The sequence below is a fragment of the Lissotriton vulgaris genome, chromosome 7 (genome assembly GCF_964263255.1).
Source record: "Lissotriton vulgaris chromosome 7, aLisVul1.2, whole genome shotgun sequence".
NCBI lineage: Eukaryota > Metazoa > Chordata > Amphibia > Caudata > Salamandridae > Lissotriton > Lissotriton vulgaris.
Window position 1 is genome coordinate 166,912,119 of NC_141695.1, and position 72,089 is coordinate 166,984,207.

General features: G+C 45.3%; 1 protein-coding gene across 1 annotated transcript; it reads left to right on the top strand.

The window, feature by feature from the left end:
• Positions 1 to 17,851: 17,851 nt before the first annotated feature.
• On the top strand, positions 17,852 to 37,123 carry LOC147701076 (chemerin-like receptor 1). The gene is made up of 2 exons (XM_086929862.1): positions 17,852 to 17,901; positions 34,116 to 37,123. Exon 2 carries the CDS (start codon positions 34,138 to 34,140, stop codon positions 35,374 to 35,376), a length of 1,239 nt encoding a protein of 412 aa, XP_086785988.1. The 5' UTR covers positions 17,852 to 17,901; positions 34,116 to 34,137; the 3' UTR covers positions 35,377 to 37,123.
• Positions 37,124 to 72,089: the final 34,966 nt, after the last annotated feature.

A 72,089-nucleotide genomic window follows, 5' to 3' on the forward strand; every position in this document is an offset into this window, starting at 1 on the left:
ATGTTGCGGATTTCCTATGGAAAACAATTCTAACTATAACTACCTACTGGCGAACGCCAGTAGGATATATATATATATATATATATATATATATATATATATATATATATATACATATATATGTATATCTATCTATAGATATCCATAACTATATATAAAAACAATGTATTTGTCGGGGGAGACCCCCACAAATGCGTTGTAAAGTAATTTGTTGTAAATGCATATGCGTTCTAAAAACATGCGTTGTAAAAATAATGTGTGTTAAAGGTACAACGTGGTAAAAACCTCATTGTAAAGACTGTTTCCCTTTTCGTTGCTGTCATGTTCGTGCACAGGATATCCAGAGAACTCTTCCCTGTTCACCCTCATCCTCTAGAGCCTGCCTAAGGTTTCAAAGACTTTGTCTGCCCTGTACATCCGACATCAACCCACGCAGACACAGAACCATATCATCTACAGATAATATATAGAGGTGTACATTTGGTCTGGATACCCTTAAAACAGAGTACCAGTTGAAAAACTCAAACCAATGCCTCCACAGCCATGGTGAACAAAACCTGGGAAAGAGGGCACCCTGCTTTTGACTCCAGCCGGTAAAGCGGACCCCTGAGATCAAACCTCTTGTTGTCATCTGGAAAAATGGACTGGTGTACAACGGTTTAGTCCATTTTAGGAAACTGTAGCCCAAATCCTAAGGCACCATGACATGATATAAAAACTCCCACTGAAGGGAGTCAAAAGCTTTACCAATATCTATAGCGAGTCCTGCCCTTTGGGATAGTCATGCAGGGGGTTATCCATTACCTGCACTAATCTCCTAACAGTAGGCATTTTGCTGCGCTTAGGTTTTTTTTTTCTTTTTTAAATTTATCTTGGCCATGGTGGATCAGGCTGCCAATTTAGGGTGCATTCTGTTTGCCAATATTTTGCTTAATATCTCATTATCAACACTGAACATTGAAAGCAGTCTATAAGAGAAGGCACATGTCCCATCTTTGCCCTTCTTGGGGAGGAATGCAATGAGTGCTTACCTCTTCATTGGGGTAAGCATTCCAATGTTTTGGTTTCACTGAAAATCACAGTTAGCTTGGAAGCTAACAAGTCAACAATGCCTGTAATAAATTATATAGGCAAGCCGTCCAACCTGGGTGTTTTACCTCGGCCAGCTCTTTTATAGCGGCTTGAACCCCCTGACCAGAATGGCTGAGCCCAAGGGCATCACATCTTCTTGTGCGAGTATTACCGATATAGTGTTCTTATTATAGTCCTGCAGCTCCAGCACATCAGTGTCACCCCTCAAGTGATACAGCTTGTTGTAATAAGTTTTGAATTTCTCATTAATTTCTAATTAGAAGTGTACCAGTACACCTGTTTCATAATAAATATTTAAAATTGGGGAGCACTTTGTATCCGGGTTATTAGCCATGTCAATGAGCTTCCTGTTTTATCCCTCACATCATGCATTTTAGAGATGTAACACTTATGGTCAAACCCCATCAAGTGCTCCACCATTGTCAGCAATGTCTCATCCCGCAGCTGCCCTGTACTCTCTTGGGCTCCCAGAGATTCCCACTCCAGGTCATTTGCCAAGTTTTCTTGTTTATATATCTCTTTATTTAATTGTGCTCTTGCCCCCATAGTAGTAGCTAGACTATACCCTCTGACTATGGTCTTGAATGTTTCCCATTTGATGATGCCATGCTCTTGCATTCAGTAAAATAATACTGTATTGCTTCTCCCAGAGCTTTCTTGAACACTGGGTCCTCTAATATCTCTAGGATGAATTTCCAAGTCAGACTAGTTGTTTGGGGAGTACATGGTTGAGTGAAAGTATGAGGAGGTTGTAGTCTGAGTTAGTATTTGCAAGGTATTCTGCATGACCAACCCTGGAATACATCTTCCGGCAGCACCAGAATGTATCCAGTCTTACAAGGAGATCATACATGCCAGAATAATAAGAGCACTCTTTCTACAAAGGGTTGTGTATCCTCCAAGAGTCACCACTTACAGTTGTGCCCACCAAATATGGAAAGCTGTGAACCTTTGTGCATCACCAATGAATAGATGGGAGGGTATAATCCGGCTAACCAAACATCGCGCAATACATTTTATATCTCTCTTAAGGAACACAGGGATGGTGAGGTACAGTGGTTAAATTTTGGACAATCCTATAGAGTAAAATCTGTTGTTCTACATTGGGTGGGTAGATGATTCAAGCAATGTCTTTCCCTTCAAGTCTACTCTCGACTATAATGGACCTTCTCACTGTATAAACAATATCCGCCAAAGGGTATACTAGGATTGATCCGTACCAATATCCCTCGTGCAAAAGCAGAGGTAAGATGTGTTCTATACTAGCCCATGACACTGTTTGTGTAATGCTTTCCCTTCTGCCTTTGTAACATGTTCCTGGAGACACAATGTTATGTTCCATATAAGTACCCCAATATAGGCTCAGGTAGTGAATGCACCTTTCACCTACATTCACCCTGATATTACACTACATAACAGTTCTTAGTACTGACCTTTTACCTAGTTACAGTAATGCCTAGATGACACAGGGTTTTCTACGAAAAGCTTAAGCCTATGCATGAGGATTCTTGGAATCACAGCAGGACTAATATCTCCTGCATAATAACTATGTATAAGGGTCATTCCTTCCGCCGTCCTAGCCCAACATGACACAGCAAGGTATATCCCCTGAGGGTAGCATTTTGGGTATATGTACACCATATCTTTGCTGAGACAGGCAGAGGAGAAATGGACTTCCATGCTGACACACTGACGTGAGACGCTGGGGTTCCTGCAAGCAAACACTCCATCACCCAATGGTCTAACATCCCTCCCGGGGTGTCCATCTTGATACCAAGACAGGGTCCCACAGTCTCTCACTTCAGTTAATGGGGTTAACTTTATCCTGGACCTATTCTTGGCTCCACACCTACATACATGCTATGTACACTTAGGTACATCTAGCTGGGGTAGCATCGTAGGAGTACGCATTATTACTGTCATGTATTCTTATACTTGCCTGTGTTGATTGTTTTAGCACTATGGTAGGAATCTACCATCCTTTTACTCTGTTGGTGCTTATAATCATTTATATCTGTTTCAGTCTTATGGTTGTTTCAGCAAACCTATTTTACACTAGAATGACGCTGGTTCAATAAATGCTTACTGAAAAATGTCCTGATCGTTTATAATGCATCTCTCTCTGAGACAAATAGAGCACGAGTGACCAAACGAAAAGTATTGCACTGTTTCCATGTTCCCTGATGGGACAGGTTTGGCATGGTCGATAGTTGCCAAGAACTATTCGGTCCTTGGTAAGAGGGGTTTCTTGTGGCACTGTGAGCTAGCTGGTATACAAGCTGACATACTTGATGGGGGTATCTAGAATCAGTTTGGACACCAATCCAGCAGTATATGTAGTTTAAACGTGCAGATCCTATATAGAATTATAAGAACTACACGACAACAACACTTGTCCCCACTTTTTATACACACCTGTATTTATTTATTTCTAGAGCGCAACATTCATCTGTAAGGATATCACAGCGCTAAGGAGAGTGCGTCATAGGTGAGGGAGGGATTCTGAGAGAGGGTCTCTAGACTATGTATAAGGGTCATTCCTTCCGCCGTCCTAGCCCAACTACACACAGCAAGGTATATCCCCTGAGGGTAGCATTTTGGGTATATGTACACCATATCTTTGCTGAGACAGGCAGAGGAGAAATGGACTTCCATGCTGACACACTGACGTGAGACGCTGGGGTTCCTGCAAGCAAACACTCCATCACCCAGTGGTCTAACATCCCTCCCGGGGTGTCCATCTTGATACCAAGACAGGGTCCCACAGTCTCTCACTTCAGTTAATGGGGTTAACTTTATCCTGGACCTATTCTTGGCTCCACACCTACATACATGCTATGTACACTTAGGTACATCTAGCTGGGGTAGCATCGTAGGAGTACGCATTATTACTGTCATGTATTCTTATACTTGCCTGTGTTGATTGCTTTAGCACTATGGTAGGAATCTACCATCCTTTTACTCTGTTGGTGCTTATAATCATTTATATCTGTTTCAGTCTTATGGTTGTTTCAGCAAACCTATTTTACACTAGAATGACGCTGGTTCAATAAATGCTTACTGAAAAATGTCCTGATCGTTTATAATGCATCTCTCTCTGAGACAAATAGAGCACGAGTGACCAAGCGAAAAGTATTGCACTGTTTCCATGTTCCCTGATGGGACAGGTTTGGCATGGTCGATAGTTGCCAAGAACTATTCGGTCCTTGGTAAGAGGGGTTTCTTGTGGCACTGTGAGCTAGCTGGTATACAAGCTGACATACTTGATGGGGGTATCTAGAATCAGTTTGGACACCAATCCAGAAGTATATGTAGTTTAAACGTGCAGATCCTATATAGAATTATAAGAACTACACGACAACAACACTTGTCCCCACTTTTTATATACACCTGTATTTATTTATTTATAGAGCGCAACATTCATCTGTAAGGATATCACAGCGCTAAGGAGAGTGCGTCATAGGTGAGGGAGGGATTCTGAGAGAGGGTCTCTAGATAACAAGTCAGATCTTAGGAAATAAATGCATTTTTAGTTTTTTCCTAAACACCAGGTAGTTGTTGATGAGCCGAAGTTCTAGTGGAAGTTCATTCCGGTGTATTGCTGCAAGGTGTGAAACAGAGCAACCCCCTGCTCTGGACTTCTTGATGCGTTTAGTTTTTGCCCATGCCTGGTGGCGCGATCTCAGGTTCCGTGTGGGTGCATAGAATTCAACCTGTACATTGTATCCTTTACTGGGAGAGTTGAGTCCCCTCAAATTCTATGTTAACCCCTTCGATGCTCATGACGAGCTCAGCTCGTCATGAGGCACAGTGGAGCTGTGCTTATGAGGAGCTGAGCTCGTCATGAACTCAGGCATTTTCAATTTTTCAGCACACAGCGGGAAAATGCATAGCAGCGATGTGGTTAACAAGGTAAGATGACCTACATGATTAGTTTTCCCAGACATTAAGCAATGTGACAAGGCAGGCAGAACCCACCTCCCTTGTATTCTACACTTTGCATAATATTTCCCCAGTGTGAATTTTATTCCAGAAAGAAGAACTTGTAATAAAAGTAACCTGATAAATATTTCTAGAAACTCACAACAATCCACACACAGGACAATGTTGTCCAAACTGTGGCTGACCACTACTTTAATGCACCTCCAGTGCAGCCAAGAACGTAGCCCCCATCGGAAAATGCTATCAGGAGGAGGAAGGAAAAAGAGAAAAGCAAGTCAGCAATCCCCACCCCAATGTTGTCCTTTGAAAACAAGGATTGAAAAGGATACTACCCTGCCCTGGCAATGCACAGGATGTACACATGATATTGATTAGAAATCTAACAATTTTACATCATATTATTTTGTCGCTTGTACCAGGAATTATTTTTGGGGTATCATCACTATTGTCTGTTACTCCGGCACTGTCCTCTCCCAAGCCATAGTCTTCCCCTGAGGATCTTGGCACCTCTATTCCAGCATTGAATTGCTGAGATGTGGGGTGGGTCCTGTTTGCCTGCCTCATCCAATGTCATTTTGTATTTTTGAGGCTTGCTGAATCTCTTTATCATATGTGTCCTACCTTGAGTGTCATATTCGTCCAGCCATTCCCATGCCTCAAGAGGGTTGAGAAAGAATATAGATTTTTTGTACACTTGCACCCTCATTTTGGCCGGGTACAGTAGTGTATTGGTCATCATGCATTGTCTTCTTTATATCTGTTTATAATGCCTTTTGCTTCTGGACTGCTGTCGTAAAGCCTGGGAAAATTGACACTTTAAATTTTTGAGTAATAAAAGGGCATGTTATAGTAGGAAGTGTGGCTTCCTGTACTGTTGTAGTTGAGCTACCATGGGTCACTGTGGCTCTCCGGGCCTCGGTGTGCACGGACACTCTATGAGTCCTCTATGAGTCCTCTCAAGTGCAGCAAATTTAGAGAGACCTTCAGATGCAACCATCTCCTGTAGCTAGTCCTCGAGAAAGGAGTTCATGGACTGTTAGAACTGGGGGTCTCTAGAAGGCTGAGGTAGGTACCTTAGTCCAAATAGGGACCCGTGCTTCTAGTCTAGGAAAGGAGGGACACACTCTTAGATAACCCCTGCTCACCCTCCGGTAGCTTTGCATGAGCAGCCAGGCTTATCTCCAAAGCATTGTGTAAAGTATTTGCAACCACACTCCCAGTAACACTGTGATAACACAACAAATGAACACCACACTGATTTGATAAAAATAGCAGTATCTTTATCAAAAGAAATACGATGAGACCAAACGATAGAAATCCAACGTATGCGTATTCGTAATATTTCATTTTGCTGGTTAATTGGCCAACATTCACTTGTAGGTTCTGGCGGTATTAATGAGCAGTTCACGATGATCGAATGCAGTCCTAATGCAATGCTATGTAGTTCATAATAGTTCATAATGTAGAAATAAGACAGTCCTTAATGCAAGTACTAATGCAGTTTGTAACACAGGAATAATGTAGTTCGTAATTCAAGAATAATGCGGTTCGTGATGCAAGAATAATGCAGTTCTTAGTGCAAGAATAATGCAGTTCTTAGTGTAAGAATAAGGCAGTTCATAATGTAAAGAATAATGCTCTAAGTCAATTTGCGCAGTCAGCTTGGGCACCACTAGGCTCCAACAACAGAGACAATGGTTGTAAACCTAAAGAGGCGACCCCGGTACTGCTGGGCAGGTACGGGCCACTCTGGGATTCAGCGCGTCTAATGCGGTGCAGCGGGAGAGAGATTGGAGCACTCATGTACTCCTCCTGCACACCTCCCCAGGCCAAACATGTTTGCGGCTCCCGACCAGAGTCCAAGCCTTACCTGGGGGGTGCACTGCCTCGCTCTCTCTCTCGCTCCACTCGTCGGATGTCCTGCTGGCCGGTCCTGATGAAGTTGCAGCTCTGTTACAAGGTGACGCTGTAGCCGGACGGGTTACAGCACTGCCTTCTCCTTCATTGATGATCTTGGGCAGATTTCTCTTGGCGAACAACGATCACGATCCCTTTCACCTTACAGCTTCCTTAACTTCAAGAAATCCTTTAGCACGTTGCGACTCGGGCCGGTGGCGGCGATCCTTACTCACAGCCTTAGTTACAATGACAGTTCCGGCCACAAACAGCAATGCGAGTAAACACCACTGGGTATGGGCTCCCAAGCAGCAAGGCCAAACCCTGCCTTATGTATACTACAAAAAGATGCCAATAATGCTTTATTAGTACACCTATCTATTTGTCTTCCTCACACACGAATAGAACACTATGTGAGCAGTACCTGGTTTTTATGAATCAAACCTTTTGATTTTTATTTCATCTCAAATTGTCATTTTATCATTTACTTTTTTCAAATTTTACACATTTCAAAGAAACATTTCAAAAAACAAAACATGAATGAACATATTATTAATCACTATTGTACCACATCCCCTTCATATCATTCATACACACTGTCACTAAAGATCTTTGTCTGACATACTCCAAACACACTCACACTCCTAACACTCTAATATCAAAAATATTTTTATACAAAACGATCATGTACGGATTATATACCATTTTTTGAGAAACCATAGAATGTGACTTCAAGAAAGAATCAACATAATACAGGTATCATTTGATATTCTTATGGCTGTACATAACAAGGTCTACGCATTTCGAACTCTCTTTAATACGGAGTTCTCATCAGGACCATAAACTGTGAATGGAAAAAAGAGAGAATGATATGAAGGGGATGTGGTACAATAGTGATTAATAATATGTTCGTTCGTGTTTTGTTTTTTTAAATGTTTTTTTGAAATGTGTACTGCTCACATAGTGTTCTATTCGTGTGTGAGGAAGACAAATAGATAGGTGTACCAATAAAGCAGCATTGGCATCTTTTTGTAGTATACAAACAGCAATGCAGCAGCATGGACGATGTTTCATGCTGCAGGGGCAATGCGGTCACGAGTCACCTCGTAAACAGCACCACAGACCATACAGCAGTCTCAGGCATGCAAAAGCACACGCACCAAGCGTCACTGAGACACAGTTGGAAACTTTGATGTTCCTGAGTTTCCAAAACAGGGGATCAGCTCTCCCTGGGCCCTTGGAGACAAGTTACTTAAGGACACAGCATACAGCAAAGTCCTTTCAAGCAGGGGGACACAGCACACAGCAAAGTCCCTTCTCCTCTCCTTATTCAAATCAGCAAACTGCAGGCCAGCCCCAGAACACACAGCAAGGGCAGTCCTTCTCTTCAGTCTCTTCAGTTGTTCTTATTTGGCGAAGGGTCCTCTTGATCACAAAGTAGTTTCAATTCTTTTTTAAGTCTTGAATTCAAACTTGAGTTCAGAGGTTTCAGCTCTCACATTTATACCCGGAAATGCCTTTGAAGTCTTTGGGGGTCATTAGGATGGCGGTCGGAAAATCACCCTGACTGCCATGGTAGTGGGAAAAGAGCACCCGGAAGGACCGCAGCATAATGCTGGTCCAATTAGTATGCTCTGCAGTCGAAATCCGACTGCAGCGGTGTGATCACGGCCATTAACAATGCGGCAGTTGCTGCTGCCAGCAGCACTAAAGCAATGTCAAAAAAAGCATGTCCTGGATTACCCTGCACTGTTTGGCAGGCACTGAACAGTGCCTGCCACCTGGTACTTGGACATTTAGTCAGTGCACTCACACCCCCCAAATACATTGGGGGGCCCCCAATGGGCCCCCGGAACCTGTCTCTGCCAGCCTTTCCATGGATATCCCCATGCAGCAGAAAGGCTGGCTTCCGCCGGTATCATAATGGTGCCGGCGGAGCCTGTTCCTGCACCGGCCACATTTTAGCGGTCCAGCTTCTCACCACCATGGTCATCACTGCCATGCTAATATGACTGGTTGTTTTTTGTGTTTTGATCACGGACAGATGGCCGCTGCCGGCCTGGCAGTTTCCACCGCCAGCCTGGTGGCGACCATCCGTCTGTCATCCTGACATACAGATCAACCTCACTTCACATCACTCGAGGATACAATTCACCTGAATCAAATTCTGACTAAAGAACAGACTTGGCTGTCAACAAACCACTTGAAGCTAAATCCACTGAAGACTGACTCCTTGTTCATTCTAATCCCACCACAACCCCCCTCTACTCCACAACTGTCTGCACTACCTTAGCACTCTAGTCTGCACGCCAAAAATCATTGACTGCACTAAATCTCTTGAAGTCACTCGAGAGAAACACCGAATCATGATAGCCGACATCAACTCCACCACCAAAGACGCAGTGTAACAAATCAGTGTACCCTCCTTCCAGACTTCCATAATATGGTACAAAAACTGGTTATATCCAGATTAGACTTTGGTAATACTTTGCTAACTGGATCATCCAAATCTCAACTGGCTCTTCATAGGGGTACACTGAGTGTGACTGTGAGACTGATAACTGGGGTGAGCTGCAATGATCACATTACTTCCTCTCTGTACGCACTCTTCTTTTGTTTTTTTATTAAACAACTCCAATTAATACAAAATTCCTTAAGTAAAACAAGACAAGCAAATAAAGAAATATGTACATCAAAAACCGATATTTAGAAGATAAGGAAAAGTTTCATGATCTACACAAAGTAGCTAGAATATGTTATACATCTCATTTAAATTAAAAAATATTTATATCCAGCAATGAAATATTGCAGAAAAGAATGCATAGTAATATTATATATTGTATATTAAAGAGGTCTTATATCGATCTTAAAGCCGTGCTCCAGGCTGTTATAGGGGACCAGATCTTACTGCCCTTCTAGATTGACTTCCCCTGGTGGCATATATAGCTTTTTCCTGATTGAACATCCCCAGGAGGCGAGTTAGCCACATTTGAAAGCTAGGTGGGTCTAGGTCTTTCCAGCGAGCTGCGAGTATTATTCTATGCACTGCTGTACCAATAAAAAGAGATGATTCCTCCTCCAAACTTAATTCAAGAGTGCTATCAAAACCCAGCATATGTAAAGTGGGAATCTCCCACTCCCTGTACGCACTCAAGTGGCTTCCTATTGAAGCACACTACATTCCAAAGATAGCATATATCACACATAACACACTGCAACATGGTACTTCAAAATACCTGACACAGAAACCAGGACCTCATCCTCACAGCCAAGCCGGGCTCCCTGCTGGGCCCAAGCTCAGTATCTCTTTAAATTGGTGCCTGGACTAATGGCTGACAACCTTGTCATCTTGTTCAACACAACGTTAAAAACTGGGTGTTTTCCCAAGGGCTGTAAAAAATCATCAATACTCCCTTTACTTAACCCCTTAGCTGCGGCGGGAATTCCGCCGCAGCGCTAAGGGGGCGGGGGGGTCGAGCAGCGCTCGCATGCTCGTGACGGAGCCACTCCATCACGAGCCGCGGTTGAGCTGTGCTCGTGACGGAGCGGTTCCGTTACGAACGCGCCCGCTCAATAGAATGCGCCGCGCACGCGCGAAATTCGCGCCACGCAGGTGAGCCGAGCGGGCCATGACGGAACCGCTCCGTCATGAGCACAGCTCAACCGAGGCTCATGATGGAGCGGCTCCGTCATGAGCACACAAGGGGTTAAAAAACCCAATCTTAACCATAAAGGCCCTGACAATTTCTGGCCTATTTACCAACGTCCTTTGCCAACAAAAAAGTTCGAAAAAAACATAAATCTCCAACTCTCCTCTCTTATCTAGGAGAATGGTTTGTTAGACGACATGCAATAAGGCTTCAGAGGAGGCCACAGCACCGAATCAACTGTGATTACATGAGTTGAAGAAATCAGAGAGGTTTTAGATTCTGGACGTAAGGCAGCCCTAATCTTTTTGGATCTCTTTGTGGCATTCTATATGATCCACCATAACCTCCTGCTGGATACCTCAGCCTCTATTGGAGAACAGCACCCTGATGTGCTCTTTCCTCTCAGAGAGGACACAGTTTGGGGCACTGGACTCCTTTGTTTCTGAGCCTTTTTCCCTTCCTTGTGGGGTGCCACAGGGCTCCAGCATCAGACCAACCCTGTTTAATATTTATTTTACAGTGCTGGCACCCCTTCGGGTGCCAGCACTGTAAAATAAAGCATTGTCCTGGTTTGAGATGACACGCAAATTGTCATCTCAAACTAGGACAATACTGGCCGTAATTTTCATAACTATATACTGGCTCTCTGCTCATGGGTGAGAAACAAGTACATAAAATCATATTCAGACAAAATGGAATTTATTTGGCAACATTCCCTCCTTTTGGTCCCTGTCTTGGTGGCCAGCAGAATGCGGTCCACTGTCCTCATTTGTTAAGAAAGCTAAGAACCTGTGAGTTATCATGGACCATATGCTTAAATTAAAGCATAAATTCCAGAAAACTGTTTTGTCCTCCTTAATCCTATCAAGGCTGGATTATTGCAACAGTCTGTGTCATAAAATGCAAGAGCAACCTCTTAATAGGCTGTAGGTGCTTCAAAATGCCGCTGCGGGATTCCTCTTTGGTACTCCCAAAGTCTGCTCTGTCAAATCAGTAATTCGTGAACTTCACTGTCTACCGGTCAGGAAGAGGATTGAATGTAAATCCTTGTGCACACCCGTCAAGGGTCTTCACAATACTACACTGCTCATTTCAGACTGAGATTCACGTGGTACATACCCAATCGAACTGTCTGGTCTTCTGGCGCAAGAATCTTGACTGATCCTTGATTTCAAAATCAAGGCAGAGGAAGAAGTTTTGTCATTGGCATCGCCAAGGCATGGAATGAGCTGCCTCTCTTCATTCATTCTGCTCCTAGCCTGCTCGCATTCAGAAAGGATCTGAAAACATGGCAATTCGGCAACTAGGCCCCTCCTTTTTTCTGATTCTTTGGAGATAGGGACAGGACATCTCCAGGTAACAGTGTGCTTTATAATCAATCAATAAGTGGAATTGTAAGCGCGCTACTCACCTGTGAAGGTCTCAAGGCGCTGGGGGGGTGTAAGCAGCTCCATTCAGTCAAAGAGCCAGGTCTGGAGCGTCTTCCTGTAGATGTTCAGGGAGGGGGGCATTTGATATTGATATGGAGCTCGTTTCAGGTCTTGGCCGCGATGTAGGAGAAGGCTCTTCCACCTATTCTGGCTCTGCAGATGCGCAGGGTTTTGGCGAGGTCGGCGGATCGGAGGTTTCTCTTAGATAAGTGGAAGGATATTCTCTTGTTAATGTATCGGGGTCCGGTGTTGTGGAGTCATTTGTAGGCATGGTTATAAAAACATTTAACATTAACATTAACATAATGAAGTGGACGCTCTTAGTATATCAGTAATGGACTATAGCAATGCGTATTCCACTTTACCAGTTATAAACACACATTTGTAGCCTCCTGTTGGGTGCCGGGTGACCTACTTATCCTACTTGTAACTTTCTATTGTTTTCCTTACCTTATACTGTAAAGCGCTTTGATACCTTTGGGTCCCATTTGCGCTCCCTAAATAAATAAATGTCATGATCTGCCAATAATTCACAACATCCTTTCAGGGGGACAACACATTGTTAATGAAGTCTAAAGTCTGGGTTGATTACACCCCACAAAGAGGCACAGGTTTTGAGGCTTCCATCCAATATTTTTCGTGATAGACTAAGCCCTTGTCGAAGGTCCAGAGCCACAGGTCAAAAGCAGAAACAGAGGATCAAGAGTTGCCGCTTGTACTCCGATGGCCACCAAGTCAACTGGAAACCACTGCTGGAGAGCATCAATCGAGAAATGACCAGTGCAGCTTCACCAACTCAAGCCAGAGATGAAGGCTGGGCCAAGGGTCAAAGGTGATGGGCACTGCTTGTGCCTTCTTTAGACTGACCCCCCACACTTCATATTCATGAAGTATCACCCTCGCTCCCACCAGGCTCTTCGTTATTGTCTAGGGTGCTTGAAGCTTAGGATGGGACTCTTATCATGAGCCGATTGTAATGTCATGAGAACCTGCAGCATATCGTGGAAGCAAATTACTCAACGTGTCATCTCCTTCTGTAAAAGGTGGGATCACAAACTGTGTGACTCCCCATTCCTGTGTGATCCTTTGTAAACCGCGCACCCGCTGATTCGTGCACCCCGCACTATTACAGATGAGTTGGGGCTCAATCTGTGCTCACTCTTTCTGGCCCCGGTTTCCGGATCACTAATGTCCAGGTGAGTCTGTGAATTGTGAGATGATGCCTAGCCAGGGAGTTCACAATCATCAAGTGCGAGCACGAAATACTTTCTTGACCTAGTCTGTTATAGGTAGAAGTGCAGTTCTGGCTTATTACATAGAACTTGGCAGGTATGCTGGGCTGTTTAATAGGGGACAGTGGGAGTGCAGGACGGACCCTATTTGAGGTTTTTGATCTCTCTATATCTCCCCTTATGCCCCTCAAACGCAGCTCCCACCCTTAATCCTGTATTCGTGCATCAAAATTTGAGTTCAATTTGCATTCCCTGCTGCTTATCTAAAGCTTGGATATTTGAAGTACTATTTGAGGTGTCTTTCTTAGATCTCTTAAGTATTTTACGCATCTTTTTAAACTTTTTTTTAATTAATTTATGACTATTTTAACTTTTTATGTGTGATTACAGCTAGGTATAATATTTATATGTACTTTTATGGCCTATTGTTTCTAGACAGAATAAAGTTATATTGAATTGAATTGAAGTGCGCACTCTCTTATGCAATACCTGAGCGCATCTTTTTATGCGCCTATTTCCGGAGAGCGCAGCTCAGAAGAGGCCCCCCTCGCACTGTTTCCGACAGCCGTGCTGTCTGAAAATAACGCTCCAACTCAGGGAAATAGCGGGTACATGGATTGACTTTACGCACTGTAAGTGCCGGAGCCAGCGCAGCCCATCATGATACGACCACCAGCGTGCTGTTCGCAAACGATATACTACATATGTGTACTAAACACACGAAGAACCAAGGGGCAGCATTGGAAAGAATTTGTTGTGAGGTGCAGCTTGAGAAGTTTGGGAACGAGTTATTCATAGGACACCCCTGCGCTGCACGGCCACCAGCTGTCGCGTGTGCCCCCGCCTGCCGCTACTCTCAGCCTCGCTGAGCCTTCCCGCCTTCGGGCCACGCCCCCCGCCGCCGCTCGTTGTCCCCGCATCTCTGCCTTTGTGCTGCTTCGTTTTTACATTGTACTGTATTTTTGTTGCTGCTTCCTTTTTACATTGTACTGCTTCGTTTTTACATTGTACTGTATTTTTGTATTTTAATCTCTTTGTCTTCCTGTGCTAGTATTGCTATCCCCCCCTGTGCTGTTGTTCCCTGCGCCCACCCGCCCCGCTTCCCGCCTCCCGCTTCCCTCCGCCGGGAGTGTGGACACGCCCCCTTCCTCCCCGCTCCCGCCTCCCAGCTGCTCCGCCCTCCCTGCACTTCGCCATAAATGGCGACTGTGCGCACGCGCAGCGTTGACGTGCAGAGGGCGCGCCGACTGTGCACCGAAAGCGCGCCAAAGGTAAGCCCGTCTGCGCCCGTCCGCGCCTGGACCGGGCCCAGTGCCAGGACCCCTGGCCCCCGCAGTCACCAGCCCACCCGCCGGACCTACGACGCCACCGAACTCTACGCACTCAATGCCGGTAGAACCCCGGGCTGCTATCGAGCCACCCCGAGACGCACCCACGGACCCTTCTGCTGCCACTCATGCAAGTTCACCTGCATTCGGACCTGCACCACACCAGCACCGACCAAGCCGAACTCCAGCATCAACCACCTCAAGTGCATCCTGCTCAACACCCGCTCCGTCCACAGACACACCGTCGAGCTCTGGAACCTGCTCGACACCACAGCCCCAGACGTCGCCTTCCTCACGGAAACCTGGATGAACGCCTCCTCAGCGCCGGACATCGCCATCGCCATCCCGGACGGCTACAAGATCATCCGGAGGGACCGCATCAACCAGACAGGAGGAGGCATCACCATCGTCCACAGGAACACCATCCGCATCACGACCAACACCGACGACACCCTCGCACCCGCCGAACACCTGCACTTCCAGAGACACATCAACCCCAAGACCACCCTCCGCGGCACCCTCATCTACAGACCCAAGGGACCACGCACACAATTCATCGAAGACATCGCCGACTTCATCAGCTCGCACGCCCTCCCCTCTGCTGACTACATCCTCCTCGGGGACCTCAACTTCCACCTGGAGAACAACAACGACCGCAACACCACCACCCTGCTAGACAACCTCGCCAACCTCGGTCTCAAACAACTGGTGACCACCCCCACCCACCACGCCGGACACACACTCGACCCCGTCTTCTCATCTAGCAAGGACATTGCCTTCAGCCACGCCACCGGACTCCACTGGACGGACCACAGCTGGGTCCACTTCAGCTTCAGAAGGACCACGATCCACCACCACCAGCAACAGGTTGCACGCAGAAGCTGGAACAAGATCACAGCCGACCAGCTCGTGACCTCCCTGAGCATGAACCCTCCCACCAGCGCAACGAACCCAAGCCAGGCGGCCACCAACTTCGCGAAGTGGATCAGCAACTGCGCAGACCACCTCGCCCCTCTGAAGACCCCGCCTAGCAGACCCGGCAGCAAGAAAGCCCCATGGTTCACCGACGAACTCAAGAGCTCCAAGAAGAACTGCCGAGCCCTCGAGAAAGCCTGGCGCAGAGACCCAACACCGAACAACATGACTGCCCTCAAGCTCGCCACCCGAAAACACCACCAACTGATCCACGCCACCAAGAAAACTGCATTCAAGGAACGACTGGACAACAATGCACACAACAGCAAGGAACTCTTCAACATCGTCAAAGAGCTCTCCAACGCCGGAATCAACGACATCACCCCTTCGCATGACCTCTGCAACTCCCTCGCCTCCTACTTCCACAACAAGATCGCGGACATACACAACAGCTTCAGCTCTCAACCGACGCACGCCTTGACTGAACCACCGCCCCCCACCACCACCCTCCGCGCCTGGACCCCGATCAGCACCGAAGACACCGTCCGCACGATGAACTCCATCCACTCCGGATCTCCGACCGACCCCTGCCCTCACCACATCTTCAACAAGGCCGACGCTGTCAACGCACCCCACCTGCGGGACATCATCAACACCTCCTTCGACACCGCCACCTTACCGGAGAGCTGGAAGCACGCCGAACTCAGCGCTCTACTAAAGAAGCCATCAGCCAACCCAACTGACCTCAAGAACTACCGCCCCATCTCACTGCTCCCGTTTCCTGCTAAAGTCATCGAGAAGACCGTCAACAAGCAGCTGGCTGCCTTCCTCGAGACGAACGGATCCCTCGACCTCTCGCAGTCTGGCTTCCGGGCCAACCACAGCACAGAGACCGCCCTGTTCGCAGCTACCGATGACATCCGAGCCCTGCTCGACAACGGAGAAACAGCGGCCCTCATCCTCCTAGACCTCTCCGCGGCCTTCGACACTGTCTGCCACCGTACCCTAGTACAGCGCCTCAGCAACGTCGGAATCCAGGAGAAGGCACTGGAATGCCTCGCCGGAAGGACACAGAGAGTCCGCCTCCCCCGTTCAGATCAGAAGCAACCGAAGTCATCTGCGGCGTTCCTCAAGGCTCCTCGCTCAGCCCAACCCTCTTCAACGTCTACATGAGCCCTCTCGGAGACATCGCACGCCAACACAACCTCAACATCATCTCCTACACCGACGACACCCAGCTGATCCTCTCCCTCACCAACGACCCCGCCACCGCCAGAACCAACCTACACGAAGGGATGACAGACGTAGCCAAGTGGATGATGAGCAGCCGCCTGAAACTGAACTCGGACAAGACGGAAGTCCTCATCCTGGGATCTTCACCCTCCGCCTGGGACGACTCCTGGTGGCCCCCCGCCCTGGGCAGCGCACCCAAACCAACAGACCACGCACGCAATCTAGGTTTCATCCTGGACTCCTCCCTCTCCATGACCAGACAAGTCAACGCCGTCTCCTCGTCGTGCTTCAACATCCTGCGCATGCTATGTAAGATCTTCCGGTGGATCCCCACCGAGACCAGGAAGACGGTCACCCAGGCCCTCGTCACCAGCCGTCTGGACTACGGAAACTCCCTCTACGCCGGAACCACCACCGTCGCAGCCACATCTCCGAACACCTGAGAGATCTGCACTGGCTCCCGGTCAACAAGAGAATCACCTTCCGTCTCCTCACCCACGCACATAAAGCCCTGCACAACCAAGGACCAGCATACCTCAACAGCCTCCTCAACTTCTACGCTCCCACACGCCATCTTCGATCGACCAGCCACGCCCTCGCCTCCGTGCCCCGGATCTGAAGAGCCACCACAGGAGGAAGGTCCTTCTCCTACTTGGCCGCCAAGACTTGAAACTCCCTCCCGACTCACCTCCGCCTGACCCAGGACCACCTTGCCTTCAGGAAGCAGCTCAAGACCTGGCTGTTGGAGCAGTAGCGGACCCCCCCTCCCCCAGCACCTTGAGACCCTCCGGGTGAGCAGTGCGCTATACAAATGCTGTGATTGATTGATTCATTGATTGAGTTATTAATGCGGGGCAAAAGGAAAGGCAGCTGTGTTGCTCTTTTTACTTTTGATTACATCAAAGAAGCCGCTTCCAACAAAATTTCGAAAGTGCAGCCCAAACCCCTGATTGTTGTTCTCTCCATTCCCCATCAACCCCCCCCTCCCCCCCCCCCCCCCCCCCCCCACCGTGCGGCACTTCCTCTCGGTGGCCTCTCCCGTGTCCCCGTGTTGCGCCACGCGGCCCTGCTCGCGTGACGCTCTCTCCGCTGTCACTTCTTTCCTGGCGCGTGAAGACAAGGCAGGGGGTCAGAGCCGCAGAGACCGCACAGGGCAGGTCGCGGTGACCGGGCAGTGCACAAGGTAAGCACCGGGCAGGGGGTGAACGAGGCGGACCGGGGTGGAAAGGAGGATACCGCTGAGCAGAAGGGGCAGAGTGTTGGAAATCATTAAAGGAAACATAATTAAAAGTCGTAAATAATAATGGGAGGGATAATCGAAGACATGGATCGGAGAAAAGGAAATAAAGAAACGAGCGGCAAACTTTGAAGGTGGGGAGCCGGGTTCTAGTCTGGCTGGAGGATCAAACATCCTGTGATTCTGGGTAAATAACTTAATCTCCCAGTGCCTAAAAAAACGTTAATGCGTCCGTCTGTAATGCATCTGGTGCTCATGTAAAGCGCTCTGATAACTTCTGGTAGGGTCGATGCAATATTGTCCTGCGGTTCACACAAAGAACTCTGTTGCAGGTGCTCAACCAATGGAACTATCATAGCAGATATGGGGGAGAAGGAAGAGACATAGAAATAGAAAACCTAATGAGAGAGTCAGGGACACAAAGCCTGAAAGAGGGAAAGGAGACAATTTCAAAATACACACGGAAAAAAGAAAAGGAATGGCTAGAGAAATAATCAAGAAATAGAAGAGAGGACGAGTTGTTATTATTTACGTGCTGGTGGGACTTTCAAAGTTACCAAACTGAGCACGGGTCGGCTCTCCTGCCACAAGGGCAAGGAGCGGAAATCAAGATAGAGGAGGAAGATGGTAACCTATTGCATTGGATAAAAGACACGTCTTTGGTGCTTTCCGGAAAATCGAGAGATAACGGAGCTGGCGGAAGAGATGACACGATTTCATTCTGTGTCTCCACCCTCTGATCTCAGGTCGGTCTTCTGGTGAGATGCGACAGCTGGCAGATCGATTGAGCGAGACTGGGGCATCGGAGAGAGTGCTGGGCAAGTGCGCAGAACAACGACGGCGGACGGCAGACTGCCGACAGCGAGAACGTGAGCAGCAGGGGGGAGCGGAAAACGGGGAGCGGTGAAGCGGGGAGCAAAGCCTGCGCGACCGCGGGTCCCTGATATCTGTGGACCACAGATTCACATGCTACTGTGATCGATTCCCAGATCGAAGCTTGTGTCTGAGTTAGTGACAGTGAAACCTGGATAAAGATTTAATTCTATGTTTCCATTTGACATGAATGTTATTTTGTGCACAGTCACTGTGTCTCCCCGTGTCGCAGTTCCTTTCCTGCCTACAATGAGAGCGCTTTAAAGCTAATATCAAGCGCTAGGCACATACATGAGTTTTCCAGAACAGTCGGCAGCCTCGTGTATTGCATACGCGTAATCGTGCACTGGTGGCAGATACATAGAGACAGGCACGAGTAATAATGGAAGGGTGGCACGGCTTTTAAGACCTGAGCCCCGGTGCCAAGCTCTTAGAAGCCTGCGTCATGACGCATGGGTCCATTAAGTGTTCCGCACTCGACGGGTACCTCTTTGTAAACCAGTTTCCTAAGGATTTGGGAAGACAAGTTTCATCCGGGGGTGTCTCGCGTTCATCCTGAGTCAACAGAATTAGCCGGGAAGGTTCTCCAACAATCGCACAGCATTATGAATATCTGAACACTACCAGGTGCACCAATTTTCATACCTGTGCAAAATGATGATTATCCCAGAATGCTTCAACAGAACCTTTAGCAAAGCCCACACTCGGGCAAATCCGTGCATTTTTGAGCCTAGCGTCTCCTGTCAAGCCAAGCGCCTCGGGTAAATTCAGGGATGGATGAAAAGGTGCCCGGAAGTAGTTACATATCTTGACCATCCAACAGAAGTCTATCTTTGTGAGTGTGTACAGAAATTCACGATCTTTTTAGCTTGAACTGACGCGTCAGCCTCATGTAAACAAAAACATATCATAAATAAAGAGTCCATAGATTGCTTCAACACCTTAGCCAGTCAATTCCACAAACTAGCCAGTGTAACGGAATGTTTTCAGCAAGAGTTGTGTGCACCAAACAGTGCCAGTGCGTGCAGAGAGGCGTCGCTATTACAAACACGTGTTTCACAAGGGTGCCTGCCCCTGTGGTTTCACCCACCGGTTGCCTCACTCTGTTCTCCGGTTGCTCCTGCAAGGAAGCGCTTTTAACGTGAGAGTTTGAGGGCTCTTGCTTAAGAAACAAAAGCATTTATCAACTTCTCAGCATTGCAGTCCCTGCTGGAACGTGCATTAAAGGACCAGTGAGGGGCGGTCACAATCAGAAGTATAGATGCCTGGAGGAGAATTAGAGAGAAGGTGTGGCCTAGGGGCAAGAGCTGCTTAACTCCAACACGAGACTCTAAACTCCCATCCGGCCTTGCCTCAAAATCTTTTGACTCTAAGCCATTCACTTGAGGCCCAATTTATAGTTTGGCCTCCGTTTGCCCTGTGGTGACCATCTGTGTGTTGAGAGGTTCACTGTGCATCACATTGGGAGCACCTGAGCGATCCCATTGGCGTGTCACTGTAGATCAGCCTCGTTTGTGCTTCCTAATATTAAAATGAGTGTTATGCAAATGCATCAAATTGCATTCAGGCACAGGTTCTGAAAGTAGGCTGTTGGACACAAACATATTTGAGGGAGTTTGCAAAAACACTAATCGGCCATTTGTCTCCTCTTTTTTGCACAACCTATGCATGTCCATTACTGAATATTTCTCTGTTCAATTCAGGTCATTTAACTGGAATTTGATGTACTTTCTTGTTATGCATCATAAAATTGCTCACACTTGATCTTCCATCTTAGGTCTTTCTTGGATGAAGAAGCAAAAAATGTCCCCTCAGTGAGGGCTATTGATAATTCAAGGGATCTACATCCTGACCCATTGGGTCATTCTGACCTCACACATTATTGCTCTGCACAATTTCCTTAATAAAACCATCCTTGGCTTCATGCATTATCTCTGTTGCCTCATGGTAGGGCATGGAGCCCTATTTTGGGAGATGCGCTCTTTTGATCTGTCAATTTTAGGCCACTGTTGACCAACAAGTCAACTTCCCTTTTGTTTGCTACACAGTAGTCTTCACGTGTCACGCAATCTGTGCCTCCAGTGAGATGTACAATTGAGTTAGTTGTATGAGCAATATCTTCTGCGGACTGGGTGGGTTACACCCAGTTTGATCTCTCTGCTGTCTTCAAATAGACTTGAACATGGATTTTTTCGTAACATCTTGGAGACTTGAATGTGATTCACAAGTACTGTGCTGATGTAGTAATGTGTACAGGAAAGGATTTTCACATAGCATAAACATACCTGGCAAGGTAGAGCGCAGAACCAATCCTGTACATCTAGTGATGATTTGATATATGTGAATTACACATTCACATATCATGCTGTTTTCAACATTAGGGTCAGGAAGATTAAGTGATTTAATCAGATTTCACTAAGGAATTAGAAACCAGGTTAGTAGCTCGGTCACTTGGTCACATCTACTCACGTAATAAAAACAAGCATTTGCAATGCAATAGGCCTCACATTTGCGAGAGTTTGAGCTATTGGCATTGTAAATGACATTGCCTTTTATTTATGTGTTTTGAAATCCTGCAAGCGGGCTTAAACAGGTCGAGCCTAGCGGCAGCGTGCTGTCGCTGCTCTGTGAGGCCTGCTATACTCCCTCGGTGTTAGCTTTTGGCACACCCATGCTTTCCATTTGGTATTTAGTGTGACGTTGTAAAATACTGGCTTTTCATTGGTGCAAGAGTTTAATTTGTCCCTCCTTTGTGTGCTTGGCTCCCTCCCATGGCGACGGGCCCTCTTACATGTACTCTTTCTTTCCTGCCACTCTATGCTGGTTGTGGAGCACTATTTCTATTTTACCTCTCGGGTCGTGTTCGGTTGGGAGGAACGGAGCTTGTGGAGGATTGGCCTACGGAATGCTTGTGTTTTCACACTTTAAATAAAAAGCACTTATCGCCGGAGGTAGATAATTAAGTGATCCTTATTGAGGGTACAGGGAAAAAACAACATTGCTGGGGTGCAATTACCGAGCCGTAATGGCCCATCCGCCATATCATCTTTGTGCGTCCCGCAGACAGCATGTTGCTTTACTTGCCGATTTGCCAGCATTCATCCCTCTTTACTTGGGGAGGAGTGCTAGGGTAGCAGCTTCTGTGTGGCACAGACCCCTGGATGGGAGACTTTCCCGAACTGTGGTCTAAATTGCTTCAGAACTGTGAGTTTACTCTTCTACACGAACACACATGTGGCGTAGTTGCTCTATGTTCAGCGTGTGTTAGGTGCATCACTCGTGGCACCAAGGTGAGGAGTGCTTCCCCTATTTTGGCAGAGGCATGCAGTTTGTGGAAAGTGCTCCCCTCATCAAGAAGGAGCACTCTGAAGGCGCTGTGTGGTGAGCGCCTTGTCTCCCTCAAATCAACCTGATTTTCAAGCGCGCACTCTGTAGTGCTCTTGGGGCACAAGTCGGCATCCACTTTGGTGCAAGGTAAAGGATGGCAAGCGTACACTAGCATTCTGCCCACAAACTTCCCACTCCTGTTTCAGTGGACATTGGTGGCTAGTGCTCATTTACTTATGTGTAGCTCTAATTCAAACAAGCATTGCTAATGCATCGGTTTTGCCTATGTGGGAAAAATGCGGGACCTATTCCATTTCTAATGATTATAGAAATTTCCGACCTGGCAACTCAAGGAGGCATTGGTAGCAGGAAGTGAAGGAAGATGTTTCTGTCATTGCATCCAAATATATGATACTAAAAGTAACATCATACCTACAACAAGTCAGGACTATTGGCTTTGGCAGTGGTTGTTAGTTGCATAAGATAAATAAGCAGCAACTATGGCTTGTGTATAATATTGAAAAAACTTCCACTTAAGGCCCTAGTGACACCACGACAATGTTGCTGCTCCTGAGTTTCAAAAAGAGAAGGGAAACCCAGAGAAAATGATTCTCTTTAAACAATCACCTCCTATTCCGTGTTCAAAAAAGTGGCGAACATGGCAACCAAACGAATGTCTCTGTTAATGGACAAAACTGCATTTGCAAAAAACCTAAACATATATGGGCAGTGATTCAATCTTGTCAGACGCTGAAACCACAACAATACTTGTCAGAACACTTCGAACGTCATAAAAAGCACTATCTGACAATGCTACAGTTGGGGCACTTTCCTACGAAGGAACTGACCCCGAAATGGAAATGCACATGGGCGACGAAAGAATGCAGACTGTGTGGACAGGGAGATGAGACATTACTACACCTTCTATGCATCTGCCCCTCGCTTCTAGAAACCCAGAAAATGGTCCTTCGTGAGATTTTCAGGAAAAAACAATTAAGGACATGCGGAGCAGCTGTTACAGAATGTCTGGGAGGCCTGTCACTGCAACTGTCCTGCAAAGCTATTACGTTTAGGGAAATGGCAGCCAAAGAACTAGACAAAACACAAGAATCAACTTGAGTGGCTCTTACAATACTGACTGGCCTGACCTCAACTTTTCATGCACTATTTTTTGATCACTCCTCAATGAAATATCCGAGCACTTTTGAACCGCGTTGATTATAAATGTAATATTTCTTATTTTAATTGTTAATGAGAATTGAGTAATGACGACACAGTGTTTTTTATTCTTTGCATCTTTCAAATCCTCACTTTTAATTATTGTGTACAACGTGTTTCTACATTCTTTTACGATTTTTTAACGAAATCAAATAGAAGTATCATTGACTGACTGACTCTCTTTGAAGGATTTCCCTTCCCCTTCAGCGCTCACCTGACATGACGTCATGCCGTAACTTCTCCAATTGTGAGAAGTGAACAGTGTGAGCACTCGCATATGATGTGCCTGCTGTCACTGGAGTCAGGAAAAAAATTGGACCGCCTGTGCCAGAGCACAAAACAGAGCCCGATAGAGACATGTTTTGAGGCCCCCTTTAAAAAACTGCCTGTGCTCAGCACCAGTGAGACCCTGCCCACTTAAAGCCCTGCCTACGATTTCCAAATGGGTCCTGTTTCATGTGAAGAACAAACCTGATGTATGAACAGTTGTGTAGCTGGTGGGGGGGTGTTTCACCCCAGGCAGTATGAGAGTTCGGGACGGCAGCTTCCCCCAGCTATTACCTGCCCTCTCGGGCGGCACAGCAAGCCCCACCTGCTCCTCAATGCGTTTGCCAGCCCTGCGGCAAACCAAGAATACTCGCCATCACCCCCCCACCTAGCTTCACTGTGCCGATGCGAGGGGGCAAACGCAGGGACCGTTACGGGCAGCCAGAGGGCTAGCTACGCCACTGTGCATGGATGGTTTAATAACAAGATATTCCTTGTTATGCTAAGTTCCATTCTTGTAATATTCAACTCCCATGAGAAGTTATGGATCACCTGCTGTGCATATACCTACACTCACCACAATGCCCTGGCCTTATATGATAAAGACTGGGGTATCACTGTGCTTTCTGCAGCGGCCTCCACCAGGGAAGCAATGCATCTATCTGCTGCCAATATCTCAGTTCGGAATTGCCAATTTGCTGTGTTGTGCTCCAACGCCCATGACGCCGGGTCCATGCTATAGAAACCCACACATCGGACGAAAATAAACACCAATTCCTAGCATAACACAGAAAAAATTAAGGCATATATCCATAATGATAATGCAAAAAAACATTAATTGGCCATTATCGACACATAACAGTGCACCTACCACCCCCTCCCTTAGACAGACAAGGCATGTCTACTACCCTAGAAGATGATCAAGTGACTTGCCCCCAATCCTGGTGTTGCCCAGAAAAAAAATCCCACAACATATTCAACCTGACAAATGAAACTAAACATAAGAACACACCCTCTCACAGTAAAGATGAACATCTTCCAGGGTCGGACTTGCCATAGGGCCATCACATTGTGCCCGAGGGCTGCTCAAAAAGGTCAGTGCGTGGCCTGGTTGCCCTTTTTGATCTGTTTGGCCACTTTCTATTAATTATATTATTCATACTAATACAAACGTTGCTTGGAACAAGCATTATAGCACGCAGATTTGGAAGGCTCGCCAGGGCTTTCTGTTGATTATTTCATTTTTTTGTGATTCTGTATTCCACGTTTTGCAGTAATTTCAGGGCCACAGTAAAAATCACGTTTTGTTACTCAGACGGTCATTTGCCCCTTGTAAAAAAGAGTTTCTAGTGTTCTCTTTCGGCCACTTGTAGTTGCTCCAGAAGACAGTCTCCTTCAATGGGTTTGTATCATCTGTGTAATTATGTCACCTCATTAGTACCAGATTAACAGCCAAGTACAGTAATAGGCAATGGCAAAATGACCAGTTAATCTTTCCGAAGGGCCACTCCTCAAAGCCATTCAAGATACCGGCCCAATATATTGTCTCTCTGATCAATAAACATTTACCCAAGCGGACTTTGAGATACTCGCACCAGAACCTCCTGGCGGTGCCTAGAATCTGTCGCAAACGCATCGGCGGGACTACGTTTTCTTTCTTGGGTCCCATGATCTGGAATGCTTTCCCTGCTTCCCTCATGCTTGAGGGAGACTATCTGCGGTTCAGAAAACTGCTGAAGACCTGGCTCTTCACCATGGCCTACAATTAGGTGTCTCGGGCCTAAAGCTGCTCCCATTTACTCAGTTTCACAGCACCAAGGAACCTGTTGGTGTACGTGCGCTACATAAATCCCCATGTAACAAAACATAACATGACAAGCGAACAAAATCACCAGACATTTTTAGTAACTCTAGCCACGCTCACCATCTCATGGTTTGTCTCTCCTTCATACTTGTATTTGTATTTGTATTTGTAGTTACATTTATAAGGCGCACAGCTACCCACAATGGGGTCTCCCGGCGCCACTTGAGGTGGCACTAAAATAAGTCCAGAAATAAGTCTTCACCAGAAAAACATGTATTTAACCAGAAACTTAACTCCCTCTTCCAGCCCCTTTCCTTGTTTTGGTTTGAAACCCTCCTATTGTAACTTTATACCTATTTTGTTCTCGAGGCATGGTTGAACTACAACTGTCCACAGAGATGTTTGCCTGAATAAGACTACATGATCTCGCGTGTAGTTATTTTATAGCTCTTCCGTTCCTCACAGCACAGCTCCCAGGCTAGTGTGCTCCATGGCTAAAAGCTTCTAAGGTCCCAGTGGCGCCACCTATTTATTGGCTATGGCAATGCTTGCTAAAACTAGTTCTTGATGCAGGGCATGTCTGTCTGGCTCTGCCTACTCTGATGCTGGCATTAGTATGTCTATCCGCCTAGTTCCTTGCGTAGTTCTCATGTCTTTGAAGGCACTGTACTACCACCATGGAGCAAAGTGGAGCCCCAATGCCCACTTTACTTCATGAGTAAACATCACTGCTCCAAGGTGGGCACTTCTGTGAACAAAGGGTGAATGATTCCTAAACACAGTGCCAACTTCTGTACAAACTGTTATTTTCGAAGGCACTTCGTTGTCACCCACACTGTGGGTGCGGACCCTGGGAAACGGAGCAGGCTCATTTTTTGTTCTGTCTATGAAGATGGAACCCACCAGAGACAGGATAAGATGTCAGGTGGGTTGAAGTTGTGATGGATTGATTGAACTGTTCATGCTTGTGATCCATAATTTGTTTCCACACCCATTGTCACTGGGATGCGTTATATATTTTAGCTGTCCTTCCACTTATGCATTTTTCCTCTGGTCCCTCTACTTTAGTATCCATGAAGCCTCATCCTCTTGGTGGGTGCTGCCTCTTGGGGTCTAATATTGTATATCTCATTGGTATGTAGTGTCATAGGCCTGATCTTCAACACTTCTTCATGGTCGAGATTGCTCTAATTCTGTTTACGTACAACCTCTGTAGTGTACCATGGACGTGACAGACTTTCACTATTAGAGACATACTTACTTCTCTTTAACCTTACAGAAATGCCTCCACCTTGCATGGCCCCTACACCTTTCTTGTCTTTCCAAATGCTTCATCAAATCTGGTTCTATAACCTTTAAAATACATTGCCAACCGAAGTCTAACTCTTCTAAACACAAGATCATCAGAGAATATCCCTAAACTTGCAGATCTGTACTTCTGTGGCCACAAATGGAACTCGAAACTGACCTTATTTTCTTCTCTCACAGACAATCGAACTCTTTTTGATCATCTTGCCTCAACTTTTCTCCATGCAGAGAAACTGCTGGCTTCTCTTTCGCCTTTTATCCCATCACGGTCCACTAGAGTAGTTAGAGATATGCTTCTTCGTATACCTCCCATTTTATTTTTCTCCCCCAGCCCCCATCTCTTCTCCTGTCTTTCACATTTTGACCTTCCTCATACTTTGTTCTCACTCCGTATGGTTCTCAAAGCACTGGGCGGAGGGGGAGGTGGTGGGTCATTGGGTTGGGGGGAAAGGCTGTTGTTTGTTTTCATGCCTTGGAGTCATGTTGTATGTAGGTGAACTTTTTTTTGTATCAGTTTGTTTTACTGAATACAATTTACTGTAACTCAATGTAGGGCTTCCTTTATCTGTAATTTGGATATTGCTTCCTGAAACAATGCTTTTGCAAATGAAAAGCACTCTAACACTTGTAGCCGTACTCATGCTGTAGAGGCAAAGTTAGGTGCCAGGGGAGTGGATGTTGACAGTGACTGGAAGCAGAAGTAGGTGTTGGGTGGGTGACCTAGAGGCAAAAATTGATGTTGGGTGGGCGGATGCTGTGATAAAGCCAAGTGGTGGAAGAATAGATGTACTAGGGTGGATATTTTCTTGAAATCAATTTGGGGTAGAGGAAGAGATAGAGTCAACCAGTGTTGTTATCACTGTGGGAGTAAGGTGGGATTAGGAGGAATCATAGAATAAAACTTCTTGAATCAATTATGTCACAGATCTTCCACTACTGTGTTGTGTCTAGAACGATTATGTGGGCTGTGTAGGGCTTAATTTGAGCCGGTGGTTGCAGGTGAGGCCCAATGGCACTAAGTTTTGGGGACCAGCACTTACTTTTCCTCATCAGACTTTGACCCTGTGCAAGCGAGAGAAAAACACAAAATGGAGAAAGAGGGAGTAAGAGAAAGATGAAAAACAGTGACAAAGAGGGACAACATTAAGGAGAAAGAATTCTCAAGAGCGATACAAAGAGGCAGAGAGAATCTGGTGGTGGATTAAAGAGGCATGAGGTGGAATGAAGACTAGGCAGTCTTGGTATTTGGTACTCACAACATTCTGTGGCCTAAGCCTCTGGCTTCTCAGTAAAACTTTGGGCAACAGCACTTATTCTTTTACAAATTAAGCACTGTGAGCATAAGGGGTACGATGAATATCAGAGCTTATTGAAAAACTGTTCCCTCCTTTGCCAGGCACTTGGTTTTTTTCTGGACCACGGGGGTGAAGAAGGTGGAAAAACATGGTGGCAGATATTTGCCACTGTCTCACAAAATATGCTGGTGCCATGCCACTGGGGCATCGCTTGCCGGTCCTCATAACCCGAATCCCAAAGTCACGCATACAGAAAATCACAAACTTGAACCAAAAAATATATAGCAGGACATAAAAAGGGGAGATGGGATTTTTCAGACTTCCAGTTCTTTCCACAGCTAGGGAACATTTGTATGTGCATCAACACATATGTCTGCTACTCAGAAACATTACTAGGACTAATATTGGTCTATCGGATCACTGACTAAATATCGAGGGACAAAATATAGACTACCCAAAATATAGATTCCAAAATATCGACAGACAAAATATCGAATTCCTATCTACAAACAGGAGAGTACCAAAATATCGACCCCAAAATATAGTTTATATATATATATATACATTATAAAAATATCGAATTTCTTAAAATTAATGTAAAATTAAAAGAATATTAAAAATAAATACCTAAAATATATTTAAAAATACTTAAATTACCGTAAAATTATTAAATAATTAATTTAACTTATAAAACAAATACAATCATATCTGTTAAAACATATATATATATATATATATTACCATATTATAATTAGAAAACTACACGATATTATTACCGTAGGATAGCGGAGGTGTAAAAATTACTATTCCCACTCCTGGTAAGTGCAACAGTAGGGAAAGCGTTGGATAGCGTAGGGGTAAAAATTACTATTCCCACTCCAAAGAGTGCAACAGTAAGGAAAGCGCTAGATAGCGTAGGGGTAAAAATGACTATTCCCACTCCAGAGAGTGGAACAGTAGGGAAAGCGTTGGATAGCGTAGGGGTAACAATTACTATTCCCACTTCAGAGAGTGCAACAGTAGGGAAAGCGTTGGATAGTGTAGGAGTAAAAATTACTCTTCCCACTCCAGAGAGTGCAACAGTAGGGAAAGCGTTGGATAGCGTAGGGGTAGAAATTACTATTCCCACTCCAGAGAGTGCAACAGTATGGAAAGCGCTGGATAGAGCAGGGGTAAAAATTACTATTCCCACTCCAGAGAGTGCAACAGTAGGGAAAGTGTTGGATAGCGTAGGGGTAATAATTACTATTCCCACTCCAGAGAGTGCAACAGTAGTGAAAGCGTTGGATAGCGCAGGGGTAAAAATTACTATTCCCACTCCAGAGAGTGCAACAGTAGGGAAAGCGTTGGATAGCGTAGGGGTAAAATTTACTATTCCCACTCCAGAGAGTGCAACTGTAGGGAAAGCGTTAGATAGTGTAGGAATAAAAATTACTCTTTCCACTCCAGAGAGTGCAACAGTAGGGAAAGCGTTGGATAGCGTAGGGGTAAAAATTACTATTCCCACTCCAGAGAGTGCAACAGTATGGAAAGCGCTGGATAGCGCAGGGGTAAAAATTACTATTCCCACTCCAGAGAGTGCAACAGTAGGGAAAGTGTTGGATAGCGTAGGGGTAACAATTACTATTCCCACTTCAGAGAGTGCAACAGTAGGGAAAGCGTTGGATAGTGTAGGAGTAAAAATTACTCTTCCCACTCCAGAGAGTGCAACAGTAGGGAAAGCGTTGGATAGCGTAGGGGTAAAAATTACTATTCCCACTCCAGAGAGTGCAACAGTAGGGAAAACGTTGGATAGCGTAGAGGTAAAAATTACTATTCCCACTCCAGAGAGTGCAACAGTAGGGAAAGCGTTGGATAGCGTAGGGGTATAATTACTATTCCCACTCCAGAGAGTGCAAAAGTAGGGAAAGCGGTGGATAGCGTAGGGGTAAAAATTACTATTCCCACTCCAGAGAGTGCAACAGTAGGGAAAGCGTTGGATAGCGTAGGGGTAAAATTTACTATTCCCACTCCAGAGAGTGCAAAAGTAGGGAAAGCGTTGGATAGCGAAGAGGTAAAAATTACTATTCCCACAACAGAGAGTGCAACAGTAGAGAAAGCGTTGGATAGCGTGGGGGTATAAATTACTATTCCCACTCCAGAGAGTGCAACATTAGGGAAAGCGCTGGATAGTGTAGGGGTAAAAATGACTATTCCCACTCCAGAGAGTGCAAAAGTAGGGAAAGCGTTGGATAGCGTAGGGGTAACAATTACTATTCCCACTCCAGAGAGTGCAACAGTAGGGAAAGCGTTAGATAGTGTAGGAATAAAAATTACTCTTCCCACTCCAGAGAGTGCAACAGTAGGGAAAGCGTTGGATAGCGTAGGGGTAAAAATTACTATTCCCACTCCAGAGAGTGCAACAGTAGTGAAAGCGTTGGATAGCGCAGGGGTAAAAATTACTATTCCCACTCCAGAGAGTACAACAGTAGGGAAAACGTTGGATAGCGTAGAGGTAAAAATTACTATTCCCAGTCCAAAGAGTGCAACAGTAGGGAAAGCGTTGGATAGCGTAGGGGTAAAAATTACTATTCCCACTCCAGAGAGTGCAAAAGTAGGGAAAGCGTTGGATTGCGTAGGGGTAAAATTTACTATTCCCACTCCAGAGAGTGCAACAGTAGGGAAAGCGTTGGATAGCGTAGGGGTAACATTTACTATTCCCACTCCAGAGAGTGCAACAGTAGGGAAAGCGTTGGATAGCGTAGAGGTAAAAATGACTATTCTCCCAACAGAGAGTGCAACAGTAGAGAAAGCGTTGGATAGCGTAGGGGTAAACATTACTATTCCCACTCCAGAGAGTGCAACATTAGGGAAAGCGTTGGATAGCGTAGGGGTAAAAATTACTATTCCCACTCCAGAAAGTGCAACAGTAGGGGAAGCGTTGGATAGCGTAGGGGTAAAAATTACTATTCCCAATCCAAAGAGTGCAACAGTAGGGAAAGCTTTGGAGAGCGTAGGGGTAAAATTTACTATTCCCACTCCAGAGAGTGCAACAGTAGGGAAAGCGTTAGATAGCGTAGGGGTAAAAATTACTATTCCCACTCCAGAGTGCAACAGTAGAGAAAGTGTTGGATAGCGTAGGGGTAAAAAAAATACTATCCCTACTCCAGAGAGTGCAACAGTAGGGAAAGCATTGGATAGCACAGGGGTAAATTTTACTATTCCCACTCTAGTGAAAATAAATTAATATAATTCACATAATTTACAATTAATCAATTAATAAAAAATAATGATCAATTAAGAATTAATTATTTATCAATTAAAAAGTCATTAAAAATGTGTTCTAAATAAATACCAATAAATTAATTAACATATTTAATTAATTATAATTAAATTCCTTCCCACCCTACTCCTCTATAAATCTACAACCCGCCACAGAAAATAAATTTATATTATTCACATAATTATCAATTAATCAATTAATAAAAAATAATCATTTAAGAATTAATTAATAACCAATTAAAAACTAATAGAGAATTAATTTACACAATAATTAAATAACATAAAATGAATTACTTAAAATAAATTATAAAAATATATACACTTTTCACACATATACTAACATAAAAAACACTTTACAAAATTTGATATTAAAAATGTGATATTTTTAATAAACTATATTATGTACTTCGATATTTTGACTGTCTATATTTTTTAAACTGATATTACATTACTTACCTTCAAAACAATATTTTTGATGTCTATATTCTGTCCATTCGATATTTTGTCCATTCTATATTTTGGACTCGATATTTTGGTTTGTCTATATTTTGGAATCGATATTTAGCCCATTTACCTGGTCTAACACAAGGTTTAATTTCAATCTGTAATAAATCTGTTATGTGTCTGATCCTGGCTGTTCACAATGAGGCATTTTACAAATTAATTACTGGAGTTTTCCAAACAACCTAAACCCACACCTGAGATGGACTCACGTGAATGCTTGGTTAAGTCTCCGGGACACACGGCCATTGCAGCATATGGGGCAGGTGCACTTCAACTCTGTAGGACCAAGACGAATACCCATGTAAGCCTAGAGGACAGAATGAATGTAAGTTGATGGGGCAAGCATCACATGATATTTATGGGATAAACAGTGACGTAAGTCTATGGGTCAAATGTGTCTATTTACTTCAAAGAGCAGTCTCCATTTTCGTCTAAGGGACACACGTAATTGTAACTCTGTGGGACAAACTTCAATTTACATCTATGTAGAGACGTATAACATATTTAATTTTTTTGGGGGGGGGTTGTATATGAGTTATGTAGAAAAACTATTACTTCCATAGTACGTGTCTGGTCTGTGTTCAATTTGTAATCAAAGGGGAAAGGATCACTTGTCCTGAACAACCTTAGGTCTGCAGGATGGTTTTCGGGGGGAATTCTGTCCCAAATAAAAAGACCCTCATGCACGTGATGGGTATGGTGTTGTCTCAGAGCGGTATATCTTGGTTCTCCGCTTCTATTTCACGTGTGTGCATAATCATCAGGTCTACTTAGGTTATGCAGCCTCCACCAGGAGGATTTTACCCAAAGGTTGGTGCAGTAGTGAGCCAGAGATAAAAAGACCAGAGATCAGAAGGGCAAAGCTTTAATAGGTCTGATTTCGGGTCTGGTAAACTCAACTTTTGTGCATCCGTTTGTACTTGTTTAGGAGTTACAGTTGCACTTTGAGTGATGAAGGAATTAAAAGGTTGGTCGACATGTTTCTGCCTCGGTTGCCTTGCTAATAGGACTTACGGGCATTCTTCAGGACCGTGAAATAACGTGCAAAATATCATACAGTGTAATAAGTGAAAAGAAAAGGTTATTGACCTGTTTCTAAGTCTTGGAGGTCTTATGGTACCTCGCGCATTGCTAATGCACACTTCCTTCAGCCGGTAAGAATATTGGAGCGGGCTGTTTCGCCTCGTCCTCAGCTCGCTATTGCGCGCGCTGCTCTGCTCTTACCGAACCGGAAGTGAGCAGAGCAGCGCGCGCAATAGCGAGCTGAGGACGAGGCGAAACAGCCCGCTCCAATATTCTTACCGGCTGAAGGAAGTGTGCATTAGCAATGCGCGAGGTACCATAAGACCTCCAAGACTTAGAAACAGGTCAATAACCTTTTCTTTTCACTTATTACACTGTATGATATTTTGCACGTTATTTCACGGTCCTGAAGAATGCCCGTAAGTCCTATTAGCAAGGCAACCGAGGCAGAAACATGTCGACCAACCTTTTAATTCCTTCATCACTCAAAGTGCAACTGTAACTCCTAAACAAGTACAAACGGATGCACAAAAGTTGAGTTTACCAGACCCGAAATCAGACCTATTAAAGCTTTGCCCTTCTGATCTCTGGTCTTTTTATCTCTGGCTCACTACTGCACCAACCTTTGGGTAAAATCCTCCTGGTGGAGGCTGCATAACCTAAGTAGACCTGATGATTATGCACACACGTGAAATAGAAGCGGAGAACCAAGATATACCGCTCTGAGACAACACCATACCCATCACGTGCATGAGGGTCTTTTTATTTGGGACAGAATTCCCCCCGAAAACCATCCTGCAGACCTAAGGTTGTTCAGGACAAGTGATCCTTTCCCCTTTGATTACAAGTTATCTATTGGAAAATGAATGGATCAATATTCCATCTCCCTCACCTCTGATTAGAAGATGGTCTGTGTTCAACCCATAATAGTGACTTATTTTATTGCTTATTTCTTACTCACAAAATAAGAACAGTGTTCCAGAAATTGTTTTTTAGGGCTCGTTTTCAGAAACATTTGTCATTTACTTCAAACAATTACTTTTTATCACTCTTAAATGTCTTATTTGGGTGAATAGCTTAATAAAATAAATAATGTAACCTGAATAAATCTATCTTATGGTACAAGCATGTATATAGCTCACTACCTGCCGCTGGTGTGTCCTTTTGGCACTGTGGCCTGCAGAGAACGTGCAGCTGTGTGATCCAAACACCAAGACCTACTGTAGTAATGATAAGTATTTCAATGTAAGATCTAATTCTTCATTTTGTTTTCTTTTTAGAAAGTTAGATCAATCCCAAAGGATGGAGAATATGACATCAAATACGAAGTTGATGACTTCTGCTTTGCTGGAACCCTACTCCCTAGATACTACAACCTTTCCAGAATCATCAGTCAATATCACAACCTTTTCACCATTGTCAGAATACACTGCCTTTCCACCACTATCAACAAACTTTACTGCTCCAGAAGAGTTCACAACCCCTGGTGACTACTATTACTGTGACGAGGAGGAGGATGAAGACACCAAGGCAGCATTGCATGGTTTTACCATGTTCATTTACTTTGTCGCTTTCTTCCTGGGGGTGACAGGTAATGGTCTAGTGATATGGATCACCGGCTTTAAGATGAAGAGGACCGTCAATACCGTGTGGTTTCTGAACCTCGCCATTGCCGACTTCATCTTCACCTTCTTCTTGCCCCTTAGCATCACCTACATCGCCTTGGGCTTCCACTGGCCATTCGGCAAATTCATGTGCAAGTTAAACAGCACTGTGGCCTTCCTGAACATGTTTGCCAGCATCTTCTTTCTGATGGTGATCAGCATTGATCGTTGTATCTCAGTGATCAGGCCCGTGTGGTCTCAGAACCACAGGACTCCGCGGCTGGCCATCTTCATATCCATGGCGGTGTGGGCTGCATCTTTGACAGTAAGCCTGCCATATTTTATTTTCCGAACCACTGCTCTTAAGAAGCCAAATGCGGCAGATATAATTTGCTACAATGAATTTTATTGGGATGATAAAGAAACAGATGCAGTTGGGATACGCAGATACTCAGCTGTAATTTGGGCAAGGTTTGTGATAGGATTTTTCTTACCCTTCTCCGTCATTGTGATTTGTTATATCACTATTGCTATAAGGTTGAGCAGAAACCGCCTGGCGACATCCAGCAAACCATTCAAGATCATCATTGCGGTCATCGTGTGCTTCTGCATCTGCTGGTTCCCCTATCATGTCTTCTCCTTCCTGGAGCTAGCTGTACATGCCGAAGGGAAGTGTCCAGGTAATCTGCAGTACATTGGAGTGCCCATCACCACCAGCCTCGCATTCATCAACAGCTGCGTCAACCCCATCTTGTATGTCTTTGTGGGCCGCGACTTCAAAGAGAAGTTCCGTACATCCATCCTCGCCGTGTTGGAGAACGCCTTCATTGAAGAAGCTTCTCAGGCAACAAATAACACTGCCATGAAATCAAAATCCAGCTCAACGGTGGAATCACAAACCCGATCAATGGTGGAAACACAAATCCGTGATACCTAACTTTCTCGAAAAAATAACAGCCTCAAAAGCTGTTGTGGAAAATGCAGCTAAATCACTGTGTCTTATTCCGCTTCTTAAGTTGGACACCCTCACAGAACACTTTTAAAATTGACATGTTAAAGTCAACAAGTGATCAAAGGACAAATAGCCTTTAGGCGATCTTCTCGAGCCTTCCCAACTAGATGCTACCTATGGAATATCAGTAAAGGCAAGGAGCCAGCCACTTGTGAGGAGAATTTACTATGTGCAAGGCTAAGACCCATACCTATTGTGAAAATTCTGTACGTGTGATCTGCAACAAAACACAAGAAGAAGAAGCAAATGGTGCAAATTCTTCCCATGGTCCTATGCCAATTGCTGGACTTTGTCCCTTTTCGTTTTGTTTTGAAATGATAGATGTGACCATACGATTCACAGACTCACAGAGGAGTCTTCCCTTTATTTGGACTGTTTGAGTTATGCCGTAACTTACTCCATTGTGCCATTTAGGCCAATAGTGGACAACTCTTGCTCCTAAACTATGTACAAATTCTGCTTGCGGTCCAAGTTGTGCTTGAAAAGTACACACATTTGCGATGAACAAACGCGGATTTGATCTTCTTTCAAGTTTACTTGTACCGGTGATTTTGTGATGACACAAAAACACACCACCACACTGTCACTGTGTGGGATCATAGGGACCAAATAGTAATGGAGGGACGACAAAAGTGGTTGGTACCTTGGTTACTGCACATTTTGTTCTGCTCCACTGTATTGTCAGAATTATTGATATAGCCCCTAGGACTGTCTGTAATATCACACAGCGCCCAACAATGTCCTCCAACATTTCCTGAAGCTAAATGTGACCAGCTCAGGGATGAGGACATTCCCTCGAATCAATGGGTATCCTATCAATAAGGTGGTAATTGATCCAACTAATAGTTTTGCAGTTTTTACCAGTGTATTTACTTCAAGTGCTTGAGCTGGGCCTTTGTGCCGGCTGCAAAAAAATCGTGGAATAGTGGCACAAATGCTGTGTCCTGTGTGTGACTTCCATGTTTGTGGAATTTTACCACCCGCTCAAATATAGTGCAAAATGTAGGTACAAATCAGAGCTTACACAATTTGCTTTCAGCTGTAAATCAGCAGAGCCCTTGTGCAAATATGCTTGAGGCCATTTTTAACCCACCCCCAGTGTCTAAATGCCCCAGTGCTTACAATGAACCCTAAAACAAGAGGCCCCAGTGCTCACTTTGCTATCTGTGGTGGATCATGAAGCTTGGCAGCTATTTGAGAAACAATTTCAGTCTCCAGTGTATTCTCATCCTGGGCCCCAGGGAATGCCTGGTGAGAGAAGAACTTGGACCATGAAAAAACATATTGATTAGAGTTCAGGAAAAAAACCACATGACAGAAAAGGCAATGTTTTTCCATGAACCATTGTCTTGTGATTCTAAGTCTGGCATTAGCCAAGATCTTTTGGTTTTCATCAAAATTGTATATATTTGATGTAGGTATAGGGGCTTATATCTAACTGTGTTCATCCATTGGTCTATTGTGTCATTCACGTTATTCTTCCACCCACGACAGTATAAGGCAGTGGATCAACTCATTTCAGTCCCTGTCTGACTTCATTGTGAGTGACACCATTCTTCCACTTCACAAGGAGCACCTCTGCACACAAAGTAGTTCCATTCAATACCAGGGATTACTATGTCATGTGTGCTATTTGAGATATAAGAAATGTGTTTGCTGTTAGTCATGTTTTTTTAAAAGTATTGGCGAAGGCCTGGCAGCTTTACCAGCAGTACAATTTTACAAAAGCCACAAGCAAATAAAACACATTTTAACCAAGTGAAAAGACTGCCAGCCAAAGCCAGATCTATTGAATTTACCAGTGCTTATTCTTATCTCGCCTTATACAATACTGTAAAAATGAAAAGTTTAATTTCAAATGTAGGTTATTTATCACCGTTTTATCTTCTAGAAATCTTTAGTAAGCAGTGTGATAGGAGTTCAGGTTTGTGATTCATAAAATATTCACCTATATGCAAAGAGCGCGTCATGCTGCTTTGCCTATAGCTGGAAGCATGGGGCACTTATACTTCTGTATGCAGACCCCATCTATTCTTATTGTGATTGGGGCTTTATCTTGTGAAATAAATATTCACCTTGAAAAGGTGTTTTTTCTTGAGGACTGTATCAACAGCCATTCGCACACATGGAAGGTAGACAATTATTGCAAGCAAAGGGCCAGAAAATACATCTTTTGCGTATTTGCATAAATAACAATTGTTATAATGTTACTTGTCATAAATATTTATTTATTCACCATTTACTTGCAGAATGTGTTTATTCCCAATAAATTGGCATTAGTGCTGGAAGAAACTGATTCATACGTTGAGTTGAAAACAAAGTCTTTTATCCCTTTATTACAAAGCATGAGGCATTTCTATTGTCATTGAGTTTCTCACAACCAATCAGGTATGTGGAAACATATTCTGATAGACGTGGTAGAGCAAGATGGCCTTAGATTCCTAGTAGAATTCATTATATGACTAGGAGAATTGTTGACAGATGTGTATTACACATGTAGCTAAAAATGCAGGCTGTGTAATGCTTCTTCATGCCCTATTGGCAAAGGATAGCATCTGCTAGCATACAAACGTGGCTGCCATTTTGGTAGTAATCTATTTCTTTATGGTAATGGGTCCACATATGAGATGAAAGTATCTGCTGACTTTCTTCCTCAGGTAGTAGGCATGTTTCTACAAGTTTATATGCTCTACTAACCACATTTAGGGAGTGACGTACAAAGCTATTTTGTAGTTGCAAACCTGCACTTTGCAAAGTCAAAGTGCTTTGAACTTTCTGACTCTCTCCAAGTTGCAAATGCAATGGTGCATAAATGAGCATCTCTTCCTGGGGATGTTGGTGCTGAAGCCCATTTGTCCACTTGCTTTGGAGGGTTAGAGATGTGGGTCATATAAGTTAGTGAAGTAGATCTCTCAGGTTAACTACTTGGTGGACACAAGGGCCACAAGGGGGACGTAGAGGCTGGTCCATTTGCAGCGGCTTAAGCCAAACCTCTCGAGGACTATACTATAAAGATCATGGCAAGAAAGAGAAGGTTGACAAAGTCAGTGCATCTCTCCCTGTCCCACTGCATGGTGATGTGAAGGACGGTTCTTTTATTGGGTAAAACGTTTACCCTAGCTAAAACCTGAGCAGCAGAAAGAGGGTTGCCCCTCCTCTTTTCACTGATCCTCAGTTGACACCTGTCTGTGTCTATGACACCGACAGCTTGTCAGTTAAGGACAAGACTGACTGGATGTCTGGCCATTTCCAGGGGCTGCATTACAAAAAGTGCCTAAGAGGTGCAATGGGCTTGTGTACCCACTTTGTGCGCCCCGGGGCACTCTGATATTACAGAAGGGGCAGTAAATGCTTGTGCAGTCCCATCTGTAATACCGATAGCGCTGGCGCACATGTAGTACCAGGACTGTCTCAAGAGGGAGCGCCATCATTTGCATGGGTGCATGGCCCCATGCAAATGAGGGAATCGATTTGCCTCTGAGCCTGTGCCATATTCTGGATGTGGGCACAAAGGCAAAGAAGCTGTCAGGAGACGCGTTGAAAGTGCAACATAAAAATGTGGCACACTGCCAGTGCTCCCCCTGATGGCAGCCCTCTGGGGAGGGAAAGAGGGTCCTAAGGATCCTACAGACATCCCCTTGGAGGTGGGTCCAGTCTCTCACTGCATCTGCCTACAAAGGGACCGCTAATCCCCCTTTAAAGTGCAGGTAGGTTTGCAGCCTGAACGTGCTGCTGGCAGATTAGTTTAGTAGCTGTTGCCAAGGAGGGAACTGCAATTTTAATGCTAGATGGGGTTATATCATTTCAGGGTACTGCCATTTTAACTTATGAATGCTGCTGCCTCTTTTCAACACTTTGTGAACCATGTTCTCTCAGGGCTAGAGGAGTTCTCCATGGAGAACCTTGATGATATTGATGTCTTTAGTAATTCATAGGACGACCCCCTCAGGCACCTAGAATAAGTGCTGATCAGGATACAGGGTGTGAAGCTGACCACCAAACGAACCAAGTGCCAGGTGTGGCAGTCCTTTGTATTCAACATTAGCCTAGGACACAGCACACGTTTTATTAGGCCAGTGTAATTTCATTTAATTTCGATGAATTCGGTAAACGCATGTTTTGCCAAATTCCTGGTATTACACTGTTATGCCATGTTACACAATTATATGCCATTTGTGGAATACATTTAGGGACATAAGAACAACTTGACCAACCAAAATGCAAACCACAGTTGTCTGTGATGATTGTGGGTTTTGTGCTCTTTTCTTAGTGAAATTCAAAATGAACGCGAGGATGCTGGTTTTTGCATTTCTCATAATTTCAAATCTTTTTCACAAAATTGTGCATTATTAGGTAAAAGCAAATTATACACATTTTATAACCCTTATCTTAGAAATCAGTTAGGCATTGGAATGATCTGCTGCAAAGACCCAGTCTTTGTTGAAGTGGGAACCTGCCACCATCCAGATCCAAGTGGAGCCTTTGTAGACTCACCGGTTACTACAGAAATTGTGTGCCCAAATGTGGGACGATAGTTGTGCCGTTGGTTGTGCTGACATCCAGCAAAGAGAGCAAGAATGTGATGTGGACTGCAGAATGTCTGAAAGCTTTAGAGGACCTGGAGAGAGCCTTATTCAACATACCTGTATGTAAGGCATTTGATTGCAGATAGTTCTTCAGAACCAACTTCACCAACTGGATGACTGTAGGAAGATGGCTCTGTATATGATAATACCACTAGCTGATAATAGCATTCACAGAGTCCAGCGGTTCCCCAAAAGTGTACAGGGCTCAATGTAAACCCCAAAGTTCTCTGTAAGGGGTAATATTGTTGATCAGACTTAGGCCTAAAAAGAAGTGAGTGTAAGGCATCATTGTACAACAGTGATCAACAATGGACATACAACTCAAGAACCAGACTAGTTTTAGAAAAATACACTTTGTTTGTACTTTATTTTAAGTCTAAGGTCTTTGCAATCAGGTAAGTACGTTTTCAATTACAAATACTGTTCAGATTCAGAAGTTGACATTGCACTTTCAGAGTAGCTCAATATTATCCAGTGGAGGAAAACAATTATGCGGTGTAACAAGCAAGTATGACACTTACAAATCCAGTCCAGTCTTCGGGTGTCTCAGACCAACACCGAGTGCAGTGCACGGGGGTCTGTGGGCACCTAGAAGGTGCAGGATTCAGTATCTACGCCGAGGTGGTCAATACCGGCAATTATATTTACCCTTGCTGTCAACTGAGAGCAAGGAAGCAGGAAGGGGTTAAGCAGACCGCCAACACAGCTACCATCACTGGCAGCAGGCTGCTGTAAATCGGATGGAGGAGTTCTCCTACTGTCAGAATTTTACGAAGAGATCGCGGTCGTCAAGGCAGTGAAGGAGGTGCCGCAAGAGGCAGACTGGTCCACTTCCAGGAGGGTATGGGCTCTAGGGCAAAGAGCTGGGAACAGCTCAGGTCATTGGGCTAAGAGAATCCCTCAAGGTCATGGAGGTTGTCCGACTGGGATGCTTTATTCTAGCAGGGCTGAGTCGCGTAGCAGTGAGTCGCATCAACACAAGTGTCTGTCCTCACTGCTGTGGTTCTTGTACCGGCGGACTCCGGGTACCAGAGTCTCTAGTCTGTAGAAAGGTTCTTGCCACTTTGGTGAAGGTTGAAATGTCTCCGGGGTTTTTGGAGGCCTTGCAGGGTTTCTGTGCGATGAGATGGGCTGAAGATGGCTTGTTCTGGATTTCGGTATGAGCGTTGCACTCTCGGTATGAATGGGTCATTCGCAATGAGCCCAAAAACTTGATTTAAGCTCACTGAGCCACACTAAGGGTCCAGGACCTGAGAGCATGACTTGGGGGTCAGGAACATACTGCAGCTGGGTCTAGTAGCAGCTGGTCAGGGAAGCTTTTCATGTCCCGGTGGCTCAGATCAGGAGGCCAGCAGACTAGCCCTTGGAGTCACCCTGGAGTCCAATGTTAACAATGAAGTTGCAGGTTCAATCCTAATACCACAGGCAAGATGGCAGCAGGCAAGGCAGACGGTCCTTTAGAGCAGCAGAATGGTAGTACTTGTGGCAGCATAGCAGTCCTTCTTCCTTGCAGAGTATCCACAGGTCCAGAAGTGTACTGAGAAATTGGTTTCTTAGGTCCTGTATTTATAACCAGTTGTGCCTTTAAAGAGAGGGAGAAGCTTCCAGAGGTTTCTTTTTGAAGTCCTCAGGCATACTACCTTCCCTGTTCTGTCTCCAGGCTAACTAGTTGGAGTATGCATCCCTTTGTGTTGAGGCAGGACACAGATTATTCAAGTGAATGTTGGGCTGTGCCCAGCTCCTCACTCCCATCGTTCCAGTGACGGCCCATCCTGGCACACCTAAGCTCCCTCTTGTGTGTGTGTCTGTCTAGGAGGAAAACACATAACTCAAATTTCAGCTGCACCCAGTCGTGAGGCCAGAGACAGACTAGAGGCACTAAATGGCTAAGGGAAGAAATGCAGCATTTTCAGAATTGCAATTTAAAATCCGACTTCCCCATAAGTTAGGATTTTGAATTGTGATTCCAGAGACCACAAACATTAACTTGTGATCTCTTCCCAGTTGGAAATTACACTTATAAAATGTAATAAGGCATTTCCATTCAGTTGCGGCTCCTCCGCTATGGTGGAGGAGCGTCGCCCCACTGCTTCATAGTAGTGCCAACTTTAGAAACATAAAATGATAATAACGTAGTTCTTATCATTTTATAGTTCATGTCTGTCTGCATTGCGAGTGGGCTTGGTACTGCTCTGCTCTGGGAGCAGGGGAGGATTGGTTTTCCCATCCTAAGTTCGCAATGACTCTCGGGCCACCCACAACAGTCATGCACACTTCCCTGTTCTCCATGCAGGCTGCAATACAGCCTGCATGGAGAACATGTCCACCCCACCATCCTCTGGCTGAGTGCTGTGTCACGGTGCCCAGACCAATCACAACACTGAATTGAAATGTTGTGATTGGCTTAGGGGAGTGAGCCTGGCTGCCTGCTTACTGTTCCTGGATCAGAGACAGGAGAGCAGGAGCAGAGACACGGGACCCGGCCTAAAGGTAAGTTAAGGTTTTTTTTTTAGTTCCCCCCCGTGCGACACCACCGAGACCCTGCTCCCTGCTACCCTCTTACCAGCAAGCAATGCTGGCCGCCCCTGCTTCCAATGTTATCCGATGGGAGTGCTACCCCTTGCAGTAGTAAAAAACAACTGTAAGAGATTTTCACTACCAGGACATGAAATACTTCAAAGTACATCTTCAACTTTTTAAATACTTATACTCTGCTCTGAGGGCTGCCCAGGATCTACCCTAGGGGTAACTTACTTGTATTAAAAAGGAAGTTTTGAGCCTGACAAAATGTTTAATTGCCAGGTGGTAATTGCAGTTTAAAACTGTACACACAATCTCTGCAATGGTAGGCCTGAGTCATGTTTAAAGGGCTACTTAAGTAGGTGGCACAATAAGTGCTGTGGGCCCAATAGTAGCATTTACATTACATGCCCTGGGACATGTAGTGCCACTTTACTGGGGACTTAGAAATAAATTAAAGATGCCAATTGAGTATAAGCCAATGCTACAATGTTTAGAGGAGAGAGAACACAATCACTTAAGCACCTGTTAGCAGTGGTAAAACGAACAGAGTCCTAAGGCCAGCAAAAAAAAGGTCAATAGAAATGAAGGAGAATGCCAAAGGGTTTGAGGGATGACCACCCTAAGGCAGAAAGGCTTAACAGTATGGTTTAGTGTTTCACTCTAGCTGGGTCAGATATACCCAGACATGGGTCCCATGCACGCTGTGTCACTGGAACCTCTCTATACCTGACTGATGAGCCCTAACTAGGGTGAAACCACTCCTGAGCTGCTTGTGTTTCAGTTCTAGGAGGGCTTGGCTGCTCAGGGTGAACTGTTCCAATTGGAGCAGGGGTAAGACTGATTTGCCTATGTCTAGGTCCAACCTGAGGTGGCATGGTGGGCAAAATAATGATGGACTGGGATCCGGCCTCAAGTGATTATCAGTGAGTGAGATTAATTCAAGCATTCCATCCATCCCCTTTTTTTGTATACTTTAGTGTGACGCATTGGACAAAAGCAGCCGTTTTGAAAATGCACTCTTTTTATTAAACGTTTTTTTCCCGATGTAAAAACCTTTTTCATTATGGTCAAACCACTTCCCCTACACCCCTATGAAGATTGGTAGTGTTCCATTCCATTCCCTTCTATTCTATTCTATTCTATTCTATTCTATTCCCATGTCTTGTAGAGCGCAGGACTACCCAACACAGGCTTCTCAGCGCTTGTTTTGGTCCTAGCTGCAGTGATGGATGTTTAGGCATAAAGATAGGTTTTCAATGAATTTTTGACGCTCCTTACCACCCTGCAGCGCATTTACCTCAGCTCTTTGCTGGAGCTCATCTCCAAGCATTTAGAATGCGGAAAAGGAAAAGTTTGAAAATGAGCAAAAACACACATTTTTGTGAGTTCACACACTCTCAGGGTAAACCACACCTTTTTCCATCCACTCTTTGTCCCTTCAATATATTGGTAACGAACAGTTTCACAGTTGTAACAACATTCACACCTGCTGGGTATCCTTTCGTGGGTACCATTTATTGGCAAAAATACACATTTTTGCCTTTAAAAAATGGCTTTCGAATCAGGTCCCAAGTTGTTAAAGAAATGGAAAGTGTAGAGGGACATTGCGGGCAGCGCAGGATGTTTGACGTTTCACTTTGCCATCATTAGACGTTCATTTCTGTCCGGCAGCCACCGGATGCCAAGTCAAATTCAAGTTTTATTTTCATCTTAGAAAATATACTATCACAATCCTTTTAATAAAATAGCATGAAAATGCGCACAATGTAAACAGTTAATCATTCAAGTGCATTAAACGATTGTGGGCCATTTTTCCAGAAACTAAACAACGCTATTTATTACCACCACCATTTTAATGCAAAACAATTCGGTACTGGGAATCTAAAAATGTACCAACATGGGTACAATCCTGATAGGAAAGTCCCAGAAGAGTCAAGAGATAAACTTCCACCATTTTAGGAATGGAATGCCTATTGCACATACATTTTAAAAGTTTTTACACATATTAGTAAATCCAGGACATATACATAACAAACACTACCAAAGCCAATAGGGCTCCCCTCTGCAACCGGGTGGTGAACTACTGTCTTTGCTATTGTTTTCTTTGTTTTTGCTCCCAGATGCCTTCTGCAGGTGCCTGCATGCACGGTGGGCATCTTTTATTGGAGTGCCTTATATATTTTGAAACTCAGTTACAAGATGGCAGCTGTGCTTACAATCACATACACTGAGGCCACTTTATAATGGATTTTCAAATAACACAACGAAATGCAGTACAATCTGCTGGGAAATATGTAGATGCATGTGCACTGCTTAAAGTGGCATGTAATCTACTATGAATCACCAGGGTTTAGAGAGAATCCACCCAGCCAGTGGCAACTTTTAAACAAATGGCCAAAGGAGGCGGAACAAAAATCCACTCTTCTGTAGAACATGCATGTATTGATGTATGTGCATGTGTACTGTAACATGAGGTCTCTGTCAGACAGTTTCACTGTTTGGTAATTCTGTGTTTTCTTAATTTAGAATCTGTCCTTAAGAAGGTGTTTGTATATGAAAGAAAGCCCAAACGCTGTGTCGACATTTCTTTGATTCTTGTTTTATGCATTATGTTTTATATTTTGTATAGTTTGTATTGACTGTCAAAAGTATTGAGATGTGTATTCATCTATGTTTTTAATGCACTTAGAAACCAAATTGTATGTAACTAAAATAAAAATAAAATTTGATACGTTTTTTAACAAAAACTCTTGAGAACAGCCTCTTTAATTCACTTTGTAAAATTTGTATATAAGTTGTGCTAGAAACTGTGTGACTTCAATAATATTGAGGGACGAGCTAGATCAGAACCTCTTACCTCTTGCCTCTCTCGCATTTGAGCAATTTCATCCAGGTTGCCTTTGTTTTGATATGTCTACGATACTTCCCATTTAGAAGGATTGGAAGTTGAACATTGATTTTGTATTGTGGGACACCACTCATTTTTCTTTCTCTTCCCCGTGGTCCCAGACACACCCAGATAGGGGCCTCCTAATTTTTCAAATGTGCTTAGTCCAAACCAGTTCTGTCCTCTCTGGCCCAGCTTCCTGGCAGGGGGTGGGGACAGCATTGTGGAAGGCCGACCAGGCCCATCGAGGTACAAGGAAGTCTCCTCCCACTACTCAAATGCAGCCCAGGTCTATTCAGCCCAGCCCTGACTCATCAGACTCTCTGGAGCTACTGCACAAACCCAGCACCTGTCACTGCTAAGCCAGACAGTCAATCCAAATCCTAGCAGAGGCCCACAGGATGGCTAAGCAAGAAAACTACTTTCTAAAAGTGGTATTTTCAAACACAGAATGTAAACATCACCTTTACTAAAAGATGTATCTTTATATTCAAGCATACTAAACTTTATTTTCCTATCTGGTCCCAATGGGAAGTTATATTTATAAAATGCTATAAATTAACTCCCATGCTTTCCTATGAGCCAGATAGCCTTTCAATAGTGAACAACAAAATTGGCAATATTTCACTATCAGGACATGCCACACACATCAGGGCATGTCCGACCTTTCACATACCCTTCACCCTGCCTATAGGGGTTCCTTGTGAACAAGGTGGAAAAATAAAGCTTAGTATGCCAGAACTTAAAGCGCATCTTTTAGTGTGGGAACATTTAACATTCTGTGTTTGAAAATACCACTTTTACAAAGTAGGTATTTTCTTGACTAACCGTCCAGTGTGCCTCAGCTAAGTTTGTGTATTGCATGTCTGCCCTTTGGATGACTGGGGCTGGAGAGGGGCAGTGGCTCCAGAAGTCTGATTAGTCAGGGCTGGGCTGAATAGACCCAAGCTGCATTTAGAGTAGGCAGAGGAGATTTCCTTTCACCTGCATGGACCTGGTCAGCCTTCAACAATGCTGTCTCCACCTCCTGCCAGGAAGCTGCACTGGTGAGGACAGAACTGGTTTTGGCGGGGTACAGGCACTCTCTGCCTTCGGAAAAGAAAGGATTTTGGTGTATAAAAAGAGGGGCCCAGATCCCAGACTTTTAGATCACTTCTGGGAAATCAAGAGGAACCTTTGCAAAGGAGAAGAGCCAGATTAACTGAGGAGAAATACTGCCCCTGTGCTGTTTGCTGTGTGGGGTTGGCCTGCAGTGTCTGTTTGCTGCCAAGGAAAGGAGAAAAAGGACTTTGCTGTTTGCTTTGTCACCTGCTTGAAGAAAAGATCTCCAAGGGCTTGACACTGACCTTGTCTCCTGTTCTGAAGTCTCAGGGACACAAAGACTTCACCACCAGCTCCCCTGAATTTCCTTGCTGGGAATTCCAGCCTGCAAAGAGGTGCCTATTGCTGATTAGGACCTCTAGAGACTTTGTCCCTGGGAACTGGAAAATTGATGCAACATTGAAGAAAAGTGTTGCATTTGCACCTGTCTCTGATGCATTGCCACAGAAACCGCCACAGACAATGCTGCAGCTCGAGAAATCGCTGCACAATGCATCGGGTGCATCGATCTGCGAATTCCAAGATCACTGCACCGATCCTGATGCAAGCCTGCTGTGCAGTTGCATGAAACCACGCATCGTACCGGATCAACGCATTGCATTGAGGCGCCAAGACTGTCGCCTCATTGGGAGACACAGTAAGAAACCGACATATCACCTCCCCACGCATCACCCCCTCTCCAGTAAGAAACCAAAGCACCCCCTTCCCCTGCGCTGCAGTAAGGAACCAACAGTCTCTGATGGTAATTGCTCTATGATTGTCCACTGCAGGTCATTTACTGTGTGGGTTTCGGACAAGTAGTGTGACGCCATTTTTATGGTGCTCTTTTTACATCGGACATTGCTTTTATTGTGAGGAATCGGGACTCAGCGCCTGCCTAGAACTACAACTCCCATGACCCCATGCGGTAAGGAGTATTTCAGGGCCTTGGGCGCTATCGCGCATGCGCGTAATTCTGTTCCGGCAGCCTGGTGTTTTGTTTGGGAATCGAGCGGGTCGGCTCTTCCTATGTTTCCTGGCTTGGGAAAGGACTTCTCTGGAGACTTGTTGCCCTGTATCCCCGCGGTGGGTGAGTAAGGCGCGGCTGCGCCTATCTGCAGAAAACGGCGCGTTGTGTGTCGGCTGACCACACGCTACCGTTTTATCCGGTGTTCTTGCCGGTTTTGCTCCGTGGATTCACATAATACCTTCTGAGTGTTTGTAGGGATAGCGGAGCGTGGTGGGTCGACGGGCCACACACTACCGTACTTTGACCTCCTGGTGGATGTCAAGAAGCTTACAGAGTATAGTGGTGTCAGCTACATGCTTCTGTAAGACGGACTTCTGTTGTTCATAGCTCGGAACGCTGTGTGTGGATGCCACGCGTTACCGTAGCAAGGATTCTTCTTTTATTTGGATAGCCTTTTAATACAGCGGGGTTCTGTGGGTTATTCTCTACGTTCCTCCGTGTGTATGGCTTAAAGGCACATGGTTGTTTTCTAACAAAGGATTACATAAGTCGGCAGTGTCAGTGCAGTTACAGAGAACCTTTCAAAAAATACTTGCTTTCTTCAAGGGAAGAGGTGGATTCCATTCACTTCTGTTTTGCTGTGTGTTCAAAGACGGAGATCTTGATACATTATGTTTTGAAGTGTTCTGTCACTTCATGTCCTTCATGGTGGTCTACTGTGGTGCTACTGGTTCTGAAGTTGAAGGTGTGTGGTTGCTTACAAAGACACTACCTATCATTTAGCGAGAATTAATGAGAGTAGCAATTGCACATGCTTTGTTTAACATTGTTTATATGTTTGTATCTTCCAGAGCCTTACTTCCCAGCAGACCCTTTCCCTTCCCCTGGTTTTACCCTCACCTACTGGTTCGAATTCCCTGTCTAATAAACAAGGGAGTTGGTAACAGTTGGAGGTGGACCCCTTTTTGCAACAACCGGATCCTGTGGAGCGAATTCTTGACAGAATTATGCGCCCACGAATAGTGCTCCACCCGATACGGTTGTTTAGGGGGCCATGGCCACTTTGGACGATGTCCTTCAGGCTTTAGTGGTGGTCCAACAGGAACTGTTGGCTTCTAAGACAGAGGCAACAGCCCTCAGGGAGAGAGTCGATAGGTTAACAAGAAACCCTTTTGATGCTCCTTCTGTTACTCCTCAGATTCAGGTCACCGTACCCCCTCCTATTCCGTTGGCTACTCCGGAGAGATATTCGGGGGATCCATCAAAAACCCAGGTGTTTCTGACACAAATTATGATGCACTTTTCGTGCAGACCGTCATCTTTTCCTTCCAATCATTCTAGGGTGGCCTTAGCTATTTCATATTTGAGCGGAGATGCGGCCAGTTGGGCTGTCCCTTTGGTTCGTAAGGATGATCCCATATTAAATGACTGGTCTGCTTTTCACCTGATAGGTGCTGATAGGGAACTAATAGAGTTAAAACAAGGAAGACAGGATTTGGTAATGTATCTTACCACATTCAACCGATTGGTGGCTGAGACAGCTTGGCCAGAGGAGAAACGGATGTCGCTCTACTATCAGGGGCTACGAGAAGGTCTTAAACATGTTATTGCCCAAATAGACCCCCAGCCTCTCACATGCACGGATATGATTAACCTGTCCCTCAGATTAGATAGGAGACTCACAGAGAGGGGCGGAGACAGACGCAAGGGAGAGCGTAGTTACTATAGATCTGAAAACACCTCCTGCGCAAGTAGCAGCTCGACTGAGGTTTGCAGAGAACCCATGGAAATAGGAGCAGTAAGAGCACCTTTGTCTAGAGCAGAAAGGGAGAGCCGCAGAGTCCTTGGCCTTTGTATGTATTGCGGGAAGAAAGGCCACTATGTTGGGAATGTCCCCTAAAACCCAAGAATTTAGGAAATTGGTCCAAGGGTAAGAAGTTGGAAGTGTCCTCTGTAGGTTCTGAAGAACCTGTTACAGGTGTATTGGAGGACAATAAATGGAAGATTCCTTCTCTTTCGGCCCCTAACATTAAAGATCATGAATCCCATATTCTGCTCCCTATGACAATTGAACAGCAAGATCTGGTCCATGATGTAATGGTAATGGTGGATTCTGGTGCCACCGGTAATTTCGTAGATAGCGGGTTGGTGGCTTTGTTGAAGTTGCAAACAACCCCGAGGGAGCATCCTGAGGAAGTATGGGCGGTGGATGCTAAACCCTTGAAGTCTGGACTTATAACTGAATAGACAGAAATTCTCATTTTGTCCATTCCGGTAAAGGGAGGTACTCATCGAGAAGAGATACGGTTAAACATCATAGAGGCACCCCAGTATGAGGTGATCCTGGGTATGCCCTGGCTGAGTTACCATAATCCCCTAGTACATTGGAGGGAGAAGACACTCCAGTTTTTGGACCCACTCTGTCAGAAACACATGACTGTAAAAACAGAGACTCAGGTTATAGCATTGCTTAATTCATACTGTTTAGCCACAGCAGCTGAGAAAGAAGTAGTTATACCTCAGTGTTATCAGGAATATCAAGATGTTTTCAGCGAGGTTATGGCTGAACAGTTACCTCCACACAGGGAATACGATTGTCGTATTGACCTGGTGGATGGGGCTGTGGTACCTTGCTGTAGGGTCTACGCATTATCTGTTCCTGAAACCCAGTATCTGAAAGAATATTTAGACCACTATGTTAAAATAGGGTTTATTCGACCATCCCGTTCACCTGCTGCTTCTTCTTTGTTTTTTATCTCAAAGGCTAACAGAGATCTGAGGGCTTGTGTGGATTACCGAAGGCTTAACAAGATAACCATTAGGAACAGGTATCCACTCTCGTTGATCTCCGTGCTATTGGACCAAGTGCGTAATGCTAACATTTACACCAGACTTGATTTGAGAGGGGCTTACCACTTGGTAAGGGTACGAGCGGGTGATGAGTGGAAGACCGCTTTTAAAACCCACTATGGTCTTTATGAGTATCTGGTGATGCCCTTTGGGCTATGTAATGCCCCTGCGGCCTTTCAGTTTTTTTTGAATGAGGTGTTGCGTGAACTCATTGATGTATGTGTGGTAGTGTATATCGATGATATTTTGATTTATTCTGAAGAAGTACGCACACACACTGATCATGTCATAATGGTGTTGCAAAGATTGAGAGAACACAAACTGTTTTGTAAACTAAGCAAATGTGAGTTTGGGGTTGCCTCTGTTGAGTTCTTGGGGGTAATGCTGCATCCTGAAGGTTTACTCATGTCAGATCGGAAAGTCCTAGCAGCCCAAGAGTGGCAAACTCCTAAGAGTTTGAAAGAGGTGCAGAGCTTTCTGGGTTTTGCGAACTATTACAGACGCTTTATAGTGGGGTTCTCTCAGACGGCAGTACCTTTAACTCGCTTGCTAAGAAAAGGGGTGGGGTTTCAATGGTCTCAAAGCAGAAACATCTTTTGTAAGTTTGAAGAAAGCATTCACCTCAGCTCCAGTTTTGGCTCATCCAAAAACCACACTCCCCTTCATAGTCGAGGCAGATGCATCCGATGAGGCTGTTGGCGCTATCTTATCGCAAAGAGATCCTGAAACAGGCCAGTTACATCCAGTGGCATATCTTTCTAAGAAGCTCAATCCTGCCGAAAGAAATTATACAATTTCTGAAAAGGAATTGTTGGCGGTAAAAAGAGCCTTTCAAGAATGGCGCCAATATTTGTGGGGAACAGAACATCCAGTGACTGTATACTCTGACCACCGCAATCTTCAATTTATGAGAACAGCTAGACATCTTACCCAGAGACAGATGCAGTGGATGTTGTTCTTCGCGGAGTATAACTTTGTTATAACTTTCCGTCCTGGTAGTGAGAACAGAAAAGCGGATGCTCTGTCCAGACAGGAGGAAGGAAGTTTTTCCATGACATCCACTGAGAAATCCATTGTGGATCCCTCCAAGGTGATCTGTGTTCTTGGTGCTGAAACCTTCATAGAAAAGGTTAGGAACGCTAAACCTCTAGCTCTTTGGGTTTCCTGGGCAGCTGGGGACAACTCAAGAAGTCTCAGGCAAGGATTGCCGTTTGTGAATAAACAGTTGTATTTGCCTTTGGTCGCCCTGCAAAAAGAAGCCTTCAAGTGGTGTCATGTTTCCCCGTTGGCAGGTCATCAGGGGATCCTTAAGACAGTGCATCTAGTGCAGAGACATTTCTGGTGGCCGTGTTTGAGAAAAGACATTGTATCATGGGTGTCTCAGTGTGAGGTCTGTGCACGTTCTAAGAATGTCTGTGGAAAGAATAAAGGAAAATTGATGGTTATGCCTACCCCCAAAAAACCGTGGCAAACCCTCAGTCTAGATTTCGTAACTGGGTTGCCTCCTGATCAAGGTAAAACTGCGATTCTGGTTGTGGTTGACAGTCTGACCAAGTTGGGTCATTTCATTCCCTGTGTCAACCTTCCCACGGCAGGACAAACAGCACAGCTGCTTCTCACTGAAGTCATTAGGTTGCACGGGGTACCTGAGGTTATCGTATCAGACAGGGGCCCCCAGTTCATCGCAAGTTTCTGGAAACATTGGTGTTCAGCGTTGCACATTAAGTCCTCTCTATCTACGAGCTTCCACCCTCAAACAGATGGGCAGACAGAACGACTGAACCAGACTCTCAAAAAATACTTGCGATGTTTTGCTTCCCTTGCTCACGATTCTTGGGTGTCCCTACTTTGGATGGCTGAACTTGCTTATAATAATGCTTGGCATTGTTCTACAAGGGTATCCTCTTTTTATGCAACTTATGGAAGGATGCAAACATTCTTCCGGTATCTATCCCGGATGGAGTATCTGATCAACCCTCAGTATATAGTAGGATGAGAAAGTTACATGTCATTCACAGACAACTTACCAAGCATTTGAATGCGGCAAAGGAGGTGTACAAACGGTGGGCTGATACCCATCGTTGCGATGGACCTGATTTTCAGGTGGGTGACAGGGTCTGGCTGTCTACAAAGAACATAAGGTTTAAGTTGCGAAGCATCTTCCATCCTCGCTTCATTGGGCCTTATGTGATCACCAAGAGAGTGAACGCTGTGGCATTTAGACTGAAATTGCCGGCTAGTCTTAGAATCCATCCTGTTTTTCACGTCAGCCTTCTGAAGCCAGCCTTGTCCACAGTACGTAGAGCTGTCCCTCCTGTCTTTGTGGCTGGTGGTGAGGAGTATGAGGTGAAGTGCATCCGGGATTCCAAGTCGAGACGAGGGGTGTTGTGGTACCTAGTGGCCTGGAAAGTTACTCGGCTGAGGATGACTCGTGGGAACCTTGTGGCAATGTGCATGCTCCTGGGGCTGTGAGACGTTTCCATGCCAGGTATCCGGCGAAGCCTGGGCCTAGGAGGCGCTGAGGAGAGGGATGTACTGTGAGGAATCGGGACTCAGCGCCTGCCTAGAACTACAACTCCCATGACCCCATGCGGTAAGGAGTATTTCAGGGCCTTGGGCGCTATCGCGCATGCGCGTAATTCTGTTCCGGCAGCCTGGTGTTTTGTTTGGGAATTGAGCGGGTCGGCTCTTCCTATGTTTCCTGGCTTGGGAAAGGACTTCTCTGGAGACTTGTTGCCCTGTATCCCCGCGGTGGGTGAGTAAGGCGCGGCTGCGCCTATCTGCAGAAAACGGAGCGTTGTGTGTCGGCTGACCACACGCTACCGTTTTATCCGGTGTTCTTGCCGGTTTTGCTCCGTGGATTCACATAATACCTTCTGAGTGTTTGTAGGGATAGCGGAGCGTGGTGGGTCGACGGGCCACACGCTACCGTACTTTGACCTCCTGGTGGATGTCAAGAAGCTTACAGAGTATAGTGGTGTCGGCTACATGCTTCTGTAAGACAGACTTCTGTTGTTCATAGCTCGGAACGCTGTGTGTGGATGCCACGTGTTACCGTAGCAAGGATTCTTCTTTTATTTGGATAGCCTTTTAATACAGCAGGGTTCTGTGGGTTATTCTCTACGTTCCTCCGTGTGTATGGCTTAAAGGCACATGGTTGTTTTCTAACAAAGGATTATATAAGTCGGCAGTGTCATTTAAACTGCAGTTACAGAGAACCTTTCAAAAAATACTTGCTTTCTTCAAGGGAAGAGGTGGATTTCATTCACTTCTGTTTTGCTGTGTGTTCAAAGACAGAGATCTTGATACATTATGTTTTGAAGTGTTCTGTCACTTCATGTCCTTCATGGTGGTCTACTGTGGTGCTACTGGTTCTGAAGTTGAAGGTGTGTGGTTGCTTACAAAGACACTACCTATCATTTAGCGAGAATTAATGAGAGTAGCAATTGCACATGCTTTGTTTAACATTGTTTATATGTTTGTGTCTTCCAGAGCCTTACTTCCCAGCAGACCCTTTCCCTTCCCCTGGTTTTACCCTCGCCTACTGGCTCGAATTCCCTGTCTAATAAACAAGGGAGTTGGTAAAAGTTGGAGGTGGACCCCTTATAGCAACAATCGGATCCGGTGGAGCGAATTCTTGACATTTATGTTCGCTAATTCGAATTTTGGCTGGTCGTGACGTCATGCCAATGTACTCCAGCCCGCAGGGGCACCTGATCAGGTACACGACGTACCGGCTGTTACAGTTGGTGAACTTCCTCTGCTCCCTATCACTGCCATTTCTGAATTTCACCAATCTACTTTTTTTGGGTCAGGTGGCACGTACTGCAATTGCCACAGGGATGGGGGCCCCGGACCGGCTGTAGAGTGGGGTTGTTCGTAAGTGTGACTGTGCCTATGCGTGGTCATGTGTGGACCAGGAAGTCCTTATGGTTCCTGCCTCTTTTGTGTGCTAAGAATGATTTCTCTAAGTGCAGGTCACCACTAAGCATGGGTGGAAAATCCGTTCCGCTCGCGGATATTGCGGATTTTCGGTAAATTCGCAATCTGCGAACTCTCGCGAATTTACCGAAAATCCGCAAATTCGCACACAGCGGATTTTTTTGCTTGGTGATACAATATTGCGGCGTGCGGTGTTCACTTACCGTCATTCAGCGTTTGCCGAGTTGTTTTTCTCGATATTTTGCGAGTGCTGCCCCATTTCGGATCTTGCTGCGGGATCCCACGGGAGTTTGGCAACGCATCGCGAGAGTTCGCAATTGCGAACATGTAGATGCGGCGGGCAGCAACAATCTCGCACTCGCAAAATTACAAAATTTGCAATTCTGCACAAGAAATCCACCAGCAAGCAGCATAAACCTTCGGAAAATGATGATTTTTATCAGAATAACTCCTCAGGTTGACATTTGCCTGCACTTTTTTGGATTTGAGGCCTTTTTGACTTTCTTTGGATCACTTTTGGATTAGAAATCAACTTTCACAAGTAAGTTTGTTTGGGGCATTACCGTTGCTGTTCTGCAGAAAAACGAGTTTTGCAAAACTGAAAGCACTCAGCAGGTGCAAAGGTTCACTCATCATTAGTAACCATTCCCTCTAGTGCTTCCTGAGGGGCCCCTCCAGAGTTCAGTTGCCTACTTGTAACTATTCTATGACCCTGATCTGACCCTCACAGCAGGCTCATAGAATAGCTACAAGTAGGCCACAAAGGTCCTGGGAAAAAAAATTGCACTGCAACAGAAAGCAAATTACAGATAAGGAAGCAGGTGCCAGACAGGAAGTTTAAATTCAGTGTCACATTAATCAACCCCAAATTAATTCATGTCAGTTGAAGCAGGGCAGGTGTGCTAGCTTTTCCCCCCATAATCTACAGTGATGAATCAGAGGGTGGCAGTGATGTACCAGAGGGTGGCATGGGTGAATCAGAGGGTGGCAGTGGTGAAACAGAGGGTGCTGTGAATCTGTGATGATGAACCAGACGTAGAAACAACAAAGTCGCGACCGTTGCGAGCCGACAAGTAAGTTCGCAATTGCAAACTGGTACAAAACCCTTGCGAACTGGCAGAAACCCTTGCGAACACAAAAAAAATCAGAGTTCGCAAATACGCAAATTCGCGAACGCCCGATTCGCAAAATTCACCCATGCTTAGTCACCACATATAGGGGTTCTCAAATGTTTGTTCACAATCTTTGAAATTATGTCGGAATGGCTTTTATAGGTAGTTACGCATATGGGTCTGGCATCTGGATCTTTGGGAACTTTGTCTTCCAGTAGAGCCTCCCTGTTATTGTTGCATGCCTCCTTCATTGCCCTGTCTAAGATGGCTGCCAGGTACTTTCGGTAGGAGAGTTTAGTTTTTAGATCTGAGGCTTGTTTCTTGTAATCAGTAAGGTTGGTGCAGTTTCGCCAAAGGCGAAAAAACTGCCCATAAGGAAGATTGTCGCATAGGTGGCACAGGTGGAAGCTGTCACACAGCAACAGACAATTTTTTGATGTTGGTTTAAAGTGTGTAGTGGTCCTCAATAATCCCCCTTCGGGGTAAATATTCAGGTCTAGGAAACCCAATTGGTCACGGGATGTAGTGCTAGTGAATTTAAAGTAGGGGTTTTGTCGTTTGAGCCACTCCATAAAATGCTCAATGATTGAATGTCACCCTCCCAGATGACAAGCACGTCATCAATGTATGGCTTCCAGGTCTTAATGTTGTGCCTGAAAGTGTTATCCTCATGGAGAATTTTGCTACTTTCCAGATGATGGACATAGAGACCAGCCAGACTAGGGGCAAAGGTGCTTCCCATGCTGTTTCCATGTTTCTGTAAGTAGAGAGTAGTTTCATAAAGAAAAAAGTTATTTGTAAGGGCCCGGGATTGCATTCCATAACTAGGCTTTTCGGTGTTTGGTACTCCCATGGTTGGAGAAGAGAATCTCCTTAATGATGTTGAGTGTCTCATCATTGGGCAGGCTGGTGTACAAGCTCTCCACGTCAAGGCCCAGGAGTGTCTGTCTCTAAGAATCGAAGGTCAGATTTTGTAGCAGCTGTAGTACTGCTCTTGTATCCCTTAAGTAGGTGTCAGTCGTCTGAACCAAGGGGCGAAAGAAGGCATCCGCAAACTTGGACATAGGCTCCAAAATTGAGCTTATGCCTGAGACTTTCGGTCTCCCTGGAGGCTGTTCCAGGTCCTTGTGTATCTTGGGAATGGTGTAGAAATATGGGGTCCTGGGTGCTTTCTGGATCAGAAATTCAGCTTCCTTTTTCGACACCCAGTTGTGTACTAAAGCTTTTTCCACCATTCAAGTGATGTAGACCCGTAAGGATTCTGTGGGGTCCTCCTGTAGGATGCTGCAGTGTCTCCTGTCTCCCAGAAGTCTCCTGCATTCCTGTTGTAGGCTGATGATATCTGTATCACTATTGGCCCTCCCTTGTCAGCGGGTTTTATGGTGATCTATTTGTTGTATGATAGTTGCTGTATGACTTCTTTCTCCATTCTGGTGGTATTGTGAAAAGTGGTATGACTTTCTGTAGTCAAATGCCCCAGGTCTCCCATCACTGCTTTCTCAAAAGCCAATAATTCGACCGGTGGGGTAGAATCAGGTGGGGTGAATGTTGATTTCAGTCTCAGACCTGTGTCTGTAGGTTCAAAGGTGGTGTGTCTTTGACTTTAAAGAAGGCCTGTAGCTTCAATTTTCTCATGAACTCTTGCATCTCTGTGTGGATCTTAAATGTATCCAGTCTATTGGTGAGTACAAATCCCAGGCCTTTTTCTAGGATTCCTCTTTGGAATTCTGTTAATTCATGTGCTGTTATATTCACCACTAGCTGCCCCTCTTACTGATGGACGCTTGCTTGTTGAGTGAGCCCGTCATGCTCCTCATCGAGACGCGGGGGACTTCTGTTTCTTCCACTGTCCAGTGTACATTGTTGCCTCTGCTGTTCCTGCCTTGTAGGTGTCCCAGGCGTGATCCTAAAAAAGGCGGTGGTCTGAAGAAGTTATATTCATAATTGTGTTCTCATTGTTGAAAAAAAACCCCTATAGGTGTCGGTCAGTATTGGTATTGTTGAAAAACATGGGGGCCTTGGTAGCCACCCCATCCTCTCAATCTTGGATTATACGATCTTTGGTATTGTTAGCGTCCTCTCTGGTTCCTGAAGGAGTTGCTCCTGCTGGAATTCGATCCATTGGAACAATTATCTGAAATGTCGCTATCCTGATTAGTTATAGTCTTTCGGTATGTAGTCATCCCTGGTGTAGGGGTAGGCTCTCTCATGGGTAAAACGTTCCTTGTCCTGTTTAAGTTTGTTGGATTTACTTTGTTGAGTGTGACCTCAAAGTTTGTGATTTGTTGATTAAGTTCCTCTAGACGTTGTTTTAGAACGGCGTAGTATTGTTAGGTCTTCAGTTGTACCTTCAGTTTTTGGATGTCAATTTTCAGTTCTTGCGCTATTATCATGGCTGTTTTTATGATCAAAACTAACCAATCTCTGGTACAGTGCCACAAGATGAGTGGCCAGTCCTTTTTAAATACTTTATCATTTACAAAAATGAAAGGTTCACTACGGACAATCAGACCCTGTGATGCCGCATTGGCTCTCAGGTACTCCATCATGAACAAGCCATGCAGTGCTGTTTTGATTTGTGTTCTTCTTAGATTGGTTAGTTCATCCCAATCTGCACTACTTGGGCCCAGGTCGGTGTTGCTTAGTCCATCAAAAGGATTGATTGCTGTCAGGATCCTGTCGATTTCATCTTCCCCAAATGTGAGGCCTGTTCCGTCGGCCATGCTTCCTATGCCATGTGGCGTGATGAGGAAAGTGTAGAATGTGTGAGTGTGTTTTCTGTGTTGGTGTGTATGTTAAAAGAGGAAGGTGACAAGCTATGACCAAAGAGGTACAATGCCTGCACTTAGTCACTAGGCTAGTTACAAGAGTTAACAAAACCAGAATTTCTGGCTAACTCCCACAGCTGTGCGCTGTCTGAATACCATACATATCAAAGGAGAGAGTCGAGAGGGAATGTGTCCACGTGGAGACAAGGAGCGGAGTCAATCTCCCCAACTATAGTTAATAAACAAATAGATTCCACCCATATGACATAGGCGAAAATAGGAAAAAACATCTGGAGTAGGATGTGTTTCCTAAAATGGTGGGAAGCACGTTGTGCTCTTCAAATACCTCTCACATACCAAAAGGGTCCTTGGTGTCATGCTTCATCATAGGGGTCTTCGCGTCCCTCTACAGAACCCAGCGTGCTACTAACCAGCGGGTATGTGGGAGCACTGATGTAATCACTATGTGTGTTGTGGGAGGGTAGTGAGTGGTAGGGTCAGGAGTGAATGGTAAGTGAGTGTTAAAAAATGCCTGGCATGTGGGGGCCACAAAGAATTTTAGTATACTTCTGTGCTGATATTGTTAAAAAATAGTATGGTGGCGGTTTGGTGTTTTTAATGTAAATAATCTCCTGAGTGTGTCAACATGTTTTGAAGCTTCAAGCTTCTTCTTCAGGACGGGTGCACAGATCGCTACCCTACTCACATACGGCAGTCTAATACCGTCTATACATAAGTAATATTATGTGTAGAATATAGCCAAATGTGCCTACTGTGGTTTATCGGGCTGGAACAATGTAATACCTTAAATGTCAATCTGTAAAAGAACACAAAAGTACAAGAGGAGGAGTATTAAATAGGTGGAGACATTCTTGACGTGGGGATCTAGACGTAATTGTCAGACTATCAGTGTCTGTGCAGTGCCCTGAAAAAAAGAAGACAAATACTGGACATACCCAATACTTAACATTATTATTATTATTATTATTATAGAGGCTTTTGTAGCGCGCTCTGCTACTAAAAAGTATAGTATCCTGGCGCGAGAGAAAGGGGAGACAGATCACATTACATGCAGAATAGAGAGACATCCATTAGGCAGTGATGTTAGGCCTTTCCTGAACGCCATGATGGATGGGGATGTTCTCAAATGAAGAGGAAGGGTATTCCAAGCTCTCGCTGCTCTGACAGAGATGGATTGGCCGCCGAGCCTGCTATATTTAAACTTTGGCACAGTCATTTGGTGGAGATGGTATACACCTGTTACAACGCATTTGTTACAACGCACTACCATTACAACGCGACTTTTACAACGCATACCATTACAACGCATTGCGCTGGGGGGCGCTCTAGGATAGGGAATAAGTTTAATTTACTATCCAACACCTTCCCTAGTGTCCACGGGGACTGGAGTTAGAATAGTAAATTATACTTACCACTATCCAGCACCTCAAAGCGCTATGCGTTGTAATGGTATGCGTTGTAATGGTCGCGTTGTAATGGTAGGTAGTTGTAACGGTATGCGTTGTAACATGGTACATCCGGTGGAGATTGCTTGATCTAAGAGGGCGGTTGGGAACATAAAGGGATAATCTTTTCCTCAGATAAGCTGGACCCGTTTGATGGAGTGCTCGGTATGCTAGCACGAGGATCTTAAATAAGATCCTTTGAGCAACTGGGAGCCAGTGAAGATCTCTAAGAGGTTGACGACATAAAACATAAAACAGACACTCTATAATAATCATAATAGTCGTTGTAGTGTTTCCCTAGGGCTGGTACAAACAAGTATTATGGGAAAAGAAGTAGGTAGAATGCCTACTTGCTAAAATTAAGCCAGTGGCATCATGAGTCTGTGAGAACGGAGGGGACCCCATGCTTAATTGCACTCTGAAAGGATAAATGCAAAATTCAGGGATGTAGGAGGTACTCACTAGGTAAGGGTGATGTTGATCCTGCTGAACAACGGCTGTGCTGTACTTCCATGAGTAGTGGTACTGTAGAAAATTAGAAATATTGATGTACATAAGCAACGTTCATTTCCCCTTTCCCACTCCTCTCCCTGCGCGCACCATGAATACCGTAAAGCATTGACTGCATCCCTCTGCCAGCAAAGGCCTGTACCCATGTGTACATGACAGCCATTTTAGGCACCCTGGCCTTTTGCCCGCCTAAGATTAGAATCACCGGCTTCCCTTCTGCGTGTATTTGAAACCCCCCCCCCCTCTCTCTCACATGCATAAACCATGAAACCCTCTCCCTCTGCGCGACCCTGCCCTGAAAGGCAGCCCTTCTGCTTGACCCACGCAAACCCCCCCCCCATTCCCTCTTGAAGAGGCATCCTTCGCCTTAGCTGACATAGCCCTCCCCAGCTGCACCTGACTGCCCCCGCTCTCTCATGTACGGGTCATAAGATCTCTCTCTCTCTATGCGACTCTGTCCCTGTGTCCACCCTGGCTCCCCCTCCCTTCTCCTCACATGGGCAAGTCATAAACCTTCTTCTTCTGCAAGACCCTGTCCTTGGGAGTCACTGCCGCGCCTGACCAGCACCTCCTCTCCTTTCATGAATGCCCCTCTGTTGACAAAGCCTTCCCTCCGCGCTCAATTGTCCACGCAGCATGAATACCACTCCTTTGATGACCCCTTCCCCCGAGTCCGACTGACCACACATGTCCGAGGCCATCGCCTAAGCCAGGAGATACCATTTACTGCCCCTTATTGTATGAAGTCACTCCTCTTTAAAGGACCCACTATTGATCCTAGCCTCCCCACCCCCTGGGCTACGATCAGGCGCACATCTCCTAATAATCAGCGGAACACTCAGCTGCGTCATTGCCTCCCCTCTTATCAGCAGGTCAAGGGTCCCTATTGTGAACATATGTGGGGTAGGATTGACACGAGGATTATAAGGATGTCTTTTCTTTTGCGTCACAATGTCCTGATTGTAATGCCAAGTGTTTTGTAAAGTATAAAAGACAGAGTCTCAGCTCACTTGTTAGAGCACCTCCTGATGACACCTTGTTTCGTGTCGGAAATGACAGGCTCTCCTCATGAGCAATAAATCCTGTTCTTGTGATACCTGCTCCCAGCGCCCGTCTCTTTATTTGGTAACTATTCAGAATGGGAACTAAGAGGCGACTTGCGCCAGCAGCCTGGGCATCGATAGTAATGCGGGCTCCTGTTCCACAATTGGCGTCCCAACGCGGGGTCCATCAGTGACATAAGGTCCAGTAAGAGAGATCCAGACGATGAGGTGAACATCTAAATGATCGGAGTATACCTGCCTTGAGAGGGCCCTCGCCCGGCTGCCGATTGAATGAACTTCACCGATTCTGAACGGACCTCTCTCGAGTGACCTACTGTCCTGACTGGAATCCCACAGGACTGCTGCGGTAAAATCATGGAGTAAGAGAACGATCGGGCGCTGGAAGGAGGAAGGCGAAGAACTGCCCACACGGTCCGGTCCGGGTAAGGTCGCGTAAATGCGACAAATTGTGAAATGATTGTTTTGGATAATACTAGTATTACGCTTTGTTGAAACCTCTGGAGATTCACCGTCTGCAAACGGAGAAAACAACAGGCTCTCCCTTTGCAAGCAGTGAAGGATAGGTAACGCAGACTTTTGTCCCCGTTGTAATCCGTCGTGCCTATCTTCCTCCCCCACTGTTTCCCGAACTGTCGTTCGTGGATTATTGTCTGGAGATTCTTTGTCTGCAAACAGGGAAGAACAAGGTCTCTCTTTGCAGGTAGAGAAAGAGTGGGTAACGCAAACCTTTTCGCACCCACTTATTCTCCCCACTGATTGTTTGATTGACCGTACATTAAGTGTTCGGTATTGGTTCTTTTGAGGTATTCACCGCCTGCAAACAACGGAGAATAGAAATATTCTGTCTAGTCTTTGCCCGCCGTGATAAGATAGGTAGTGCAGACCTTTGTCCCCGTTGTAACCCGTCATGCCTATCTTCTCCCCACTGGTTGGTAGCCTGTTTAGCCCGGACCGCTTATTAGAGATGAACCATCCAGCTCCACTGGAGGGCACACCTAATAAGGACATGTTCATTAAGTGTGGACTAGTCGCTATAGCTTATAATAGGTTATGGCATAAAAATACAAGAAAAAGAGTTGAGCGAAATCAGTAGGCCACTGATGAGTTATCAACTTCGCTAAAAATAAAATAAGAAATGTTAGAAATAACTCGCAATAAGAAACATAAAAATGGCGAGGGAAGACAAGCTTGATACCAAGGCAGCCACGAGGTAGCTAGGTTCCGTTGCCTATTCCTGCCCCAAACATGTCTGCCTCATTGCCCACCACGCCCAAATAACGGTCACATGAAATAGAAACAATTCAATAGGTACCTACCCCCATTCCGGAAGCTCCCGAAGTTCAACAGGTCCGCGGTTACGCCCATCCGGAGGGCGAGGCCTCGAGGCATGCGGGGCTCGCCTGGCCGCGGTCAGAAGGAGACGCTGTTGGGCAGGCGGCCCAAAGAATAATAAGGACCTCTCCACCTTTCCCTCTTCTGCCGCCCTGCAGGCCACGGGGAGAGAGGGGGCTGTCTTGCCTCGGCCGCCGACCACCCCTCTCTCTCACCTGATCCGGCTTTCGTCGAAGGCCGAAGCCAAAGCGAGGATGGCGGCATTTCTTTGTGCTATAATGGCCGCAACTACACCCAACGCCTGACAGTTGCAGGTAGCCCCGCCACATGCCAACGCCTGGATAGTTGCAGGTAGTCCCGCCACATGTCAAGGGGGGGATGTCTTGCCTCAGCCACCGACCCCCCCCCCCCATCTTCAATGGCTGGCACGGCCCATACCGAAGCGCTGGAGCCGGAGAACGGCGCGGGGTCGCTGGAGGGGGGAGGTGACGCGAACGAGCCTCCCCCACCTCCCTCCAGGTGGAGGCTTCCAGCGACACCCCAATGCTCTTGCTTAAAGAGGGTCAACATCGAAAAGCGGTCTTTTGCCCAGGACGGGCACACGCCCATGCCTCCTCCCCTCAACTTTGAAGATTCTATGAGAGCCGGGGGGCACCCCGATCCCTCCACATGGGCGCCCCTGTCCCCCTCACTGGGAACCGCGACATCGACGCACTCCTGCCAGCGCCAGCCTCAGTTTGGAAATGGCTAAAATACAGCCAAGGTACAGACTTGTTCAGTTCCGGAGGAACACCAGAATGACCCGGTAGGAAAATTGTTGCCGCCCTCCCCACTCTTTGACTGTCGTTAGACTATTACCACATGATTCAAAACCTTTTGAACTACCAACGGAAGGTTCTGGTCCAACCACGAGTCATTGGAGACATTCTGACTGTGCTGGAACTCGCCTGACTCCACCCAAAAATGGCGCCGACACAAAATGAGACTTTTTAAATAAACTTTGTTGCACCCTGATTGCGCAGCTTTTTGTCCCGAGATATGTATGCAGTCTTTGGATAGTGAAAGTAGATATGAAGGATATTGAGTATGTGCTCGGACAATGAACTGACTTAGAGTGGGTACTAATTATGATTTGGAAAATGAATTGGTGTAATTTAGACAGTGAATGAGCATTTGGATAATGAATTAATGAATCAATTGAAAAACTGAATTCTTGACATGCATCATGCTTGCTCTGTAGGGAAGTTTAATACGATTTTATTGCACTGCTGCACTTTATGCAATGAACTGCCACCAACTTTGTTCTTCTTATGTACAGTTTCAACCTGCTCCGTGGCCGGTCCGCTGGGTTGTAGGCCTGTATTTATACATCAACACTTTTTATTAAAAGTATTTTGAAAAAGAAAGCATAGTTGTAGCGGTTGCATTAATGAGTTTTGGATGTTTTGCTACTGTGAGCGAAGAATAAGTATGATGAAAGCTGAAGGTTAAAAAGGACCAGATATTTAGCAGCTACATTATGTGTCACAGGCAGCCGGAAAAGTGTTTTAGACGCCCTTAAAACGACACCACAGAAATGCCACCTGACCGCCACCCTTGCACCCAACAAAAGGGGTTGCGACCAAGTAACTCATGTAGATACGCGGATCGTCAATGATTATCTATCTGACATTACTGGTCCCTCTGGGCTTAAACGCCGAGATGGTAAAGAAATGCAGTACGTGGAGATAGGTCGAGTATGTGGTAGGTAAAAACATTTTCGGATTACTGCATGCTGATGTGCTTTGAATGCTGCCCCCCCACCCCTTCTTTCTCCTCCCTTCTGCAGGTCACGTCAGAACGTCGGCTGAAGTGTGGGAGAGCGATGGTCAAACCACCGACGAAAAGGGAAAGAGGGAATATGTGTGTAGTCGTTATGACGATAAGTTTTCAAAAAAGACGTAGACTTAAACCTGACTGTTCCTCCTTAGAACATAGCGACTGGGAGGATGGACTGACATAGAAACTGGACGGGTACTGTATGACGAAAATTGACTAGAAATAACACGTCAGATAATGTAACTAGACATTTGACTAGGTAGGGAAAGGACAAAGAAAAATATGTGGGTAAGGGTTACCACGGCACCACCCGTCTGGGAAGTTAGAAATGTTGCTGATGTTCAAAATGCACTGCCCCCTTTCTCACACTCTTATAGATATAGCCAAGCTGTCCGACTGTTCTCCCGATCAATACTTGCCGTTGCCTCAGCCTGGAGAACCTCCCACCAAAGGAAGAAACTGAAAAATGGTTTGAGATCCAACCATGGGTAAATAGCGCGACCAGGTTAATTTCTGATCGACTAACCGAGGTGTAAGTATTGGCAAGTGAGAACGCTCGCAGAGATAACAAGCGAGAAGGAAAAGGAGGGAAGGGTAGAAAGAGCTAAGCACGTAGATAAATAGGATAGTAAAGATACGTAGGATATAATATGGATTTTGTTGGCCACCTGTTGTTTTCTGTTTTGTCGTGAATGTCTTATATATATGTAAATGCATGTGCTGTCTTCCTTGTCTGAGTTTGTGTGTATGTAATGTACGGATTTATGTCTTCCCTCTGTCTGTATTTACGTGTTACCTGACCTTTGCTGTTCTGTGTTGTGAGCGCACTAAATGACCTATTTTCGTACACGTCTTCTCTCTCTCACCACCCCCTTATCTCTCCCTCTCTCTACATGTCATACGTGTACCGAATGGCTCGTTTAGATTGCGGACGACTCTCACTCTCTATGAGAGTCTCCCTATTTTCTATCCCTCTTTGTGGTAAAATTGTGCCCCACCGGCACCAGTCTGATTGGATACTTATTGAACGCAAAGGTGTTCAGCGAAATTGACCGAAACTAAAATGATTGTATCTCGCCATATTATTACCTCTCCTTTCTGCAAAATGAATGAACTTGAATTGGCTGAGAAGGAAAGGACAGGTAAGACGACTAAGGTCCCCCAGATCTGGCCATTTATAGGGGAACTGTATGTCAATGGCACCTCATTTCTGTTCTTCAAGAGACGAATGCCAACGTCTAGATTGACCCCCAAAACGCCCAGATTGCCCCACCCCCTTCTTCACCCAAGCGCGAGCGCCCGAAGCATCCCCGCCCCATTTTGATAAGACCCCAGCTGCTGCCCCGGATATAAACATGATGACCATGGGTAACTGTCGTCCCTCGAGAAAACCTTGTTTTACCTGACTCTCGATGATGGCACCCCCGCCCTGTTTGAAAAGGTTAGCCAGCCTTGAAGGGAAATGCTCCGAAATGTTGAATAATGATGAAATGCACAGTTGTTGGGAAACTCATTTATCCTCACTTGAGTTATAGATAGGACAATGAATAAACCTAGCATGAACTCAGCAGGAATACCGACATTTGCACTGCCTGGTAATAGCCCTCTGACTGTGACCGATGAGCGTATCTCCCAAATGCGTAGAATTGAAGGAGGAGTTCACATACGTAGATATCTTCTTCTGCCATTTCTCTAAAACTTTGTTTTGTACCTATTCAAAGATTCACGATCACCAGGAGAAGGGTCAGACGTGACGTACAGCCTGGCTGCAGATCTTGAGGCACGTGTGATCTCGACCAAAGGTGGAGCTGCAGAGCAACAAGATACGGGACGAGACAGCAATTTCAACGTGGAAAATGAGAAATGACGGGCCGCCCTGAAGCCCTCCGTCTGCTAACCCACGTGTGCCTGGAGTCTCCGTTCCCCTTCTTTGGGCCCGATTGATGGGCCTGCCTGCTTGTTATCCTTTGCTCCCTTGGTCCCTTTTGTGTGTCCCAGGAACTCTGACCCAACCCCGCCCCCTCTCCTATCGACTATTTGAACCACACACGCCCTCTTTTCCACGTGACTTATTGCCAAAAGGAAGAACTGCATTCAAGTGGGAATAGGGTGTTGCCACGGAAATATAGGTGCCGAGCATAAGGCGCCACTAAACGGATTGTTTAGGGAACAGGACTGTGGTCTAACAGCAGAGGACTGACCGCACCCTGCAACGCGTAAGGACAAACCCGAGCTGGACCTATAGCTCCACCGCCGGTGCTGAACAGCGCCAACGAAAAGACACGGACTAGAGCCTACCAGTGATGGCTCACTGCTAAAAGACACTGTGACGAAGAGATCTTGTGTATTGAACTGAATTCCACCCTCAACTACTTGGTCAAAATGTTCATTGGTCACATTTTTAAGTCAGAAACATTTATGCTATGTAGTGCTTTGAAACGATAGGAACTTGACAAATGCAATCTCCTATGTGCTGCATTCTGCCAAACACATCAACTGTCCATGATTATATGCCATATGTTAGTATTGACAAATGCTAATTCTTCGACCGCACCTGTTTATATGTACCATCATCGATTACGAAAATGAACTTTTGCTATGTAAAAAGGGGCGACTGTAGAAAATTAGAAATATTGATGTACATAAGCAACGTTCATTTCCCCTTTCCCACTCCTCTCCCTGCGCGCACCATGAATACCGTAAAGCATTGACTGCATCCCTCTGCCAGCAAAGGCCTGTACCCATGTGTACATGACAGCCATTTTAGGCACCCTGGCCTTTTGCCCGCCTAAGATTAGAATCACCGGCTTCCCTTCTGCGTGTATTTGAAACCCCCCCCCTCTCTCTCACATGCATAAACCATGAAACCCTCTCCCTCTGCGCGACCCTGCCATGAAAGGCAGCCCTTCTGCTTGACCCACGCAAACCCCCCCCCCATTCCCTCTTGAAGAGGCATCCTTCGCCTTAGCTGACATAGCCCTCCCCAGCTGCACCTGACTGCCCCCGCTCTCTCATGTACGGGTCATAAGATCTCTCTCTCTCTATGCGACTCTGTCCCTGTGTCCACCCTGGCTCCCCCTCCCTTCTCCTCACATGGGCAAGTCATAAACCTTCTTCTTCTGCAAGACCCTGTCCTTGGGAGTCACGGCCGCGCCTGACCAGCACCTCCTCTCCTTTCATGAATGCCCCTCTGTTGACAAAGCCTTCCCTCCACGCTCGATTGTCCACGCAGCATGAATACCACTCCTTTGATGACCCCTTCCCCCGAGTCCGACTGACCACACATGTCCGAGGCCATCGCCTAAGCCAGGAGATACCATTTACTGCCCCTTATTGTATGAAGTCACTCCTCTTTAAAGGACCCACTATTGATCCTAGCCTCCCCACCCCCTGGGCTACGATCAGGCGCACATCTCCTAATAATCAGCGGAACACTCAGCTGCGTCATTGCCTCCCCTCTTATCAGCAGGTCAAGGGTCCCTATTGTGAACATATGTGGGGTAGGATTGACACGAGGATTATAAGGATGTCTTTTCTTTTGCGTCACAATGTCCTGATTGTAATGCCAAGTGTTTTGTAAAGTATAAAAGACAGAGTCTCAGCTCACTTGTTAGAGCACCTCCTGATGACACCTTGTTTCGTGTCGGAAATGACAGGCTCTCCTCATGAGCAATAAATCCTGTTCTTGTGATACCTGCTCCCAGCGCCCGTCTCTTTATTTGGTAACTATTCAGAATGGGAACTAAGAGGCGACTTGCGCCAGCAGCCTGGGCATCGATAGTAATGCGGGCTCCTGTTCCACAGTACTACCTTCTACAAACGTCACTTCTGCGGCTCCGTGGTACGTGACGAGTCGGGAGGGTTTGGTATTTATACTCTCCTTGATTGCCAAATCGTTCCCGCCACTTGGAAGGCGTACGTGTCGAACAGTATGTTCCATCAATTAGCCTCGGTTCTGGTGTGCCGCAGAACTGGAACCGAGATCAGAGGTAGGGTGAGTCCGCTTCAAAAAACAGACTGCGACTGCTCTGAGTGCGGACGAATGCCTATGTAGACATGCCCGATGTGATGCCATTGTAGGAAACATATCCTACTCCAGACCTTTTTCCTATTTTTGCCTATCCCATATGGGTGGACTCTATTTGTTTAAATCCATCAGATGCCAATCAGATGCAGCAAAAACCGACTTCAATCTAATCAAGCAACAGATGCCCCTCAGAACGGAACCTAACCTTGACCACTGACTAGAACAATTTGAGGAATCTATCAATTTCTTCTCAGTAAATCACCCTCATCTGGACCACAATATTTGACACCTTTCTCACAAGGGACAGTCGCAGGGTACCTGAAAACAGGACCAATGCAAAAACAACAATTGAAGGATGGAATGTTGCACAATGGAAAAACATTCACCCCCAGTCACAGATCTGTGAACCATCTTGCCGTATTGCTAACACTAATTGTTCTCTCTTCATTTATTGTCTGTCTATAACTGTTTTAATAATTCATGTATGTGATTTATCAACTATATGATTAACTGCTATGTAATAATATGAAAAAAGATAATTTTATAAATAACAAGAACACTACAAAAAGATAAAAATATTTGCAAGAGCCTTATAATAAATAAATGAAATAATATTTTTCTAAATTGGTTTGTTGGGTGACTTTTTCACTTAATCACTGGGTATTGACAAATACATATATCATAGTGAATATCATACAGTTTTTATGAGTTTCGAATCTACTTGACTATAGACCGTTTCCAACCTGATTTGTTTCCCTATGTATAGCAAGTATACTACTATTAATATATAGGGGTCCCCTACTTTCAAAAACAACAGATCTGGGTTTAATCCATCGTTATTTTGCTCCCCACACCACCCGAGTTCAGACATGGCCATACGCAAATCAGTTTTGACCCTGTGCCTCATGGGAACAGTCCAGCCCGAACTGCCAAGCCTTGTCTTCTCTGGACCGGAATCAAGCATCCTAGGACCGGTTTCTGGCTATCAGTCATCAGCCAGGACAGATTGATTCCAGTGGCATGGAGAGCACGGGACTCACGTCTGAGCATACCCGTCCCACTCAGGGTGACAAATGCAAAAACAACAATTGATAGACGGAATGGTGCACAATGGCAAAACATTCCCCCCCAGTCACAGATCTGTTTTTTTTTATCTTTTATTTCAAACTGACATTTTCAGATGAATTGTACCATAATACAAAATACTTTACAAAGCAGAGATAAGAAGTCATGACCACATGAGCAAAACAAAAAACAATATATATATGAGCGACCAGTTTTTTACCCCTTTTTTTTATCCCTCCCTCCCCACCAGCCCTGCCCACCCGCTTCCCGGGACCGAAGGGTATCAGATTCCAGACTACTACCTGCTGGTCTGTCTACTTGCGATTCATCCTGACCTTGGTAAAGTTATCTGCTTAACAGTTTACAAAATTAAAGTTAAAATATAGAATCATTAATCCATGAACTAATTGGAGCCCATATGTCTGCCCCTTTTTTACGTGCTCTAACTCCTTTATGTTTATAAACTTCTTTCTCCCAGCTGTATGTGGCCGGCAGTTTTCCCAGCCAGCAATGAACTGAAGGGGGCTCTTTATCAAGCCATACTGTCGCTATAGTAAGCCTGAACACCGCCATCATAATATAGAGCAGCGTCTTGTTGGGTGATTGGAGCCCCTGATTGCTTACGCCCAGCAGTATAACCTGTGGTGACAACACAATATCCCTATCCATTATTTACGTAACATAGTGACCCATTTTCCCAATTAGACTCATTAAACAGGGGCACGTAGCAAAAATATGCACACTATCAGCGCCTAATTCTCCGCACCGGGAGCAGTTAATACCAGAAGTACCTCCCCACCTGAAAATCCTTGCTGGAGTAATATACAGGTTAAACCAAGTTTTATAACACTGAACCTGAATATTAGCTGAGATAGCTGAAGTAGAGCTTAATGTTAAAGAGTCCTTGCAGACCCCCTGATCAGCCTGCACCTTCTCTTGCCATTGATCCATATGCTTAATGAGATCATCCTCCTTTATATCATTAAGTAATGTGTAAAGTTTAGAAATTGAAGCCCCTTGTGAACCTAAGACTGCCTCCTTTAATGGAATTTTATGGCCCTGGATCGTCTCTTTAAAAAGGTAGTCCCTTATTTGTAAGTATTTAAAAAAGTGATTATTCCCCACACCAAATTTTTCTTTAATTTGAGCAAATGACAGAATTGTGTTGTCCCTTATTAAATCCCCAATGAGCCTTATCCCTTTCTCCTTCCAAGATTCCATACAGCCATCGTGGAAAATTTCTGGTAACAGTTGATTGTTTTGTAGGGGGGTATACCTGTGTATCCTATTTAATTTCAATTGTTTCCTAACTGAGGTCCAAATTTTAAAAGCACCCAGCCTTACCTTGAATTTAACTTTTTTGTAGTAGGCAAGATCAATATGCCGCTTCAGACAACCGTGGGCCTCTTCCCCAAGCAATAATTTGTATATGTAGGGGTAGGATCCGACTTGGTCTTCAATGTGTCTTCTACCCAGCAGATCAGACAGCGGCTGGAGATTAGCCGCCCAATAAAATATCTGAATATCAGGGACCATCCAGCCCCCCGATCCTTAGCTAAAGTCATATACTTCAATGCCCTCCGTGGGTGCTTCCCTGCCCATAAAAACTTGGAGATAGTTTGGTTAAAGGCAGAAAGCCATTTTTTATTTACTTCCAGAGGGATTGATCTAAAACAATATAAAATTCTAGGCAGAAACATCATTTTGATAACGTTGCACCTTCCTGGTAGTGCCAAGTGGAGGTTGCTCATCCTATTGAAGTCTGCCTTGGTTTTAGATAGTAGCGGCGCCAAATTACATTGTACTACCTCGTCCACTTTTGCTGTAATTTCTACCCCGAGATATCTAGGCTTCTCTGTAACCCTGCTATCACCCAAGTTTACCATTGAGTTTTTAATGATCATGGTTTTCTCCCTGTTCAGGTAATAGCCTGAAACTTCCCCAAATTTTTCGGCCTCTTTTTCTACCACCCTAACTGCCTCCGCTGGGTTAGATTTTGGTATGGCGAGATCGTCTGCATAGGCTAAGATCTTTACTTCTCCTCCCATGATTTGAGCTGCCCAGATGTCATTGTTCTCCACTATATTCCTAATAAAGGGGTCTATATATAGAGCAAATAATAGTGGACAGCAGGGACACCCTTGACGCGATCCGCGGGTAATTTTAATTAAATCTGATAAAGTGCCCATCACATTGATCCTTGCCTCAGGGTTTTGATACATACACCTTATTACGTTAATATAGCTTTCGCCCACACCCTGCCTTACCATAGTGTCCCACAAGAAGGGCCAGGAGACCCTATCGAAAGCCTTTTCGGCGTCTAAAAGAATGGCCGCGTCAGGGTCTCCTGACACTCCTGCAAGATTAAATAGCGTGATCAGCCTCCTTATGTAGTCTGTAGTCCCTCTTCCAGGTACGAATCTGTGCTGAAACGGAGACACTAGTTTACCTATAACCGCAGAGAGTCTGTTTGCAAAAAAATTTCAGTAGATCCTTAAATATTCTGTTCTGCAGGGTTATTGGTCTATAGGATCCTAATTCCTCAATTGGCTTACCTTTCTGTGGGAAAACTATGATAGATGCCCCTTTCCAAGAGTTTGGCGTAATCTGATCCTGTTGTGCCCTTTGAAAGACTTCC

Bases quoted from the DNA above. Each gene is read 5' to 3' on its own strand.
- LOC147701076 (XM_086929862.1), top strand. From the start codon at position 34,138: ATGGAGAATATGACATCAAATACGAAGTTGATGACTTCTGCTTTGCTG.